This window comes from Furipterus horrens, unplaced genomic scaffold (genome assembly GCF_987537825.1).
Source record: "Furipterus horrens unplaced genomic scaffold, mFurHor1.1.pri manual_scaffold_1, whole genome shotgun sequence".
Lineage (NCBI taxonomy): Eukaryota > Metazoa > Chordata > Mammalia > Chiroptera > Furipteridae > Furipterus > Furipterus horrens.
In genome coordinates, this window is record NW_028327171.1 from 3,007,544 (window position 1) to 3,066,940 (window position 59,397).

The 59,397-nt window shown below is 55.6% G+C and overlaps 1 protein-coding gene across 1 annotated transcript; it reads left to right on the forward strand.

The window, feature by feature from the left end:
• Nucleotides 1-11,214: 11,214 nt before the first annotated feature.
• CLIC6 (CLIC family member 6) lies at nucleotides 11,215-44,851 on the forward strand. Its single transcript, XM_090288781.1, has 6 exons — nucleotides 11,215-12,636; nucleotides 36,388-36,497; nucleotides 36,966-37,091; nucleotides 37,685-37,791; nucleotides 38,297-38,481; nucleotides 43,841-44,851. Exons 1-6 carry the CDS (start codon nucleotides 11,545-11,547, stop codon nucleotides 44,000-44,002), a joined length of 1,782 nt encoding a protein of 593 aa, XP_090144907.1. The 5' UTR covers nucleotides 11,215-11,544; the 3' UTR covers nucleotides 44,003-44,851.
• The last annotated feature ends 14,546 nt before the right edge of the window (nucleotides 44,852-59,397 follow it).

Sequence of the window (59,397 nt, forward strand, 5' to 3'; positions counted from 1 at the left end):
CATACAGATGGTGATTCCTGGGAGCAGTGTTCCCAAACTTGGGGAGCAGGCGACATTCCTGCGGAACTTGGGGAACAGCCCCCAGGGCCTTGAGTCTGGCTGACAGCAGACATAGTTTCTGGACACAGCACGTAGGGATGTACTTCCCCTTCCTCGGATGCATGGTGGCCCTGAATGCCTCTGCCTCTGAGCATGGTGCGTCCGGCAGAGGAGGCCTTACCTTGGTAGGGCCCCGGTTTTGTTCACACAAACTTCCTGTTTGGCCCCAAACAACTTCGCAAAGGCAGAGCAGGGGTGTCTCCCCAAGGCTGGGAAAAAGCACTGGAGGTGTTAAAGGACATGTCCAAAGACACCTGGACGACAGGTGTGAGAAAGAGCTGGGTCTGCCCTTGGCTTTTTGAAATTTTGTTGAAAGGCAATGCCGTGTGTTAACAAATACAGGGAGTAGCGTCCGCACATTCAGGGGCCTCAACATGGAATCTGCCTTCAGAGCTCATTCACTCCGAGAGGCGGCCGGCAGCCCCGCGGAGCGGTGCCACGTGGGAGGTTGGACGCATGGCTCTTTCCTTTTTGATTAGAGGAGCTGCCATCTGAGCCTCCGCAGAGGCAAGTCCAGCCAGTGACCTTGGACTTGCTGAAAGGCAGGGGCAGAGGGGTGGCCCCAGGACCAGGGAGGGGAGAGCAGGAGTGTTTTTGTTTTGAGGGTCAATGACGAAGCTAGCCTGCCCTGGCGGGGGTGGGGCAGGGCTGAGCGGTGTCCTGGAGAGCACCCCAACTGGGGCACTCGGGGGGGACAGAATGGCCCCAGGATGGGGCTGAGTGGGCACGCACGGGGGAGCGTGCTGAGAGCCGTGATAGGAGTGACTCCCCTGGAGAACTTGGAGCCAAGGAATAGGGCCATCTCCCCTCCGAGCGTTAGCCCTGGTGGCTCTGTGAGGACAGAGGTCAGTCCTCCGAGGACAGGGGAGAAACGTCCCCCGCCTAAGTCTCAGCCTCAGGGGAGGGTGGGAAAGGAGAGTAGTTGCTCAGCCCTTCACAGGAGGACAGTTCTGGGGTTCTTGTGCAAATCAAATGAGGGAGGGGCCACAAGGAAGACACCCACTTCCTCTTTGTGATGCAAAGGGGTCTTTAGAAAGAGACAGGAGGTGGCTGCCTGTCAACCCCGGCTTTAAAGGCAGTTCAGGAGCTATCTGTTCGCCTCCCCCTGGGAAGGAATGACAGAATCACTTTGTCAACGGAAACATACTTACAGCTGACTACTTGATGCACACGTGGACATTTGCTCCTTCAGAAAAACATTGGCTGTGCGAACAATCCTAAAGCATCTGGTCAGCTTAGCAAGTGAGGGCCTGTCACTAAATACACCGTTCATTCCTGTGACAAATGGCTAGGAGAGCCCACGGTCCGCTGGGAGATGTTCCAGCTGCTAACAGGACAAACCAAGAGGCAAGCTCCCTGCCCTCCTGGAGCGTCCTCTCTGGGACTGAGTGAGAGGATGGGGCGGGCTGGGAAGGGAGGTGTTACCCTGGACGATCAGGGAAGGTGGCCTTGAGGGGGTGACTTCAGCAGGGACTAGAGGACGTCGGGAGAGCTCCGTGGAGGGGCTGGAGCACCTCAGGTAGTGGGTCTGGCTTAGATCGCGCGTGGACAGTGTGGCAGGAGACGGAGGTCTGAGAGGGGCAGGGGATGAGGCTGGGTTACCTGGGGCTCCAGGGCCTCTGGGAGACCTTCGGACTCAGTGCTGAGTGTGAAGTGAAGCCCGAGGCGGGAATTGAGTGACGTTATTTAGTTTAAAGATCTTTAAATGAGATTATGTAGAGGGATCCCTCACTTATCGCGGGTATTACATTCCAGACACCCCCCGCGAAGTAGGAACCTTACATTTATTCTACGCTCTTAAACCTACGTCACTTTAACAACATACATAGACAGCACCGCAAAATCCTGTGATACAGCGAAAAATCCGCGATAAATAATTAAATACGAATTTTTAAATATCCCGCGATACAGTGAGGCCGTGATAAGTGAACTGCGGTAGAGGGGCTACCGTATTTACTTTTTAGAGAAAGGGGAGGGAGGGAGAAAGAGAGGGAGGGAAACACCGTGAGAGAGACATCCATTGCTTGCCTTTCACGGGCCGCCAGCTGGGAAACCAGGCCCCCAGCCCAGGCCGGTGCTTTGACTGGGAATCAAACCAGTGACATTTTGGTTCACAGGCTGGTGCTCCATCCACTGAGCCGCACCAGCCAGGGCGTCCAGTTTACATCTTTAAAGGGTGGCTCCAGCTGTCACGCCGAGTGCAGACCGAGGGACGAGCGCGGACGCCGGGAGGAGAGCCAGAGTGCCAGCAGCGGCTGAGCATCAGAGGAAGCCGGGGTCAGACCCCCGATGCCGGTGCTCCCCAGAGCCTGCCTGCTGCTTTCTGACGTGTCAAGGGGCCAGGCACCCGGGAGACCTCCATGGCACGTGTGGCATTGGGATGTCTCCAGAATATCTTTCTGTTGTTAGGTCAGCAGCACGGGGTCTGAACAAGGGGCTGGTGCCTCTGCTCCCTGCTCCCGGCGTGGAGTGGGGGCGTGGGGAGGGGAGCAATTCGTAAGCTAAAATACAGGACCTCAGATTCTGGGGCTCTCAGTAAGCTGTTTTCAAGAAGAAATAAACAACAAGAAAAACCTGTTTAGAAGAGAAAGAAATTTAGTGGCAGTGAATGTTCAGGAGGCTGGGGATGAGGGGGTGCGCGGCGGGGGGAGAGGTAGGCAGCACCCAGGCTGCGTGGCAGACACTGGGGGCCCGGACTAGCGACCTGCAGAGAGGGACACAGCGCTGCCTGAAAGGGGACCCCAACCTCAGGGCCATGTGGAATCTGAAAATGTCAAACTCACAGACAGGGGCTGGGGACTGGGGGCGACGGGGAGATGTTGGCCGAAGGGGAACACCTTCCAGCGACACGTTTTGGTGACTTAGTGTCCAACATTGCAGGAGATAGTTCTGTGTTGTTGCTTGAAAGTTGCTGAGAGCGCAGATCTGAAATGTTCTCAGCACATTCACAAAAAACGGTGATTACACGAGGGGACGGCGGTGTCTACGGACCATACTGTGGTCATTTCACGACGACACGTGTAGCAAATCAGCACGCTGTCCACCTTGAACTTGCACGTTACATGTCAATTACATCTCAACAAAGCCGGAGAAAACTGCACAAAACCTTCGTTCGTGACTGCCACGGGTTATTATTATGGTTGTCATTGTACACGAGGCCCGAAAGCGATGTCGTCATGGCGCTGCAGATAGAGACAAGGCCAGGCTTGTGGCGGCTGCAAACAAGGAATTGACCGGACCCCACACACGAAGGTGAGCAAAGCAGAGAGAGAGAGTTTCTGGCCTCATAACCGATAAATCCTCTGAGAAACTGAACGAGGCCTGAAACCAGGAACACCCGCCAGAGCCAACACGGACCATCAGGTTATCCAGGGAAATAAGGGAGAAACCTGACAACCAGAACCCGCTTTACTAGAGTGAGCCCAGCTCCGGAAAGGGCCTCCTGCCTTCCTGCAGCTGAGGTGGCCGCGCCCCGGGACAGAAGAAAACGCAGTCCGGTTCCAGAGGGGAAAGCACATCCTTGCAGTGTGTCAGAGGTCAGCTCAGATGTCCCAAGTCAGGTCTTTCCTGGCTCCTAGTAGCTAACCCCTCCCCCACTCCCAGCCCTTGACTTAATCATCAGGAGGGAAGAGAAGAAGGAAACAAGGCCTAGGGACTAATCATACAGAAAGTGTCAGGACTTGCATTTTACCAACTAAGAATTATGTCGGAATGAAAGCTACACTAAAATACTTAATTCCAGAGTAAACACATATCTTATAAATTCCAAGGTCAAAATCATCCCAACTCACAAAATCCTCATTTCTTCCAGGAGCCCAAGGGATGGTAGCTTCAGCCTTGGTTCTCTGGGCTTCATCGTCCCAAGACACGGAGCCGGCCGTCTCTGGCCAGGGAAGGACCTTCTTCTATCGAACGGTTACAGGCTTTATAGGGTTTGCACTTAAGATTCTACACATGGGATTTCCCACAATCCTCCTTGATTGCCCACTCGGGGAGGAAACCACAACGCTAATTCTTATTAGGTGTCATGAGGCGATTCCCAGAACTCGGGATGCTGACTGACGGCAGCTGCGCTGTCTCAGAATTTCCTGTTCTATCTCCTGCCTCAATGGGAAATATTTCAGAAAAAAACTGAATTAAAGAGTCTGCTTTTCACAACTCACTGTCATTCAATCCAGCTCAATTCCACGTCACTTCACACTGTGGCATCACCTGTTTTTCACTCCAGGACAGGGACCACCTCCTGGGGTTTCTGAGAGTATTTTAATATAAGATCTTACATATCAAACTAAAAGGTTTTTTCACTGCAAAGGAAGCAAAGAAGAAAATAAAAAGACAATCCACAGACTAAGAGAACATACTCGCTGATACATCTGAGAAGGGGTTACTATCCAAAATTTACAAAATTGATAAAGAACCTATAAAACTCAACACCAGAAACACATACAATCCAGTTAAAAAATGGGCAAGAGACCTGAATAGACACTTCTCCAAAGAAGACACACAGAGAGCCAACAGACATATGAAAAGATGCTCAATGCCACTAACTGTCAGAGAGATGCAAATCAAAACCACGATGAGATACCACCTCACACCTGACAGAACGGCCACCGTCAACAATCAACAAGCAACTGTTGGCGAGGATGTGGAGAAAAGGGGACCCCAGTGCACTGCTGGTGGGAATGCAGACCGGTGCCGTCACTGTGGGAAACAGTGTGGAGTTTCCTCAAAAAACTAAAAATGGATCTGCCTTTTGACCCAGCGATTCCATTTCCGGGAATTTATCCGAAGAAACCTGTAACACTAATTAGAAAGAACACAAGCACCCCTATGTTCACTGCAGCTCTATTTACAATCACCAAGATTTGGAAGCAGCCCAAGTGCCCGTCGGTGGATGGGTGGGTAGAACAGCTCTGGGACACTTACACGGTGGAATATTACTTGGCTGTAGATGTTACCCTTGGCGACAGCATGGATAGCCCTGGAGGACAGGATGCTGAGTGACATGAGCCAGTCAGGAAAGACAAGTATCATATGGTGTCACTCACATGTGGAATCTAATGAACAAACTGAACTAACAAGGGAAATAGAGACGGACTCACAGACGGAGAGCAGGCTGCCAGCTCCGGGTTGGGGACGTTACGGGGTGGAGGGGTCGAGCAAAGAGGAGAAAGGTCTCCTGGACACTGGGCAGCGGGTGGGGGTTGTGGGGGCGGGGAGCATAGGGACATACGTGGCAATGGAAAAAATAGTTTTTTTATTTTTTAAAAAATTGAAAAATAAAATAAAATAAGATCTTATGAGTAAAGATTCTTAACAGTGGTGAACACAAAGCCTCCTGTTGACTAGGGGGAGCTCGACAGAATGTCTTTAAGGCCACAGGGGTCACGTCCTGAGACTGTGAGGCGCGTGCTGGGGACTGGCAGGGAGTGGGGCGCGTGCTTGCCTGACAGAACGCGCCTGCTTGGACGGTGGGAGGTGGGAGTTCTAGTCCTAATCCTGGGGACCAGGGACCTGTCCCCCTACAGGTCCCTTCTGTTTCAATGGCCTTTTGTCCTGTTGGACTCCATTGAAGAGGATTCTGCTCCCCGCATTTCCGCAGCGACCAGCTCTACATAGACAGGAACTTTAATGCTATTTGTGGCGACGGCACCTGCTATTGGGTAGTGGAGGAGTTTTAAAGTGACTTAGACTGGAGGACAGGAAGGGTAAAGGGAAGAAATGGTTGGGCCACATAAATTCCTGATTGATGCTGTAACGCTTTATTTGCAAGGTGAATAACTATGTGTAATAGTTATATACACTTTATTGAAATTAAATCTCTCTACCTGAAATAGTTACCTATGGGGTTTTGCCCCAGTAATACTGTGCTAATCATAAGTAAATATAACGAAATAAAGCCAAATATCTATATTGTTTTTTTCTCAACATGTACACCCATCGGCCTGCTCTGGAGACTTCTGTTCATTGTTCTATATTATTAGCTATGCGTGTGAGACTCTTTCTTTATTTCCTTCTTTCCTTTCTCCCTCCCTCTTCTTTCTTTCAATCAATACACCATTTTCCTTGGTTCACTTGAAGTGAAGAAGTAAACCTTAGCGATACCTGAAGCTTAAGACTTTAGGTACTCTGTGCTTTTAATGTAAGCATTTTATTGTCATGAAGACCAATGTTTCAGCCCTCCTGTTACGCTGTTTCTAATGTGGTCTAGATTATGTCACCAGAGAACGGATTAGCTTAGATTCAGAATGAAGTCATGGGCTCTACATGAGAGCTTGGTGACAGAAACGCTCATGCTTTTAGAGGGGAAACTCAGTTACTTTGCTTTGGGCTCTGGGGGACCTTTTGCTGCTCACTTGCTGATTCTGAGCTTTGTGCTGCTCTGATTTGTGACTTCCAGGTATGCGAGATGTCACGGCACCAGCTACAGAGTCCGAGCGCTGAAGGAGCCCCAAGATCGTCCGACCCAAGGCCCTCATCCAAGGGGATGGCCCATCAGGTGAAGATGACTGTCAAGGCCACTGAACTCACAGCCCACTGGATCGAACCCACGCATCACCTGGGAGAATGCCAGCAGGGCTGAGCTCCCCCCCAGGCAGACCCTCCTCCTCAGCCTCATCTCTCTCTGGTCTAATCAGATGAATTTCAATCAAATTAAAATGGAAAACCCAAATGTACGTAAGACTTGCGGGGGTAAGATCACAAGCTAAGTCATTTCGTGCTAAGTGTGCTAAATAAATAAATAAATAAATGTTAAATGTTTGACTCCAAGTTTTGGAGAGATGTGTTCCAAAATATGAGTCGCAAAATTAGTTTTACGAAGCCTGGCCTTGGCGTAGTGGGGCTTACAGAGCGTAATCAAGGACCTTCAAAACACACAGCTGTGGAATCCAAGTTACTGATGAAACACAGCCTGGGGACCCCGCGTGAACCAGCATGAGTATCAGAAACTCCATCACGTAGTGAGCTTTTCCCACTCTGCAGGATTACGCAGCAGGGTAGAAGCCTTGTTTTGTTTATGCTGATTTCTCTGACACCAGCCGAGCTTCTGCCACAAGAAAGGTCCCCAGAAAAGGTTTGTGGTGTGGTGGGTGAATGAATGAATGGATGAATGGATGGACGGATGATGGACAGGTGATGGATGGATGGGAGGAGGATGGGTGGGTGAATGGGTAGATCCTAATTCTGTGAGTAGATCAGACATGGTTTTTGTAGGTGGCAGTTTCATGACGATATCATATAGAGATGACAACTTAATTTTGACACATGGTGCACACTTTTTCATGGACCTGTAGTTATGGATAGGATGATAAAAACAAAGAATTGGAAAGTCTCACAATGGCTAGCTTCACCTGGCCGCTCGGAGCTCCCCTAGCTCCTGGTGGGTGACAGGTATTTTCCGGGTGTGGAGGAATAAGATGCTCCAGCACCATCCTTTCTCTTCGCCTCATTTACCTCTTTCATTCTGACAGGTTATTTTCCCCACTGGTTCCTGTAAAAAAGTGAACGTTGAAAAAATTGAATTTTCTAAACTCATTATTTGTCAACAGATGCCAAGGCCTGAAAGCTGGTTTTTGACATGTCACGGGGTTAACATTTCAGATACATGTCCTGTGTTACAGAAGAGTGAGGTCAGTTCCAATATCCTGGCAGTGAAAACAACAGGACCGACCATTACCTGAAGGAAGGTTAAGGCTAGCACTTGGCAACTGCACAGACTGTTCGTGACTACCAAACGCTGCACATTATCTCCTTCTGTGCTCAGAGGAACCCAGGACGGTAGGTTTACCACCAGGACATGGCTCGCAGAATCCAGCACCGCCTGGAAGTGGCAGAGTTGGGATTTGAGCCTAGACTTTCAAGTGCAAATTTTAGAATCTTCCTATTTTAGGAATCTCATTACTCATTAGTAATCTGCAGGAGATATTTTAAGGGGTGTCAGCCCCCCCAAAACACGTCCCCCCTCGTGTACTGCTCCAAGCTCCTGCTGGGGTCAACACATTGGATTAAGGCACTTTCTATGGGAAACCCTGCTGTGACGGGGCGGGAGGCAGCCTGTCCTTCCTCTAATACAACAATTACCCTTATGGGCTGGCTAATTCTTTATTGTGTGTGTGTGTGTGTTGGAGGGGGGGCTGTCCTACATACTGGAGCAGGTGTAGCAGCACCCCTAAATGCCTGGAGCACCTCCAGTGATGACAAACAAAAACCGTGTTCAGATGCTGCCACGTGTCCGACGAGGGGCACCATTGCCCCGTTGGGAACCCAGTGCCCACACACACGCCCGCAGATCTGCTTCATCCAGCCACTGTCCAGCCCACAGATTTCGGGGTTCTGCGGGCTGGAGGGAGGAGGCCAAACCCTAGAGTCTAAAGGCATGGAAAGAAACCCGAGCTTCTAAAACGTGCAGAGAGCCAACACAGAGTGCGGGTCAGTTTTAGAAAAACACAACGTGCTCAGAGGGAGCCTGACAGGTGGAGGGGGTGGTCGACGTGGACTTCTGGTCCGAAGGTGCAGGATTGTTCCCGTCTCCAGCGAGACTGTGACTCCTGCTCTGGCGTCAGAAGGGGCGGTGATGTGACAGGAAGGGCTTCAAACCACAGTCTCCGGGGCACGGCAGTCAGCTTGGCGTGAGGGTCACGCCCCCTTCCAGCCCTGTCCCTGCGGCTGTCCCTTCGAGGTCTGAGGCCCAGAACACACGTGTCCTTCCATATTCAGGCTGCCTTTCCAGAAGGGCTTCCAGCAGGGGGCTGGCAATAGAATTTCGGAGGCTGCTCCTCTCCCTCTCACTTCCCCTCTCTCTTCTTCTTCTATTTTCAAAACACCTTTTCTATCAGCCAACAGCCAACAAGTACTCCCCCCAAACCTGGCTGGATCTGAGAAAAGTGCAACATCAAGTAGGAAGGAAACAGGAAACACTCCCAAGAGCTCAATGACTTCATGGTAGGGCGACTGTGTAACTCATCGTCCAAACTAGGACACTTTGAAGAGGAACCGTGGACGCTCTCCTGAGTATGTTGCTGAGACAGCGGCATCATCCAGAAATGTCACTGGCTAGGCGAGACATGTCATCCTCGTTGTCCTTGGCACTCCTGTCGAGATGTGACAGCTCTGTCCAATGGGACCACACTGACAATGACACTGGAATGTCACCACGAACAGACGCTGTGCTGAGTGTGATACGTGCATTCGGATTCAAAGCCCACGGTGACAGGGGCCCCTTTCAACGGTCCAGCTGCTACAGATGAAGAACTTAGTAAAGACCACACAGTCAACACAAGATGACGTGGGACCCAACGCAGGCAGTGTCACCTGGAAAGCCACCCGTTGCCCCGCCGCATTCTTCACGTTGGTTCATGTTATGTCCTCACCGCCCCGCACGACGCTCTAGCTGTGCCTCAGTCCCTGCCTCCTCGTTTAGGCCATTTCTGCAGTGACAGCCTCCTTTGAACTGAAAATGTACCTTTTCAAGGAACTGAGCGAACAGGCTGATGAAGGCAGGTTTGGGCCCATTTCCAGGTCAGGAGGAAGACCTGTTGGAAGAGAAAGCAGAGCTGGGGTGGGGGGCTCCCGTTGGGCCATAAAACATGATCTGAATGTTATAGATTCATCATCATCCCAAGGGGGCTGCTGGAAGGAGACCCTGCAGGGGGGGCGGTATCTCTGTGGAAATGAATCCATTCATTCTGGAAAACCACCCCAAACAACAAACCCTTAAACTGTTATAAATCCCGACATTTTCTTTGAAATCCCTGAGGGAGCCCGCTTCACGACTCCCTGTGATGTACGGCAGGGAAACTCACTTACCTACCAGCACTTTTGCCTCCTGCCTCCCATCCTTGAATTTGTCACCTCTGTGTGACCCTCCTTGGTATTTAAATAGCTAATCTGGTGCTGGCTGCCCAGGTCACAATGTGCAAATCTCTAAGGGACTCCACAGTGACCTTGACAATTCTATTTATTTGGTATTTCCTTTACATGAACTGACTTGGCCTTTGCTAATAATTAAAAGTATTCACTGAAGTAGTCACCAAAGTCTGTAGATAAGAATTTCTGTGAACCCCGTGTCTTGTGACATTAGCTTGTCCCCAAAGTATAAAACCAACCAAGAACAATATTTTTGAAAGCTGGTGCAGGTTGATCTGTATGTATATGAAAGCACACATGTATTCCTCAATTCAGTACATTTTTATTGAGCTTCTCCCCTGAGCCCAGGGCTGTTCCAGGCAGTGACAAGCAACACACATCCTGTGTCACGGGGAGATAACTGCTATGGGGAAACATAAGATAGAAAAGGTGAAAGAGAGTAGGCGCTGTGTTTTAAAATTGGGTGTTTATCCCGGTTCATAGCAAGGTTATTGCCACGAGCCAAGATATGGAACCAACCTAGGTATCCTTTGATGGATGAACGAATATATATATATATATATATATATATATATATATATATATATATATATTCCATTACATATACAATATTTTATTATATATCTATATAAATCGTTATTTCCTGCTTTCTCTATTTTCAGCTTTGAGCCGACAATCATTTTAAAATAATGCATTTTGCTTAATAACAGGAAAGCAAAGAAATTTGCAGAATCATGTAAAAATTAAAAATGTCTTCCTAAGACTATCTTTGAAAAGTAAGAGATTCTACTTTTAGGTTCTCGATGGAACGCTGCAGTTTTGAGAGCCAATGGCCATCTGAGTAAATGGATCCAAACACCATAAAAGGATAAATCCACGTGGCAGGGGGCGTGTGGCCTCTCCTTTTTCTTCCAGGATTTACCTCTTGCTCTCGGAGACTGAGGCAGGACATGTGATTCTGCAGTTGGGGACCAGCAGAGAAGCTTAACGCTTGGCTTCTGGGGCAAAGTGGGGATTAGGAGTTTGGGTGTGGGGGTGTGTGTTTGAGGCGGAGGATTTAAATGTCTCTGGAACTTAGAGTTGTTCCAGAAAACACGCAAATGGCCAGCAGAACCGTGATCTTTTCTTTGAAATCCACAAGGCCCATGAGAAAGGCTGCCATTGGTCAGGCTCCCAGGTCACTCAAACACTCAAACAGGAGTTGGGGGGGGGGCACAAACCCCGCCCACACCCCGAGGATGGAGTTAGCACCAGGGACTTCTGGTCAACCCCAGGACGGCTGGCCAGGCGCTCAAAGGTGCCGCAGCGAAGCCGCCTGCGCGTCCAGGGTCCGGGTGGGAAGAGACGCGGAGCCGGGGAGAAGCACTAGCGTAGAGGCAGAGTCCAGGGAACTTAAACCCAGAAGGCGCGCAGTGTCTTGGGCCGAGCGGATTTCTCCGCGCGCGTCCAGCTCACCGTCCCGGAGCCGCCAAGCCCGGAGCGGAGCGTCCTCTCCGAGGGGGCCCCGCGGCCCTCGCCCGGCGCCACCTTCCCTCCGCAGCCTCGAGGGTCTTCGGCCAAGGTCAGGGATCTGCGGGCATGGCCGAGGCCACAGCGCCAGAGCGGAGCGCCGCGGGCCCCCAGGGGCCGCTGGAGGGCCCGACGCTTCTGGTGGAGAGACCTGGCGAGCCGGGGGCTGCAGGCCCGGGGGCGAAGGGGAAGGAGGAGAGCGAGGGCCCCGCGGGGACGCCCAGGGGCGAGGGGGCGGGCGCAGCCGCGACGGCCGCGCTGAAGGGGGGAGAAGACGGTGGGCCAGACGGAGGGCGCGGGGGTGAGCCGGAGCCCGGCGCGGGCGCTGACCCGGGGGCCGAGACGCTGGGCGCACGCGGAACGCAGGGCGAGGCGGAGCCCCAGGAGGGCGCCCTGGAGGACGCTCCCCCGGGAGGGGAGGAGGCGAGCAGCGCGCAGCAGGTGGAGGAGCCCGGCCCCCAGCGCGGCGCGCGGGGTGGGGCCCTGGGAGAGGCTCAGGGGGAGCCCGGGGATCCTGCGGTCCCCAAGGCGGAGGAGGAGGTAGAGCGCGGGCCCGGGGATCCAGGAAGAAGCGCGCCAGGGTCCAGCGTGCACGCCGAGGGGCCGCCGGGGGCCTGCATGGAGGCCGAGGGGCTGGCGGGAGAGGCGGCCGGGGCCCACGCGGAGCCCCGGGACCAAGGGGACTGCAGCCCCCAGCCTCAGATGGAGTCCACCGAGGCCGCAGCGGCGGAGAGTGGGGGCTGCAGCCGCGGGGAGCTTGCAGGGGAGTTTCAGGGTGCAGAGGTGGGAGCTGTGGAGGAGGCTGGCGCCTCGGGGACAGAGGAATCGGAGGAAGCAGCCCCCGGGGACTCGAGGGCAGACGCTGGCGAGGACGGGGACCAGCAGGTACCCCAGGAGGAGGTGGAGGAAACACCGGAGGGGAAGCCGGAGCGCGGCCCGGACGGGACAGGAGAGGAGGGCCCCCCCGACGGCGGCGCGGCTGGCGGGGCCATTGCGCCGACCGGGGAGCCCGGGGCCGCGGAGCTGAGCAACCACCTGGCGCAGGAGGGCAGCGCCGAGGGCGCGGACGAGCCGGCGCGCGTGAACGGCGGCGGGGAGGACGGCGAGGTGTCCGAGGAGGGTTCCCCGGGCCGGGACCATGACATCACGCTCTTCGTGAAGGTAAATCTCGTTCTCCCTGCCTCGTTCCGTGTCCCCTCCCATTCCTAGTGTGGTCTCCTGGGGTCCCAGGAGGGGTGACCAAGAACCCAGCTCTAGGTGCCCTGATCGTCCCGAGCGCTTCTGTCCGCTGGAGGGAGGCCTGGGCCTCATGAAGGAGAGCTGAGGAAGCGTTTGGGGAGGACCTGTGGGCTTGGCAGCAGAGGTCGGGGTGAACGGGGTGGGCAGCCAGGATGGGAGGCCGTGTCCCACTGTCCGTTGTCCTGAAATCCTAACTGGCCTTCTAGTCCAGAGGTTATTAAAGAATTATCTTACAAAGCCACAAGCCCAGAACGATTTCTGCCTAAGGAAGCTCTGATACTTGATGTGAAAAACACAGAGGTAGGTCATCAAGTGACAAGTACCCAGGACTCACACCCAGAGGCTCAGAGCTGCTGGCCAGGTATCCCACTTTGGTAGAACAGATAAGGGATGCCTGGGAAGACATTATTTTAAGTTACAATACTTATTGAACATTTTAACATTTGCTTTGGAAGACTGTAGAGTGCAGGTGACTTCCACAGCATCTGCCTTTAGGTCATATTTTCAACCTCACAAGAGAGCGATGATTTTGTTAAGCAACTAAGGAAGTGTTGAGTTTAAACAGGCATTTTTACAAGGCGTCAAAAGTTGGGGAGGAGGTCTGTTGCAGCTCACGGGGATCCTTGTTTAAAAAGCCCTTTGGGAAAAGACCTTTCTTTGGCCAGACTGAGAAAACGGCAGATGTATAAGAAGGTCAAGAATGCGCATTGCCTGTTGGGTCGTAATCCTTCCAAAATACTTTAGGCTTAGAAAAGCCAGTTATGATCTAAACCTCCTTGACCGAAATGTAAGCAAATTCTAATAAGCAAAAAAAAAAAAAAAAAGAAAGAAAAAGAAAAACAAAGAAAGAAACATTCCCAAAGTGATTAACATCAGGATTTCAACAACGGTTTGCGTGGCAAGCGGCTTAGGAAAGAAAAGATGTGTGTTTGTGTCTTCCCGGGCGAGAAGGTGCTGTTCTGAGCAGTTTTTAAGACCCTGGGACAGCTGGAGATTCTGTATTGGGATGCGACCTGAGGACACAACCCCCCAGACAGCCCGTAGGAGCCGGAAGCCTTTCGTGGGAGCTGGGTCAGGGCGCTGCTGCGTGTAAGAAACTGCTGTTGCCCCGGATGCCCAGCTACGCATGGCTGCGTGCTTCCGGCCCCTTGGTACACTTCTGAAATGCAGACGCTGCTTTCCAACCAGTCTCCAGGCTCCCACCCTCGGCCCTCTCCAATCTAGTGCCTTGGTGATAGACAGCAGCCTAGGACAAAGATTGGGTCATTTTGTTTCTTCGTGTGAGGTACTTCAGTTGTTTATGACGGAATTTCAGATAAATCCACACTCCTTAGTCAGGCCACAAGGCCCTGTCTGAGGTGATTCCTGCCTCCTTGGCATTGCCTGGATGTCCCTGCCCTTTGTCACCCGTGGCACTGCTATGCCAACTGTATTGAACTGCTTACTGTCCTCTGAGAGAACACATTTTCCTGCCTTGAGATTCTGACCCCTCCCCACTCCCCCCTCTCCAGGCCCCCTTATCCGTGTGTCCAAGATTCAGAGCAGGTGTCGGTGGCTCTGGGAAGTCATTCCCACCCCCGCTCTAGGCTGGGTGTCCCCCGTTGAAGTTCCACTCACACGTGACACTGCCCTCTGTGAGCGCCGTCTCCTCCCTGGATGTGTGAAACTCACCTCCCGTACATGTGGTGGAGCGCGGGTCTGGGACGCGGGGAAGGGCGCAGGGCGCAGACTGTGGTCGTCAACAGCATGGACCTCAGAGCAAGTGGGTGCCCGGATCACATCCTGGCTCTGCTGCTTGCTTGCTGTGTGACCTCGGGCAGGTTACTCGGCCTTTCTGTGCCTTTGCTGCTTGTGGGTGAAAGGGGAACACTGATAGTGCCTGCCCAGTGAGGTGGCTGGGGGGATTCAAGAATTAAGTAAAGCACTTAGGATCGGGTGTGGCTTGAAATAACCATGGTGTCAGTGGGGTTCTTCCTGTTATGTCTGCTAGCTCTCAACCTGCTCGTGCCCAGGAACAATCCCTTCCTATTTCAGCCCTGCCCTGCCTTTTTTTTTTTAAGGGCAAATCCCTCTAGCTACCTAATTACCTCCATTCCCTGGGGATAAGAATGCGAGGAAAAGTAAAAAGAAGTTGTTTTCTCAGGTTCTGCTTGGGAGTGACTTGTGCCAGCGGAGGCGGGGGTGGATGGGGGGTGTACATCACGGGCAGCTTGTCCTTTAAGGAAACAAACAACCCTCCAAACAAGGAGATTGATTTTCAAGCAACTCCTGCCTGATCCAGATTCTGAGGGTCACTTAAGATGTGTCTCCTAGAATGGCTAAGGCCTCTCCCTTTCTTCTTATCCTACAAATCATTCCCTTTAAGAACAAAACAAAAGGCCCAGAGCAAAAAAACAAAACAAAACAAAACAGAAAACAAGCAAAAAGCCTTAGACGGTTATACCTTTTGAGTTCGTAATACTTGATCTGAAATCCTTCCATCGGTTCAGAACAGGATTTCTTGGCCAGTTTTAGCCTTTTCCAGGGGCCTTCTTGGGCTCCGTTTTCTGTGCCCTCCGTTCCAAAGGGGCCGCCTGACCTCCAGGCTTCTGCAGGCGGGCCCAGGCAGGTGTGTCGTGGCGAGTTTCCTGGGCCTGCGCTGCACTGTGGCCTTCACGGAGCTGTCCTTTAGGGAGAGGGCCGCAGTGTCCTTCCAAACAGTGCCCGAGTGCACACAGTCTGAGGTTAATCAGCCCACGCCTATCATGAACTTTTACCTTTCTATGATTAAAAATAAATGTAATGGTTCCAAATATATCAGCAAGTAATTACATACAACCCAGTGATATGCAATGATGAAATCTGCTTCTCATTGTAGCCCCCTGGTGGTTGATAGTCCCCATCTCAGAGAGAATCATCATCTTATTAATTTGTGATTTGCTTTATCCTATAAGCGTGTGCGAATGCATTCTTGGATGTAAAAGAAGCAGGAGGGTAGAGAACAGGCTGGAGAAAGCTCCCTTGAATTACTGGACGGGAACTCCATTGCTGCTTCTGCTCATTTTTAGTTTTGTTTTCTCAAAGAAGTGTTAATTTGCCATCACATGATCGGGTGACCTTGCAATACATGTAGGAAGAAAGAGTCTTTTCTTTTTCACTCATGACAACAAAGGCCAGCAGCAGAACGACGTGCCGGCCTCCCGGCCACCGCCGACAGAACGCTGACGACAAGATGAAGTAGGACTTGGGCAGCCGTGAGGGTTTGGTTACTAAGGAAGCCGCACTTACAGGTGCGGTTCTCCTCGTCCCGTGTGTATACTTGGGGGGCAGGGTCCGGGGCTGGGAGGGTCTGAGATAGGGGTTTCCCGGAAAATTCCTCATGACTCAAAAAGCTCCCCTGTGACCAGTGAATGATCCTGGGCCAGAGTCTGAGCATTTCCTGCATTTGATTTCAGACACGTACATTTCACTGTTAATGTAGAGCTGCTGCTGAGCTTGGAAACTTTTTATCACCCTTGGGTTCTCCGGAGAGGTGAAGCTAAGAACGGGACAAGTGAAAGTCAGGAAAGACATGGTCTTTGAATATTTGTCACCTTGAAGTGCCTTCGCCAAACCCAGCCTGTGGCAGAACGGCAGTGGGTTGGGAAGCCTCGGGGGCCAGCATGTGATTGGCCCCTGGTAGACCAGGAGGCCGCAGGTCTCGGCGCTCATTTCACTGGGAGAAAGCAGGCTGGGACCCGTTCTGTGGGGCTCGGTCTCCCAGGAGCCGGGAAGGGGGATGTTAGTTTCCTAACCAAGCGTGGACTATGGATTCTGAAGAGGAGGGAGTAAAAGTGCGCTTCTGTGGCTCTGATTCTCTCCTCAAAATGATCGTTTTTTGTCACATGTTTTCTGCGTGTCCTGTACAACGTGTGTACAGTGACATGTTGCTTGGGGTGGAAGCTGAGGCGGAACCTCACGTGTGGCTCAGCTCTTACACACACGTGCACACATGGCCCGTGAGCACCGAGCAGAGTCCTGCGGCATCCTCACTGCCTGGTCCGGTGGTGGCCGTGGTGGGCTGTTGGTCACCGCTTTCTGGTGGGGACTGGGACACAGTGACTCGGCTAGTGAGGAGCTGGAGGCCAGACCTGTCCCCGGCTGTCCTGGCCCAGTGTCCCCGTGTGAAAGGCCAGAGCCACGCTTCTCCATGAAGGCATCCGGGCAGCAGGCTACAGAGGTTGGGACTCCTGCTGTGTCTCTCTGGGGCTGAGGGGTTGTGTGCTCCGGACTGAAATCGGTAGCTCCAGCATGAGCCCCCGCCCCTCCCAGTGGGTCCCCTTTATATCCTGGCCTTCCCGTGGCCCGCTCTTATCCATTGGGTTCACTCGGATGTTCCACCTCCGTGAGTATCTGAAGAAGCCTTCAGAACCACCACCCTGGGCCCACTAAGCACGTCAGTTAACCCTTTGATTTCAGACGCACTGACAAATAAGACCTAGCACCTGGGGACTGGGTAACACCCAAAGCTCTGAGCCCTGCGTTTGGCTCCGGCGGATCCCAGGACTCGAGATTCATCTGCTCCCTCAGTACAGGTGGGATTATCACATCCTGCGTGCCAGGCACCGTGGGAGGGTCTGGGGACACAGTGTCAGGCCAGACTGACAGGGCCCTGCCCTCACGGAGCTTATGGTCCAACACAAAGGACAGGGACCGAGCCACATGTCCTGCTGCGTGGCAGGGACCACATGGTGTGCTCACCATCTCTCTCCTGCCCTCAGCCCCTAGCACAGAACATGGCACACAGAACGGGCACCCAGTTCATGCCGACAGGGAGGGGAGGTGGGAGCTGGGAGTGAGTCGGAGGCTCTCAGGGCACAGGGCACGAGGACCTGCAGGCACAGGGGTGGTCACGAGAGAGTCACTGATTGCGTTGGGGACACACAGAGAGTGGCATCCTTTGCTCATCCCTAGTATAAACTCTTCCAGATTTTCTAAAGTAGGCCGGCTTTGCTCCAGCCGCTCTCCAAGCTCCCGTTGACAGTCAGCAAAGTTTTCTCTGAGAGTCAGGGAGGCAGATGTTCGAATCCCCTAAGGGTCTCTTCTTCCATTGTCTATTTTCTCTGCTCCTTTTCGGACAAAGTGGCGACTCATAAACTGGGCTCCGTGCCCGGGCACCGTTGCTTCCCCAGCTTCCCCCAACTTACGGAATCTGAGAGGCGAGAGAGGATGTCTGTTGCCATTTACTTTACATCTTCTGTAGTAAGTGTGAGACTGAGCACAGCCTCACGTATAAATATTTAAACACCGTTGGTCCCGATTTTCCTGTGAGTTGGCTGCTACGTTCTTTGCCCATTTTTTAAGTTGCCTTTCAGCTTATTCTTCTGGATTTTTATATCAAGAAACTTAAACCTTTGTCTGTGATGTGAGTTTCGGATATTTTTATGGGACTGCTTTGACTGTTTGTACTGGAGTAATTTATGCCTTTAGTCTTAGTAATTTCTTGTAATTGATTCACGGGAAAACAGGGCATAAGCTGGGATACACTCTTGGAAACATCACCTGCACTTGCTGGAATCTTTAAATGCTGTTTTATTTTATTTCTGTAACTTAAGTCCCGAGGGAGTGCGTCTTTCAAGTCTTGCCTTTTTCACTTTCTTTTTTCTTATTCAGGGATCAAACCCTCCACCTAGGCATGTACCCTGACTGGGAATCAAACTTGCAACCTTCCAGTTAAGGGACGATGCTCCAACCAACTGAGCCACACTGGCCAGAGCTCTCCCCTTCTTTTAATTAGCAGGTTACATTTTATCAAGTACATAGCCTTTCAGGATCAAACTGTTTTTTTACACTGTAAGAATTCCTATTCAAAACAAAGTTTAAGATGTGTAGATGCAGGAACGTTGCATGCACACACTGCTCCATCTTGGATCTTGCCTGGCCACCTATTGAATGAATTCGAGTCCTGCAAATAAAAACCGTCATGAATAGCAATCACCTGTGATGCGTGATATCAAAATATTGTCTGTGATGCTGCGTCTCCTGGACAGATGTCTAAATGCTCACAGCTTGTTGAGTGTATTAACCAAAACACAGAATGATGACAGATCCTGTTTGTAGAGGCCCAGTGGGATCTGGAAGCTCATGTTTAAGGACTGAGGGGGGAACAGAAACACGCAAGCGTTGGAGATTATCTGGGAAGATAATTTTGGATCTTTTGAGGGGCAGCTCCGTGGAGAAACGCAGACTGTGTTCATACACGAGTGTACTTCTTCGGTCCGCAAGGCTGACCCCAATCCTCCAGATGCCCGCAAGGAAACGTCATATTAAAACTTCTGATTCCAGATTTTTACGAGGTTTATGGGCTCCGGCCCCCAACTCACGGTTTCTCTTCCCCTCTGTGCTTGGTCGTCCACGTGAAGGTTGAGCCTCTGGTGTGGGGAGAGGTAAGAGCTGCCATTCCGTCTCCCATATTACGGAGTTAGAATTTGGACCCAAGTGGTGATTTAAAGCCAGCATTTACTGGCTCCCTGCCACGTGTCAGACGACATGCGTGGGGCCGGGGTTGCAGCAGCGACCAGCAGTGATGAACGCAGGTTTCTGGGAATCTTCAGCCTAGCGAGTGGCCCAGAAGGAAACCATTTAAATGCCACATTAGGAAGTAATCACCTGGAAGTAAATGCCACGGAAGGGCAGGATGGCGGTGGGCAGTGCCAACCAGGGAGTGCCAACCGAGATCTGGCTTCTAGATCTGAGAGCGTGGGCCCTGCCCTCCGCTGCGTCCCTCTCTCTTTGGAGGACGATGCTGGGCGCGCAGTGGACGGACAGGTGAATGAGGACAGTGTACAGGCACAGCCACTGGAGCAGGTGGGCGGACCCGGGTGGTCTGACGCCGTGACATAGACTTTGCAGAATGTAAACGCTATAACCCTGTCGGCTCCCTCCGGCGGGGCAGCAGCGCCTCGCCCGCCGGACTGCGGTCACGGGCCTGGCTTTCGTGTGAGCGCAGGCAGCAAGCAGCCCCGCAGGCCCCGTTCCGGCGCACGTCCTCCCTGCCTCTGTTTCTGTGGCAGAAGACTACGGTCAGGGATGTACGTGCCGACCAACGTGGGGGAGGTGACAAAGGCCGCCCAGGGGTGGTCAGCTGGTGGGTGGGCTGGTGTGAGGGCCCAGGGCGGCGTCTGGGTAGGATGTCCGGAGGGCTGGGCTTGGCTGGGACTGTCCACCGCAGCACATGTAGGTGGCCCCTGCAGCGCGGTGGCCTCAGATGGTCAGGGGACCAGGCAGAAACTGCACAGCCCTTAAGCAGGAAGAGCACAGCTCCATTCCCACCAGAGTCTGCCCGGCCCCGTGCAGTCAGCATGGTCTGGGGAACCAGACCCCGCTTCTGGATGGCACCCGTGTCCAAGGGTCTGCAGCCATCTCTCAGCCACACGCGACGGGATTTCAGGATGTGCCAAAAGGCTCTCATTTATGTATGCATCTAGTTCTTCACTCACTTGACCTGGTTTGAGGAAAGTGTAGCAGTGTCTAAAAGCCGTGGCGTTTTCTATGTTTAATACACTCAGCGACAGGCAGAGCAGTGTGTCTGCAGGACTAACCACCGCCGATCCCAAGGATGGAAAACTGCCCGCGCGCGGCCCCGTGCCTCCAGCTCACGTGCCCGGGTCGGCACTGCGACGCGGCCGCTCCGTGCGCCCTTTGACGGTCATTTCTCCGTCCTTCCTGAGAAGCAGAGGCTGCTCTCAGGAGAGAGGCCACGAGGCGACACCCCCCGGTGCCCCCTGTCTCCGAGTGTGCGTGTGCACCGTTGTCCTCAGGGTCGTGCCCTGCACAAACCCATGTGAGCGGCCGAGGAGGGGACCTGGCTGGACCCGCTCTGTCTGAGGCTTTGTGTCTGTCATTTCTAACCTTCCAGGGTTTTGGTGGGGGGTGGGGGGTGGCTAGGATGCTGCGGTGCAGGGGGAAGATCCTTATTAGGTACCCATGCAGCTCTCCCAAAGCGCGGGCCCACCTTTAACCACAGTGGGGTGCAGGGGCAAGGGGACGTCATTGCTGCCCTGGTGGTGGCCCATGGGGGGCTCTGATGGGGCCCCAAAGACACCACGTGTATACTCACTGAGCATAGCACGGCTGTCACATGCTGAAGGCCGCCCCGGACCACGATGCTGTGGATCCGGGGACCCAGGAGTACCAGGCTTTCTCCCTCAATGCGGAAAATTAATACCTTTCTGGTGCCTTTCGTGTCAGGGTCCCAGAGGCGGCAAGTTCAGAGAATCTCGGAAAGTCTTAATCTCTCCCCAACTCGGTTCCCTTTGTCTGAGCCCAGGCCGATGCCTCCAGCTCTGTTCCCAGAAGCGGCCAGACTGGGTGAAGTTCTGGGTCGACCTCAATGGCTCCTTTGTGTCATTTAATTCTCCAAACAGAGACTTCAGTGCTCAAGAAAACTCAAGTGCTGTTAACACATCAGATAGGACGGGGACACTTTTTTTTTTACCTGCGGGTTCAACCAACGAGCTGTGATTCTTCGTATCATCAACAGCAACAGTGTGGTAACACTGAGCTCCCAGTCCCCAGATCCTGGGGTTTGGGGTGCGTGATACTGCAGATGCGCTGCTCTGCCCCTCTCCGAGTGTGTATAACCCCCCTGCTTTTAGACTCCGCTAACGTTTTCTCAGGGGAGGAAAGAGCAGGTTCTATCAACGGCTGAGGAGAGCATTTCGGCACAGCCTGAAATCGCACGGTGTGTGGCTTAGAGATGGCCGCAGACCCTTTGCCGCCCTCCCGTCGAGAACCGGGGTCTGGGTCTCCTGCCGAATCTGCTGACTGTCCTGACTGCGTGAGGCCGGGCAGAATCATCCCTGCGACTGTTTTTGTAACTGGCAAGTCGTAGATCTTAATCCCTCCACCTTTTCACCAGTATCCCAACCCCCTTCCATTCCCCTGACCATCTGAGGCCACCGCGCTGCAGGGGCCACCAGCACGTGCTGCGGTGGACAGTCCCAGCCAAGCCCAGCCCTCCGGACATCCTACCCAGACCCCGCCCTGGGCCCTCACACCAGCCCACCCACCAGCTGACCACCCCTGGGCGGCCTTTGTCACCTCCCCCACGTTGGTTGGCACGTACATCCCTGACCGTAGTCTTCTGCCACAGAAACAGAGGCAGGGAGGACGTGCGCCGGAACGGGGCCTGCGGGGCTGCTTGCTGCCTGCGCTCACACGAAAGCCAGGCCCGTGACCGCAGTCCGGCGGGCGACAGGGTTATAGCGTTTACATTCTGCAAAGTCTATGTCACGGCGTCAGACCACCCGGGTCCGCCCACCTGCTCCAGTGGCTGTGCCTGTACACTGTCCTCATTCACTTGTCCGTCCACTGCGCGCCCAGCACTGTCCTCCAAAGAGAGGGGGACGCAGCAGAGGGCAGGGCCCACGCTCAGAGATGCCACGTGGAACAGAAGGCTCAGCTCGGCAAGCCTTGCCCCAGTCCCTGACGCAGAAACCGTGGGCTGTGCTAAGACAGGCGTGTGAGGCTGCTGCGCGTGGGGGCCCTGTTTGGAGGCGGTAGGCAGGTGGGGCACGGGGCTCATGTCTCTCTTCCGCTGGCGGAATCTGGGTGAGTGGAACGACAGGGTCAAGGTCAGAGGCAGGGAGCTGTTTGCAGGAGTTCAGAGGCAGGAACAGGGCGGAGGGAAGGAGGACTCTCTGCGGCCAGGCCTTGGGTTTGGAGTGCGCATTTTTTCCCTCTGAGTCACTGCTGGGACATTTAGTCACTCAGGGACGCAAACCACCGGGGTCTCTCAAAACAGGCCGCGTTATTAAGCAGGCTTTCCAGAACAAGACGGTCCTTTGTTGTGATAATTCCTTGTGAGAATTTTACAAGGAAATAAGCTTTTCATCTCCATGTAAAAGCTTCTGTTGGTATCAGGCCACATTATTAAATAAGGATTAAAAATAGCCCTGGAGTTTTGAAAGCCTAAGCCGCACGGGAGGATAAACAGCAAGTTCCATGCTGGTCCTCCGTGTACTGCCTGTGACTTGATTCCAACCAGGGTGACAAAGAACACTGACGTGACGAGGCCTTGGGCCAGCGTGTCAGGCTAAGAGCAGTTGAGTTCGATGATGAAATGACGTGGGTCGGCAACCAGCCACCTAATCCATCTGATATATTGATCGTTAGGACAGTGGGGGAGTGAACACCATCATTGTTGGGGACGTATTTAGGATTGATAGACTTTTGGAAAAGTTCGGCGCTATGTTTACAATCTCAAGATCTAGAGGATGTTTCTTAGGGTGGAGGGGTAACTAAGGATGAAGTTATTGAAGTTATTCATCAGTTCTGAGGACGGGGAAGAGCGAGAAGCACACAGACAGTGGGCCCTGCGTGGGCCTCGCGTGGCTGGGCAGCCTACACTGTGGGTCAGCCATGCCATTGAAGTCCGTGTGGGAAGTGTTACTAACTGTGCAAACTTTTATTAATTTAAGAAAAAACAGGCCGAGCTGCACTTAGGATGCATTTTTCCGTTATACGCTGACAGAAGTGGGATGCGTGATCTCTGTGTCCCTGGGGATGCTGGTACAATATCCACAAACACCCATGAGACGTGGAACTGAGGGGCCGCAGGGAAGCTTGAGGGGTTTGGCTCTTGTGCAGCGAGGAGCCTCATTCCAGGCCCTGGGTTTTGCCCAGAGCCGCTGCCCCGCTGGGTACTTGTTCCACTGGAGGGCAGGAGAGGGAGGGCAGGAGGCGGCAGGGCAGGGGCCAGCCGGGCGGCTTCCTGTCCAGTTCGTGTTCTCTCCGCCTCCGAAAAGGCAGAGAAATGGAGGAGCCTGACAGGCGGTCCACTCGTGGGCTGGTGGAGCTGGAATCACGGGCCTTTTGCCCCCCGTAGCCCCATGCAGCCTTTCCCCTTAACCTTGGCAGTCACCCCTGCACTGTAATCATGGAGAACAGGAGTCAGGCAGGGCGCCTTCTGCTTTCAGCTCGCTTCCCCGGGGACCCGCCTCCCTCGCAAGGGCAGGGTGGCCTGTCCCCGCTGTACCCCACTGGCCCCCATCCTGCCCCTCACCAAGAGGTACAGGCAGGACCCCTGAAGATTACTACCTCCCAGTGCAAGTGGAGGAAGCTGGGAGGAGGTGACGCTGAGCTGAGAGATGCTGGCCCAGAGGGTGGAGCAGAAAGATGATCAGACTCAGTAAGTGGCACAGCTCGTGACTGGGATGCGAGGAGACAGGTTTCCCTCCGTCTCCCTGTCCCCGGGGGACTCACAAGTAAGTCCCAGAATTCGAGCAGGGTTATCAAATTCTCACGGCAGCAGCGTCAGAACCTCCCCAAAGGCATGAGCTTCCTGGCATGCCTTGGCCCTTACGGAGATGGTGGAGTCAGCTCAGAGTGCATTAGGGACTGGCGCCCTCTGCCACACGGCTCCTGGTTTTCCCTCGCGTCACCTCTGTCATCCGCTTAAGTGGCTGATAACATCTTTTAGAACACTGCGCCTTTCATGGGGTGCTCCTCCCCTGATTTTGTGGTTGATTGCACATTCCTGTGAAGGTTGTCCCTTCAGCTCTTGGCAAAGAAAAGAACCTGTGGTATTATGGTTTCCGTGGGAAAATCAGTCAACGTATCAGTTCAGCTCACATCATCTTTCCCAGGAACGGAGGCCACTTCTGAAGAATGTCTTTCCTCTAAAAAGGTATCAGTCGCTGATATTTCAGAAGCAGAAGTTTTTAAAATCCATAGTCCAGGTTTTCAGAACAATGAGCCTGTGGGCCGCTTGACTCTGGCGGATTATGTGAATTAGCTTTTCGAGGTTTATAGAACGTTATTAAGTCTTTTGGCATCAGTAGCATCAGAATTAAAATGGAAACAGTTAAAAATTCCCTGACATTTTTCCACGTATTCACAGAGAATCATGTGTGAGGTGAGGTTATGGCTCTCGATTTCTCTGATGTAGGTGGGTTTTGAAGGTTCTCAGCATCATGGGCACCCCAAACTAGGTCGGGGAGAGAGGAAAGCTTGTGAAACCCCAGAAGCTGACTCCTCTCTGGGTGGACCTGTCCTCCCGCCTCTTGTCACTATCCCTGCAACATGTCAGAGACGCTGGCTGCTTCTGTTCACAGTGCTGTGGAGTGCCGACGGCCAATGGGATTGATCGATTGATTGCCTCATGTATGCATTCACTGATGTGGCGAGCACCCCACATTCCATAAAAAAAAGCTTTTATTATTTGTGCATAATGTTCTCTTTCAGAAAGCGGTGTTGTGCTCCTGGGATGGGGCACCCCATGTTTTTGCCATTTTCACCCTGTACCTTATTTGGTCAAGCTGACCTTGACTGAGCAGCGTCAGCTCCTCCTCCTCATCTAGTATTTTCATGGTTTGAGACTTGACATTCAAGTCTTTAATCATTTTTGAGTTACTTTTTGTGTATCGTGTAGATAGGGGTCTGGTTTCATTCTGTTGCAGGTGGCTGTCCGGTGTCCCAACACCATTTATTGAAGAGACTTTTTTTCCTCATTATTGTCTATCCCTGGCTTTTTGTTGTAAATTATTCACCCATATGTTTGTGCATTTATTTCTGGGCTCTCTGTTCTGTTCACTTGATATGCACCTGTTTTTATGCCAATATGATACTGCTTTGATTACAATAGGTTCATAAGAGTTTGAAATCAGGGAGCATGATGCCTTCAGCTTTGTTCTTAAGATTGCTTTGGCTATTTTGGGTCTTCTGGAGTTAATGTTACATTCTGAATATCTTTTCTAGCTGTAGCGACCAGCTGTAGTAATTAATACAGATTCTCAAAAGTGCCTTGAACTTTTTGGAGAGGGAGGGGACAAGTATACATTTACAAACTGAATTTCAATAAAATAAGGCATGAGTGTTCACCTGGCTTCGCTGCTTCATAAAACAGCTGTCGGAAGCTGCAGAAAGAGTCACCCAAATGACCGTCTCGTGTTGCGTATGAGGAAATGGGCAGCTTGGGCGAAGGCCAGAGGTTGGAAGGACTCTGCTAGGTCGGCCCTGGGGAGACAGGAGGGACCATCGCCACCTACCTTCACAGACTGGCTTTTTTCTAGACGACCTTCAGAGAGTCAGGCTTCCACGGAAGGCAGGTGAAGGCATTTTTAGATGGGTGGATTCTTCCAGATCCTGAATATCATACCATACTGGTGATTCCTGCCTTCGCTCTGAAAAGTTAACCACAAAGCCTCTGATTCCTGCCATCTTTCAATGTTGAAAAGAAAGCGTTCTAAAATCCATGTTGGTCCTGAACGCTATCTCTTAAGAACCCCTTCGGTAACCTTTGAGATAGTTCTGATGAACTGACTAGTTTTGGTCTGAACAAAAATTATTATAGAAATACAAGGCCCCCGCAGCCTTCACCCTGACCCATAAGCTCTCATAAGTTGGTCATTGACACCAGTTCCAGACCTTTGGCCTCCTTAAAACTTAGGATCATTTCAAAGAAAAATAGAGAGAAAGAAGCTACCTATTTTATTTTTAAGGAAGCTCCTTATTTTTGAAGAATGTTGCAGAAGAACTAGAGAATTCTGAACAAACTGAGACGGTTGAATGTGAACACTTTTAGAGGGAGCGAGAACTTCTCTCTACGGTCTCTCTGTCCCATGCACCCCGCTTCCCCCCTCCTCTCCCCATTGCTCTCAAAGTTGAGAAATAATTCACAAATCTTCAATTGTTAATTTCCCACCCTGAGCAAAGTCTGCACTTCTGCTGCTCATCTCAAATGGAGGTGCGCCCTGTCCAGGTCCCACGTGTGTCTGGGACTCCGTGACGGCCGTGCCCAGGACAGAAAGACACTGTCCTCTTCAACTTGTCTTCCCATGGGGACTAAGAGGAGGGTCAGGGGAATGGAGACCAGCGTGCCCTCGTCTTTCCAGGACTTCCCTGGTTTTAAAACTGAAAATCCTAGGTTGCAGGAAACCCAAGTCCTGGGCAAATTGGGAAGGCTTAGCCTCTGATAGAGGCTGCGAACTAATCGGTGACATTTTCCAACAAAACCTACTTGGGGATGGACGTGCGCAAAGGGGTGGTGAGTCTGAACATGCATCTCAGGGCCACTAGGGGGTGCCAACAGCAAGCGTAAGAGTCGCCACAAATGTGGTGACAAAGAGTTCACATTTATTGTCCCAGGGCTGTGTGGGTCAGGGTGTCGCTGGGCTGAAAGTAAGGCATCAGCAGGCCTCGTTCTCTTTCGGGGGGCTCTAAGGCAGAGTCCGTGCCCTTGTTTTTCCAACTGCCAGGGGTCACCTGCATTCCTTGGCTTGTGGCTCCTCCCTCCATCTTTCAAGTTCATCTCTGACCCTTGTTCCCTGCCTAGTCTTCCCCGACCACCGCGGGGGAAGGTTCTCACACTTCACGATGCGTGTGCGCAGCCTGGGCCCACCTGACAATCCAGGATAGTCTCCCAACCCCAAATACCAAATCTTGAGCTGGCCACGTCTGCAAGGTCCTGTGCTCCACGTAAGCAGACATATCCACAGGTTCTGAATATTGGGGTGTGAACGTCTTTGGGGGCCCTCCTGGGGCCTCCTGCACCAGTAAATCGTCTCGGGGCTTGTTCTTTCCCACTCTGTCATCGCCACCCCAGGCCACGGCCAGAATGAGCCGTGGGCAAGGGTAGACCTACCTGGGAATTCAACTGCTGGTATTCTCCCGGCTCTGAGGGTTCCCTGGCCGAGGCTGAAATGGGAGGAGCAGGTCTGAAAAGTCCTTTTCTGCAGCAGGAAAGGTCCTTGCTTAGGGGGTCCATGCTCTGGGTGCTTTTTGGAACACTCTTTGTGGCCCAGGTCAGGCCTCTGGTTCCTGCCTTAAAAAAATTCCAGACCCAACTCCTGGCCACGCGACGTGGAGCGCGTGGCCTGCGGCGGCCTGGGTAGAGCAGATCCGACAGGCTCTTGGGAGGAGCACCTTGGCCTTGCCCGCTCTGCCGGAGGAAGCGGCGGCCTGCCCGCTGAGGTGGCCGGCTGTGCAGGCAGGTGACAGACCCCCGTGTGGGGACGGGGGAAACAATGTCACACTCACCGTGGCCGTAAGCTCTAGTAAGAGTTTCCTGCAGAGGGAACAAATACACAGCACATGGTCAGCGGCCCCCAACCTACGTGGTCACCAGCGTTGTCCTTGGGACTGTCACATGCTTCTCCGTTCTGCGTGCGTCGTATAGTCCCAACCACCGTTTGTCCTTTGCACCTGCCACCCGCTTCTCTTATGTTTTCTCTTGTTACCGTGGATTCCTGCAGGCCACCTCCAGTCCTTGCTGCAAAGGGGAGGGTTTGGTGAAAGGGACAGACAGACCTTTCCCCTGAGGAGGGACCCTCCTGGAGCTCGGGGCCCTCCATCTGGACACAGGTCAGTGTCCACCATGAGCGGAAGGGGAAGGACTCTAGCTGACTCTGGGGTTCAAACCCTGCTGGTGGCCTTGGGCAAGTTTCTCCCCTGTTAATGGGCTGGGATCAGTTCCGGCATCGAGTAGGGCTGCTGTTGGGCTGAACCGAGTTAGCACAAGACAAGTGCTCAGAACAGTGATGAGCTGTGTGAGAGACAGTTGCTGCCACCGCCACCATCATCATCATCATTTCATGGCGGCCATTTTGTTTGTAATGCATTTCGTGAAAGACGGAACTGGTCTGTGATCTTCAGGCCTCCCGTGATCTGTTTTTGAGAAGATGCATCAAATCTCTGTCTCCATTTTAGAATGAGAGCTGGGAGCTAAGTTCCAGCTCAGCAATAGACACTGAGCCTTCGCTCCTACGTTCCCGGGAGGCAGACGCTCAGATGCCCCAGGCGTCTCCTGGCAGCTGCGGACTCAGGGGACACCTGTCAGGCTTTCCTGCTTGAACTGGGGCAGGGGTTCTCGCTCTGCTTTTCAGTCCAAGGGGAGAGAAATTGGGAGAATCAAGGAGAAATGGTGGCTTTTGTCAAGAGGAACTGGGGACTTAACAATGAAGGGGGCCCTGGCTGCTGGCCTGGAGTGTCTGTCACACCAGAGATGGGCCATTGAGGGACATCTGCCACCTGAACTGAATTTAACTGCCTGTCTCTTTTTGGGGTGGCCTGCTGTCAGGCGGCCAACACTGTCCTGTGTTGGGGTCTTTGAGTGACGTGGGGCCCTCACCACGCTCTTCTCAGGCTGCCTCCTCGTCCCCCACCCGCAGCCTCGGCCTGTCACTGATGCCCTCTCCCAGGCAGGTGGCAGGTCCGTGTCCTCAGGGGCAGGTGTCAGGGCCTCACCTGACCGATCCCGGGACCCCGGATTAGCCTGTGCCGCTGTCCTGGTGAGGGAGGTTCAGTGCCCTGCGTCCCGGCGACCAGGGAGGACTTGAATAACCTGTCCCCTCCTAGAAAAAGAGGCTCTTACCTGGGCAGACAATAGGGTGACCAACGGTCCCAGCTCACCTGGGACTTGGGGGGAGGATGTGGATTTGGGGGGAGGATGTGGATTTCCAGTTTGACACTCAGGACAGTCCAGGCCAACCAGGGTGGGCTGGTCACCCAGAGAATGTCATTTGCGGTGGGTGGGAAAGGAGCCCCAAGCCAGGCAGGCTGGGGAGGGGGCCGGGGACAGACCAGGCCGTGCTGATCTGCTGCTGGGCCTGCACGTCCCCCTCAGGTAGGGGCCTGGCTTTGTCGTGAAAGGACCACCGTTGCTCCCTGATGAGTGTTTCTATGGAGGGACACATGGGCGACCTGTGCCCGGGGCACTGTCGGGGGCGTGGGGTGACATGAGCTGCCACCGGCACTGGAGGGAACAGTGAGCCATCCTTCCGGACAGACGTCCACCCTGAAGGAGTCACCGTGGGGAATAATTAGCAAACCATTTGGTGCTTAACCAGGCGGAGCTGACCCTCTTGTAACTGCGGAAAAGGGAGGCGGAAACCTGACCAGATGTCACAGAGGGGGACTCAAGGGGGGCTCATGGGCCAGGCCTGGTGTGGGGGCTCCACAGTGGGGGGTGGGGGCAAAGGTATTCCAGGGAGGGGACATGGGACAGTGAAGGACACCGCAGCGTTTGAAGGGGGTGACTGGCCTGAGCGACATAAATCGGAGAGTGGGAAGGAAAGGAAGACTGAGGCCTGACGGGCAGATGCGGGCGGGAGGGCCAGCAGGGGAAGGCCCCTGAGGTTCCAGCAGACGTCACTGTGTGGGTTTGCCACCTTACGTCTCATTACTTGCCACCGCCCTGGGGTCAGTGCCAGGGCCTGCCTTGGAGGGTGGGTCCTAGCCCGGGTCACGCTGCGTGACAGCAACGTAATTCCAGTTTGCCTGCCTAAGGTCCGGCAGAGATCTCAGGCAATGGCATTCGATCTGGGCCTGAGCAGATTCAGGAAAGATGGGAGGGGCTGGAGAAGCAGCAGGGAGACCCAGCAGGAGGCTCTGGGGGTGTGTGCCCTGGTGGGGGGGTGCCCTCGGGGGTGGGGGATGGATTTCTCTGGAGGCCCTGAGACCAGGGCAGGGTGATTTCAAACAAGGGAGCTCCGGCTGGGGACAGACTGGGGTTCAGGTAAAGGCTGGCAAGGAGCCTGTTTTCTGTGTTGAGGAACTGGACGGAAGCTGGGACCCTTACCCGATCCGGTTCTCTGCACGTCTAATCCTGTGTGTCTTTGGGCAGGTTACAGGGTCCCTCTGAGGCTCAGCTTCCTCATCTGTAAAGCAGGACTTGTAATAGACCATCATACAGGAAGGAGTCTGAGAGGATCGAATCCCATAATACCCATAATTGTTTGGAACCGTCCTTGAAATCTGAGCAATGAGTGTTCACTGTTACCAGTTTTGAAAAAGCACCTTAGAGGTCACTGATTTTGGAGAACATTTCCTTTAAAAACATTCATGTCGGACGATGAAGGGGTGAGCTTGGCTGTTCCGCCCCAGTGTGTTATAATAACCTTTCTTCATGTGGATCGGAAATGCCAGTGTGTCGTTGAACTTCAGGTCCCGATGGGGGAGTGCTGCGTCCCCCCACTCCCACTCCCGCCCGCCGTTGCAGGGAGTTCTCTCCCCTGAGTACGCAGGTCCCCTTTGCGCCAACTGCAAAATCAGGAAGGAGACCTGCCTTTTGCCCGTGACAGGCAGAGGCCTTTCACGTCACTTCCTGCGAGAAAGCAGCTCTCTTGGGTCCTCTGCCCTGTGTGGGTGTGGGCCCAGAGCTCTGGATGGCCGATCCTTTGGACCTTTGCCCCCAGGCTGGTGTGGCTCCTAGGCCCCAAGGCCAGGCTAGGGCCCTGCCTTCCTGCCTCCTGGCTGAAGAACGCGTGTTTGCTTCTGCAATTAAGAAAATGACTTCAGTTGTTAACGTTCCCTTGGAGTAGGTATCGGAGGTGTTACTTCTGGGGGAAAAAAATTGGTGGTTCTTTAAGGACTCCACGGTTTGGCAGGAAAATCAGACAACCTGAGCCGTGTGAAAAAGTACCCTAAATTCCATAATTGCCTGCTCTGGTGCGCGCAGGGTGGGAAGAGTGTTGATGATGATGTTTGATGATGATAATGACAATAATCGCTGCCTTTCCTGGGTGCCCGGGAGACCCCCTTCTGTGACACGGAACCCTGCCAGCCCCCAGGATCCTGATCCCTGTTTTTAAAACGCAGAAACTGAGGCTCAGGGAGCACCGATGAATTGCTCAGGGGCCCACAATCAGTGAGAGGTGGGGCCAGGGTGCTGCCCGCCGGCCCTGCCAGGCTCCAGTGGGGGGGGTGGGGGTGGGCGGCCCCCCCTTCACCCAGGGTGATGCCCAGAGACACCTGAGGCTGCTTCAAAGTGGAAACTTCAACTTATCAGGCAAATGGAAAGAATTGTGCATTTTTTTTAACTTACAGAATTATTGAAAAGCAGGAAGTCCCAGATCTATTTAAAGACTGCGTTTTAAGTCAAACCCTGAGGCCAAGAGGCTTGGGGAGCCTTTGACACCCATGACTCAGGCCCGTTGCATTCTCTCCATCTCTCTCCCCTCCCCTCCCCCAATCCCGCCCTTCCGGCTCCCTCTGCCCCTCCTCCTCCCCCCCTTCCTTTCTCGTCCCCCCTCTGTTCTCTTCCCTCCCCTTGGTACTAAGCCTCTGAGCCCCGGAAAGGCAAGGTTCGTGGACACGGGTCCAGAAAGGACGGTGCCGGGCACGCGGGAGCCGTGGGCACGGAGCAGCGTCACTTTGGAGTGTTTCCGGCGCCCAGGACTTCTGCCAGGGCCTGGGGGAGCCCCCGGGCGAAGGAAGGTGGGCCCTGGCTCCAGACGCTGGTTTCCAGGGTTAGAGGGTCTCGGCTCTCCCGCTGCTTCCACATGGGAGCAAGGACGGCCCCGCCATTCGTCCCCACTCGCCCCCACTCGCCCCCACCTGGCCTGCCCGCTGGGGCGGCTCCAAGCCACAGGCCCGGGGCAGAGACCCTGGCGCAGGCTGGGTGCCGTGTGAACAGTCACTGCTCCCGTGGTTCTGTCACAGCACAGCTGTCCCACATGCCACATGCTGTGGGCGCACGGCCCTCCGGTCCCCAGGTGCCACAAAGGCTGTTCCTCAAACCCGAGAGTCAGTTGTACGTGCAGCAGAATTGTCTGCCGACGGAAGGGACCCCGGCCTCCGTGGACAAGTCCAGGGAAGACCCCGCAGAACCTGGGGAGGGCGACTCTTCCGACGAAGGCCAGGGTCCCTGTGCCAGGCCCGACGCGTACAGCCAACGACGGCAGGTTCCCAAAGCGGGAGAGGCTGCTGCGCCTGCGGCAGAGGACACGGACGCATTTGGGGAAGCGTGTGGGCGGACCGGGGGCCGGCGTCGTCTCCCTCGGGGCTGGCAGGGCCGGCGGGGCCTCTCTCCGGCTGCACCTCTCTCCGGCTGCGCCGCGTCCAGCCTTCCCCCGGGCCGGCAGCCCGCAGAGGCCCGGCCCGCCCTCCGGACCGCGCTGTTCTGCCCCGAGGAGGACGGGCCCTGCTGCCGCCCGAGGCCTCCCACGCCGGCCTGCAGCTCTGACCCCGGCCGTCCCTGGGCAGCCACCGTTTCCCCCCGGCCCAGGCCCCCGGAGCGCTGGAACCGGAGTGGGCCGTGTGTGCTCGCCGGTTTTCTCCACGCCCCTGTGACCGAGCCGGCCAGGCGGGCTGCCCCCAGACCTCTCCCGGCTCCCGCGGGGCCCGGAGCGCTCGCCTCCCTGCCACGGCACACACGGCTGTCCTCCGCGGCCGGAAGCCCGTTATAAAAGGGGCGCCTAGAACATCACCGGGATAAAGCCTCACGCAGCACGTGCGCCCACTGTGGCCGCGGCGCCAGCTGCTCGCTCCTGCTGCGCACGCCTCTGTCCCGTCGTCACGTCTGGTTCGCGGGGACGAGGACAGCGCCCCGCTCTCCCCGGCTGGGCAGTCACGGGCCCTGGAGAGCACGTCCCGCCTTCTTCCTGCCCTCACGGCCAGCACTGAAGCTCGTTACACTGACAGGCAGCGGGTGTCCTCATCAATCCCGCCGTGTTCCCGTGACCCCCTCACTCACAGCAGACGAGACAGAGAGAAATGGGGAGAGCAGCTGAAGACCCGGCAACCCGGAGTCTGTAAATGTGGTGTCATTGGCAGCCCCGGTGGCCGGCTGATTCTTCTAGAACATTTAACAGGCTCAGTCCACCAGCCATGCTGCGTGGCAACAGTTCCGCTTCCAGGCCACATGTTGGGCGCGGGGGGTGGGGGGGGACACACCGTCACAGCTTCCCTCTCTGGCTTCTCAGCCGTGCGTGTGGTGGCCCTGTGGCCGATGTGCCCCCCTCTGGCCCTGTGCTCGGTCCCCGCTGCACTTCTGAGAAGGAGCCTGTTAAGAAGTGGAAGTTTTTAGAGGAGGTGACAAAGGCAGTTTTTATCTTTTAAAGAATGTATGGCTCCTACCCTCTGGGTTTGTCCTAAAGACGGAGCTGCTGGGACGCAGGAGACGGCAAGAGCAAGGTCAGGGGCAAACACTGGCTGGAGCTGGAGACCATTGAAGAGACAGGAAGGTGGAGAAGGCAGGGAGGCTGGTCCTGTCCCCGACTCGGAGCCCGCTGTCACGTCAGCTGCGTGCCGACGTCCGGCAGGGCTCGCGGGGGTCTGTCCCACGTGGGACGCCTGTACCAGCATCCCCGAGGTTCTGGGGACGTGAAAACATGAGCCGTACTCTGCAGGCTTCTCTTAGACCTTCCCGGGCTCCGCGTAGCTGCTAGGAAAACAGGAGGCTCGGAAGCTGCGGGACGAGTCAGGGCTGGCCAGAGCACGTGCCTTTGTGTCCCTGCGCGGCCTCTCCCTGCCCCGCTTCCTGGGCTTGACTCTGCCCCGACCTGCAGCAGGTGAGAAAGCAGCCTGATTTAAGAGGATCCCAAGCCCCAAGCTGCGGGGACTCTGTAGGCTCAGCCTGAGCTGCTTCCCACTCTAGAATGGGGGTACGCAGGAGACAGGCATTCCTCAGAGGGGCCCTGAGGGGATGGGATGCCCCCGTGGGGAACGGCCTTGGGTGGCCGGGGGCTCAGGGGGTTTTCCAGAGCCCACCTGCAGGGGAGTTGTAACGGCTACTGTCCCCTCCCTAGCCCTCAGGCTCGGGAGTCCTCAGCCTCTCCCCTCTGCTGGGTGAGCTGCCTGGTAAATGCCGGAGGCAGGAGGGGGGTGAAGCAAGCTCCCAGAGTTTGGGGGACTCTGAATTCAGTTATCTGGGTGTATTGGTGCTTCTTCGTCTTTACAAAGTCCACCCATGACGGTCATGGGTCCCTGGCATTAACGTCACCTTGGGGGGGGGGGCTTATTGAGAATTCAGACTCCCCGGAAATCCTCTTTTCTTTAGAAGCACGACACACAGCTAGTGTACCTGTGTAGCCACCGCCCGTCTCAGATACGGGACGCGTCTGCCCCCAGCAAGGGCTCCCTGCCATCCTTCCCAGACACGCACCTGCTCTTCCAGGGCACCTGCTGCTCTGACCCCCACCACGCGGAGACGTCTGTCTGCATTTGAACTTCAGCTGCACTGAGTGATGCAGGAATCTCCTGAGTCCAGCTTCTTTCTCTCCGCATGGTGTACGCGAGTCCACCCACACGGCGGCTGTGGGCTGGCTCGTTCTGTTCCATCGTGGGGCTGTGTCCTACTGTGTGACGGTCCTGCAGCTGATCAATTTTGTCTTCTCTGGTGGCGGCTGAGTGGTTTCCAGCGTTTGGCTGTTATACCAAAGCTGCTGAGAATGTCCCCACCCGGGTCTCCGGTGCCACACGCACGCACTTCTGTCAGCGGTGGAATCGCTGCGTCGCTGGGTGAATGCGCGCTTGGCTTTTGGTAGATGATGCCAACAGTGCTCCAAGCCAGCTGTGGCTCTTTTCGCTCTCACCAGCGGTAAACGAGACTCGGTTGCTCCGCGTACGTGTCCCCACGTCGTGTGGTCAGATGTGTTCATGGCGGCCACTCTGGGAGGTGTGTGTGTCGGGGGTTCTCTGTGGTTTTCATCTGCACTGCCCGGCTGGCTGACGACGGTCAGAGCTTTTCAGGTGCGTTTGGCCCCTTGCTCTCCGCCTTTGGTGGAGAGGCGGATCAAGTGTTTTTCACATTGGGTTGTGGGTCTCTTACCCTCTTTCCTTGCAGGGCATCTGGTTACCAGCAGCCTCTCCTGGGGATGCCAGGGAAGCATGTGTCTGAAGCCCCCCGTAGCTGTCCGACTTTCTCCAGGCTGCTTTTTTCAGTTCCCCAAACAGGAGGTCGCCTTCTGCCTGCCGTCCTTCTGTTACTCAGGTCCCAGATAGAGTGCTCTTTCCTCAACTGTTTTTTAATGACATGGGGCATGCATGGCCTTCATGGGTTAAACACGGCTGTTTGTGTCACTGAAGTCTGGAGATGGGCGGGGCAGGGGCCCGTCCCAGCCACCTCGTCGCCCTTCCAGCATCGTTTTATCAGCTCCGTGACCTGTCAGCGACGATGGTGCGCAGAAGAAGGACGGGGAAGGCGAATTTTGAAGCTGCCTTTGTTAGCCTCGACTGTGCCACTTGGTTTCCCATGTGTCCCTGTCTCCTCCGCCCCCTGCCTGCCTCCTCCGCCGCCGGGGGGTGGGGGGGTGGGGTGAGGGCGGGGCACATGTCCCTTCAGGGTGCTCTGTGCCTGGGGACGTGTGTGTGTGGGTACGACCTGCTCTGTCCTCAGAGAGGAATCGTTTCACAAATTCCCGCCCTCGGTGCCAGCTGTGTCATCATCTGTGGCCTCCGTGCACTTGCTCCCCATCCCTCTGCGCCCCACGAATCAGAGGAGGGGATGGGGACGCTGGAGAGCGTCCTGGGACCTCAGAACGCGTATTATCCCGCCGTCCCACTCCGTAGCGGAGCGCAGCCCGGACTCTGGGGGGTGCTGTCTTGCAGGCGGAGTCTCCTGCTCTGGTTTTAAGCAGGGTCACCCCAGAAAGAGAGGCGAGGGGCTTTGGCAGAGGTTTGAGAGCTAGAGGATGACGGGATGGCGCGTGTCTCTCCTTTGCCTTTGGTAACCGATGGCGGTGCCTCTTGCCAGGCTTTCCCTCTGTGACCTGCTGCCCAGAGGCCCGTGTGGCAGGAAGTGGTCAGGGGGAGGGTGCCTGTGTCCGCTCCCCACGTCCCCCGCCCCCACCTTGGCACGGAGGCTGAGCGAAGTGGCCTCCGAAGGGTACTTACAGCACCGTGACCACGAGCAAGAACGTGCAGCGGCCTTGGGTGCGTGCCCGGCGGCGCCAGGCATCGGTGAGGGTGAGACTGTCCTCCGTGTTCCCCCCGCAGGCGGGCTGTGACGGAGAGAGCATTGGGAACTGCCCGTTTTCTCAGCGCCTCTTCATGATTCTCTGGCTGAAGGGTGTAATATTCAATGTGACAACCGTGGACCTGAAAAGGTAGGACAGCGTTCCTGCATCATTGAAATAACCACTTAATTGTGCGCACAGACTGAGACACATGGCGTGATTGCGGGCACGTCCGTCTTCGGGCAGGACCCTGCGCTGACGCTGTGTGTGGGCTAAGCAGTCATTACAAAAGCGTCACCCTAACCAGGAAGGAGTAGGACTTGGGCACGCCTGAGAAAACCCGCTCTCCCAGTCACCGGTCAGCCAGGAACTCCTCAAAGCCCATCCGCCCACCGCTCCTGGCTGGCAACTCTGGGGAGAGTCACCCTTTTCCCCTCTGTGTGCAGAGAAGGGGCCACACTGTCGCTGCCAGTCAGACGTGCTGGAAAGGCACGGTGTCCTTTGAAGTTCCCAAGGGTGGCTTCTCTGGAACTGGGAGGGCACAGCTAAGCCTCGGAAATGAACCTAAACACGGGTGTCTGCCAGCAAAAGCTGTCCCTTGCCCCGCCCCGCCCCCAGGAAACCCGCAGATCTGCAGGACCTGGCCCCTGGGACAAGCCCTCCCTTTCTCACGTTTGACGGCGAGGTGAAGATGGACGTGAACATGATCGAGGAGTTCTTGGAGGAGAAGTTGGCCCCCCCGAGGTAGGCCTGATAGACCCCGCCCCGCGGCCCGGTTCCCACCGTCCCGGCTTCGCAGGTGGTTCTGACGGTCCCGGCTACCTGTGTTTGGTTTCCGGCGGCCTTGCTGGGCACGTCCTGACCACGGAAAACCCAGGGCGGGAGGGAAGCCCGGCGGGAGGGCGGGTGGCTGGACTTCTTTGTGCTGCACTTGCAGTCTGGCAAGTGGGGTCTGATGGCCGGAAGCGGGGGCGAGGGGGGCTGATGCTGCGTGGGTGGGCCACGGCTGAGGGACTCGGCGGGCAGGGAGGGCATGCATGCTGGCGCGCAGCGTCCTGGCCTGGATCGGAACCTCCTGGTCCGTCACCTCCGTTTCAGCAGGGAGGCGATGCAGACCCGTGAGGCCAGGGGGGCCCGCGCCCAGGACGGGAATGACCAGGGCAGACCGCTCTCCCTCGACCGTGTGGCTGCGAACCTGGGAGATAGAAAAAGATTAGGGAGACATTCCAGGGGACGTCTTCACTGTTGTAGCCACACAGACAGAGACGTTCCCCGCCTCGTGTTATCCTGATGCAAACGTCGCTCCTCCCTGACAGTCCGATGTTCAACTTTCCAAGGTACCCCAGGCTGGCGACCCGGCACCCTGAATCTAACTCGGCAGGAAACGACGTGTTTGCCAAATTCTCCGCGTTTATAAAAAACACCAAGAAGGATGCCAGCGAGAGTGAGTACCGGCCGCCTCCCGGGTGCCGTTTCCCACGCGGCCCGTCCTCGGCCGCGGGGGCGGGGGTGCAGTTTCTGGGGGGACGCGGGGGTTCTGCCTCATGGCACAGCGGGCAGGACCTGCGTGTGGAAACAAGGAGAAAGCAGCTCCAACCTCCAACCTGCCCATGGGGTTCCAGACGTTGAGGGCTCCTCCTAGAGGTCGGAAGCCCAGAAAACAAAGGTTTTTAGGGGGACATAATGGCCGCCAGGCGTCCCCAGCCGCACCACGGGAATCGTTTAATGCTGCTGCTGCTGCTGCCGGGCCTGCTTCGTGGTGGGGTTTCCAGAAAGGGCCTTGAAGGGACGCGTGGGCTGCAGAAGCAGCAGGGGCAGGCGCTCAGCCCAGCGGTTCCCGGGGGGCAGGGGGTGAGAGCAGGCCCGGCTCCCCACTTCGCCTCTAGAAGGAGGTGGCGCAAACTCACGGGGCCCCCGCCCGCCGTTGCGCGCCTCTCTGTCTGTCTCAGTCTACGAGAAGAACCTGCTGAAGGCCCTGAGGAAGCTGGACGCCTACCTAAACAGCCCCCTGCCCGACGAGGCCGACGCCGGCGGCGCAGACGAGGAGGTGGTCGTGTCCGGGCGGAAGTTTCTGGACGGCGACGAGCTGACGCTCGCAGACTGCAACCTCCTCCCCAAGCTGCACATCATCAAGGTGCGTGGCGCCTCCTGCCACGTCAGAGGGGCTTTGTTTTATTTTGTCTTGACTTGTGCTGTGGCCAGACAGCCAAAGCCAGCCGAAATGTGGAAAGCCTGGCTTGCTGCTGTTTGGGGCGGCCGGACCCCAGGGCTCAGAAAGGCGGCCGCTCCCATGTGGTTTCAGACGCCCCCCTGGGAACCTGGCCCCCAGCCCGCCGCCTGCGCCCCCAGCGCGCCCTCCCCAGGTCTTGCCCCCGCAGCCAGAAGGGAAGCAGTGGGAGGGGACGCATGGCTCATACCTGCATCTGACGCTCGAGGCCCGGTGTGAGGAGTGGGATCCACGAGGCCTGAGATGGGCCCACAGCTGATGGTTGGGGACGGTCAGGGTAAACGGAGCTGTGTCTCGGGGTGACATCGACCCCCTACAGCTGGGAACCGTGGCAGCTCTTTGGCTGGGCCTCTGTGGGATCTGGCGTCCTGTCTTCCCAGGCAGTTGGACGTGAGATAAAAGTCATTATGGGGGATTGAAGACTCCCTAGAACGGCGCTGCTTCAACATGGGAAGGCATGAGCTTCGTTCGGGAACTTTGCAGAAATGGGACTCGCTCGGTCCGGCTCCTGGCCCACTAAAGCAGAACCTCTGGGAGGGAGCCCGAGACTCTGCGGGAGACGGTCCCACACTGGGGTTCTGAGATACTTACGGCCGTCGCTCAGGGGTGCCCGGCCTCTCAGTCCCCTACAGCCGTTGCTATTGTCACTGTCCCTATGCCATACCCTTGGCTCTCAGGAGCCTCAGATGCCCCAGGAAGAAGCCCTGTGCTGGGGCACCTTTATTACTCAGATCCCGCCCAGTGCAGAGCGAGGTGGGTGAGGATGGGGAGACAGGAGGGGGGATCAGGGCACCGAGGACGAGGACCCTGCACTCCGACACACATTTGATCGGCACGTGGGAATTTACGAGGTCGGTTCTCACCCCCCGGGGCACTGAGGGTCCCATGGGGCCTCTGCCACCCTGCTCGCTCCACGGGGTCCCTGCCTTTCTCTCCCGCGTTGCTTCTCCCTCCCTGAGCCTCTCCCCATCCCTTTGTTCTTCCCTTTCTTCCCTCTTCCCTGTTGAGCCTGGAGGTGCTCCCTTGATATTCTCGCCCTGAAGGTGTTGCCGACCCGGCAAGGGAAGCTTTGAAAAGCACACGAGTAATAGCGATAGAAAGGACATTGCCGGTGTCTTGACATCTAAACTTTAACGAAAGCATATTAACCTCTTGAACCTGCTGCGTCGGTGCTGGGGAAGTGGGAAATTTGGGGACCCCTTTGCAATCATATATTTATATAGTTGTGTTTTGAGTGAGTCCCTTTAGTGAACGTGTTCTCGTCCTGACAGCAATCCCCACGTGTTCAGCTCCTAGAACAATGTGTTACGTTTCAGTGTAAAGAAAGGATGCAGAGGAAAGTAACGCAGTGCGAGGCTCCAGTCGAAGCCACTGAGCACTCAGAATACCAAACAGCTTAACCGTCTTCCGAGAGAGAGCATTTCTGAAATGAAATGAGGATCAGCCTGAAGGAATTTATGGTAAAAGACGAGAGAGTGAAGGAATTTATAATGTATTTGCCTTCCTGAAACCCAGCAAAAACAACGTGAAAAAGAGAGCATTGGCTTCACCGTTCACAAAACCGGAAAGGGACTGCCACCAACTCAAAGACGGAGGCATGTCACCCGGTGCCACAGAGTCCTCTCTCTCGTCTGCGTCGTGAGCAAGGCTCACCTCGCTCTGGAAGTCAGTCACATGGCCTGACACGCCAGCCCCGACTCGTCTGTCCGAGGACCAGGGCTTGGAGTGGGCCACGAGGGGAGCAGAGGACAGCCCTGCGAGGGCACGTGGGGGCTGAGGCCTCTGGGGAAGAGCCACACAGTGGTACAGTCTTTGCATTCCGTCACTGTCCCCTCATCCAAAGGCACAGGGAGGGGACGTGGCATTGGCTTTGTGGCTGCTGAGCAGAGGCAAGAAACAAGCCGTGAACCCCTCAGGACAGACTCTGAATACCCCGAGTTCTGCGTTGTCAGCTATAGTGACCTCCTGCCTGATCTGTGAGCCTCAGAGTGGAGGCTGCCTAACCCGACCCTGATGCTGACCCTGACCCGGACCCAACATATCACTGGGCAGAGTCGGGCCGTGTTTGGTGAGAATGAGGATAAACACCCACATTGGGCAACCAGTTGCTTCAGTCACTCCCTCGGCTGTAATTTTTTCTCACCCGAGGACATTTTTTTATCGCTTTTAGAGAGGAAGGGGAGGGGGTGAGAAGCATTGATATGAGAGAGAAGCGTTGATTGGTTGCCTCCTGTGTGCTGTGCACTGGGGAACGCGCGCACCAGACTGAGGATCGAACCTACAACCTAGGCATGACTAGGAATTGAACCTGCAACCTTTCAGTTATGAGTCGATATTTCAACCAACTGAGCCCCACCAGCCAGGGCCCTTGGCCTTATTTTTAAGCAAATAGTAGGTGCAATAAATCTTCCTTCTTAAAAAGTGCTTAATAACCAGAAAGGATCCAAGTGGGACCTCTCCGTGGGTGGAGATGATCAAAGGGAAGAGGGGGAGAAGGAGAGAGAGCAAGGAAACCAGAGGAAAAGGCAGACGGGGAACACAAATCTGACAAAGCATTGCTCCAGTAACTCAAAGAACATTCCAGATGGATACTTCTCTGCGGCCCCCAAGAAATTGAAGAGTGCATGGATCTTTCGAGAAAAAACTCAAAGACACAGCACAAGATGTCAATATATATATAGTGTCACAAAGAAGATGAACATCAGGCTGGCAGACCTCACGAAGAAAACGTGAGGACAGATGAAGTAACCGCAGAAATAACAGTTACATTAGAAGTAACAAGACGTAGAAAAAGGCACCACAGACGTGAGTCAGGTTGTGGATGAGGCGTCCGAGGAAACCGTCCCGACGCAAACGGAAGAGAACCAGGAGGTGGGAGAGACCCTACGTGTACACAGTCAGGCACGAGAGAGCAGGGAAAGGAAGAGGAAAAGGAAAGGAAAGGAAGACTCAAAGGCAAACTCGTTTTGAATTGAAGGGTGCCCCGAACCTTCAGTTTAAACAATATGCCACAATTGGAAAAATAGAGCCCTAGAAAATCAACACACTGTGACATATCTGCTAAGTTATTGAAGTCTGAGGGTAAAGAAAGAACCCTTTTGGCATCCAGACAATAACAACAGCAGCAGCAGCGATGATGATGATGATGATGATAAATTAAATAAATAGTAAAACCACCTACACAAGGAAGAAACTCAGACTGGCCTCATATCGTCTCCATGACAGCATCAAAAAACAGAAAAGTGGTTTATTGTTTACAGAGAATTGAGGGGAAGGATCTGTGATCTAAGAACTTTATGTCTAGGTAAATTGTTTTTATCTAGACTTCTGACTGCAATAAAATAAGTACTCCTGGGCCAATTTAAAAGATACAATTACTCTGTGATGAAATACTAAAATCATAATCAACATAAGAATCTAAAAATGAGAAGAATGTGGTGTAAAAGGACTGCTCATAAACACAAAAGCTATTTGAATCTGAAGCCAGACCAAGACTAAACAATTGTGGGAGTCGCTGTTACAGAACAGAATCAGAGTACAGGCCGCGTGGCGGCCGTGATGTACAGACTTGGGGGGCTTTTAAAGGAGAAGGGGTGGAGGAGGGGTAGTTACACTATTTTCCTCACTTGTCATAAGCAGGAGTAAAGAGACACCATCCAACGCTGATAAATCAAGAAATAGAAAACTCCTGTTATTTCAGACTGTCTCGGAAAGAACTGGAAAGGTTAAAACAGACCAGAAACCTTCTAAATCATCAGAAGGGAAACACACACCAACGCAGACAAGAAGATGAAAAACGAAGTATTAAATTCAGAAGGTATGATACGAAGTCAAGTTCACCTCCGTAAGAGGCAGACGCGCGATCGATTTACCCAGAGGTGTGAAGAAAGATGAGGAAAACGCTGTCAGAGCTGCAGCAGGCAAACGTAAGCGGAAGGGAAGCACAGTCCTCCCCATTAGCATCAGCAAGGTTGAATTCAAGGGGGGGGATGTGACCCAAAATGGAAGGCTTCCTCCGAGTCACAGGGTCCTGTTTGGGTGCCACACTGCGGGGCAGTGGCTGCTGGCCCCCCCAAACCTGAGAACCGAGTCCCAGAGATTGTCTAGTCTGTGGCTCGGTCCCACGTCACTTCACCTGTCCCAGATCCAGGGCAGGAGCGGGCAGCCAAGGGGACTGGGTTTGTAGCCTAGGTCCCTCGCTGTTAGGGGATGAGTTGTGTCCCCCCGAGTCCATACGCTGAAGTCCTAACGCCCAGAACCTCAGAACGTGACCGTACTCAGAAACGGGGTCTTTGCGGTTATCCTTAGTGAGGATCGCATTGAGGTTATATTGAGTAGGGGGGCGCCCAGCCCAATATGATTATAAACAGAGGAAATCTGGGCTCAGAGAGACACACACGCAGTGAAGGCACCACGTGGGGAGTGTGGTTATGCCGTCACAAGACAAGGGACTCCGGAAGCAAGGAGAGGGGTCTGAAACAGCCCCCCAGCGAGGCTTCACGGCCCCATGGACACCTTGGTCTCGGGCTTCTGTCCGTCAGGACTCTGAGGGAGCAAACTTCTGCTGCTTCAATCCTGCAGCTCGTAGTACTCGCTAAGGCAGGCTGGGAGCTTGGTGACAGTCCCCAACCGTATCCACCCTCCTTTGTAACTCATCCCCCAGCGGCACCCTTCAGCCAGAGGAAACACACCACCCCGTTGTGTTGCCGGGATATTTACCCGCAGTTTTCGTGTCCTTACTGTTTCCCCGGGGTGGGGATTCGCGTCTGTTTTGCTCCTGGGTCCATCCTGGGCACCCGCCGGCCACAGGGAAACACCCCCTCGGGGGCAGAAAGACGGAGCAGAGACGGGCGAGGCGTGGGCTTCCCTGGCCCCGAGCACAGCAAACCCGAGGGCCCCCCCGATTCCCCGGCACCCGGTCACTCAGCAGCACCACACACGAAGAGAAAACTGCGGGAGACACCGGGGACACCCACCGGCAGGCGCCCGGGGCAAAGCGGGGCCACGGCCCCCCAGGCCCGGCCGTGAGAACTGGGTGGGAAGCAGGGTGTGGAGCTACTCTTTCAAGTCTGGTCCCTTCATGACCGTCCCGTCCCCAGCACGTCCCACGCCAAGTCAGAGTGCAACCGCGGGCCGCCGAGGCCTGTGGGTGACATCAGGTCCCGACACAGAGAACGTACCATGCGCCCCAGCCGGTGCGTTGTCCCATTGCGTCGCCCGCGTGGGTGGGTCTTTTCTTCTCTGACAGTTTCCTCTTCATTTTCAGATCGTAGCCAAGAGATACCGAGATTTTGAATTTCCCCCCGAAATGACCGGCCTCTGGAGATACTTGAACAACGCCTACGCCAGAGACGAGTTCGCCAACACGTGCCCGGCAGACCAGGAGATCGAACGCGCCTACTCAGACGTCGCGAAGAGAATGAAGTGAGGCCGGGCTCTCTGTCTGACCTCCCGTCGGACGGGCGAGGCTGTGAAGAAGGGTGTCCTTGTGTGTCCCCACAATAGCCACTCTCTGCAGAAGCACGCTCACATTTCGATAAAGCCTTGTCACGGGTGGGTCCGCTCCACACCAGCTGCCACGAGGCCGTGCCACTGGCCGCTCACGCGTGCATCCGGGCGACACCGGCCTTGATGGCTGTTCACGGCAGGCGTTCAGTTTCTCTTCATTGATGTCTTTTGCATTCACTGACGGTGTAATCCGTGATATGTAGCATGTGCTTTGGAGTTTAAGTTTCAAAGCAAATTAGGTTTGGGTTAAATTCCTCCTTTAATTGAAACCAAAAAAAAAGGCCTGTCTCTCAGAGTTCTCATAATCATGTGTAGCTTGTTTTTCTCCTCTGAAATAGGATTTAAAAATTTTTTCAGAATGAAAATACTGTTTATTTGTAATCACAAAATAATATGTGCCTGTTTTAACATTTTAAAACAATGTCAGAGGGTGTAGAGATGGAAGGAAAAAATTTGCCTGAAATTTCACCACACCTGGAGAAATACCGATTTTATTGGTGAACACCTTCCAGACACACAGCGTCTCACCCCTTCTCTTGTGCGGTTCTGTTCCTATGTGGTGTCACACTACTTTATTTTAAAGGACTGGGGAGGGGACCTCTTGGTGCCGCCCCAGTGGCCATCGCAGGGAACCTAGAGCAAGCAGACAGATTTGGGGCTGCCGAGTGGCGGAGGATGCTTGCGATCTGGTTTTACAGGCGTGGAGGATGGTGGGGTCCCCAGACCGGCAGGAACCAGAAGCTGTGGAGAGTCCCCACTCAGCCAGGTCACCACCGGTGAGGTCGTAGTCTCTGGGGCCGGGGGTGGGGGTGGCGGGGGAGTGCCTGTCTGCCTCTTTCCTTCCAGCCTCCTCCCAGGGTTTTTTCTTGTCCCCTCCCCTCTTACGGGGGACTCTCAGCATCAGCTGCACGTTGGAGGCTCTCCCTGCCCTGGGCTGAAAGGTGAACCAACCCCACCTGGATCCCTGCCGGTGGCCCCTCTCTCTGAGCCCCAGCACGGCCCCTCCTCCGTGAGGATGTCCTGCGGGGCTAACCTGGCTCTTGCAGCTTCTCTGCCCTTCATCGTGTCATTTCGAGGTCAGGATGGGAAAGTCCTCAGAGTCCATTCACGGTGACCGCTTTTGGGCAGTTCTGGTAAACGGCCCAGTTGGGAGGAGGCAGAAAGTGTTGACTCAGAGTGTCTTCTGGTGTATCTGTGGCTTCTCCTCCCCCATCCCGGGAGCCAGCCTCTCCCAGCTGCCGGGTGTCCCCCTCAAGGCCTGGGAGACGGACGGGGGGCTGGCAGACCCTCTGCAAGGCCTGCCAGGGTACTCAGACACCTACACACGCCGGCTCGCGCTGATGCGCCCTTTCAAATGAAGGACGCAGCAGCTCTATCGGCGGCTCGTTTCAAAGAGAGTAAATGTATTCATGTCACTGCTGTGGGACTTGGGGAAGAGTGTGACAGAAGGCAGGACCAAGGCCTGCTGCCTCCCACGCCTCACCATTACGCACACACGTTTCTCATCTGTTTAGGGGTCAGAGGGCTAAGACTGGTATTATCACGTTTCGTTTAAACTTGGTAGATGGATTGGCTACCATTTGTACCTAGTGCTACCTTTGTATTTTTAGATGCTAAAAATGATCTACATAAACTCCATGTGCCTGAAAAATTAAGTAAATTATAAAAATGTTTACATGGAACCAGTGCACCTGTTTATTTTTTACTCTGTGTTCTCCCCTTAGCGTTCAAGAAGGGAAGTGAACGGGAAGCGAGTTTCCTCTGAAATGGGCAGAGCGACCGTGAACCAGAGATTAGCGCTTGATCTGTGAAACGCAGAGGCATTTTAATAGCGCGTTCACGGCACACGTGACCTCTGCTGGCAGAGGGCCTGCTGACTCCTCTGGTTTAAAAATAATTTTTTTTTAAAAGTGGAGTTGGCCTACAACGTTGTAATAGTCTCAGGTGTACAGCGTGGTGATCTGACGTCTGTTCACTGAACGATGTGATCACCGTGACAAGCCGGGTGACCACCTGTCACTGTGCAAACTTATTAGGATACCATTGACCCTGTGACAGACTCCCAGCTTTCAGCGCAGTGGTGGGACAGAAGGGGGTTCCGGGCGGCCCCCTCCCAGCACCCCGCCCCCACAGCCCCTCGCAGGCCTGCGACGGGAGAGGCCACGCTGGGGGAGAGGTGAGGCGTGCTCCGTGGCCGTTTGGCCGGCAGAGGGTCTGTGCTCCAGCGCGGCCTTTGAAACAAGAGGCATTGGTCCTTCAGAACACACCGTAAAAACAACAAGACACACCACGCAGAATGCAAATACGGATACACAGGGCAGAAATCCCTCCTTCGAGTCTGGGAGAAGCTTCTCTGACGGGGAGGGGACCCCCTTCGCACCTCTGCCCAAGAGGCCTGACATTAGAAAAGATCAGCTTGCCTCCCGAACACACAGTCCCCACACGTAGGCTGGGACAGAGTCCAACAGCAGCAGCAAGTGAGACTCTCTGGCCCCTGCCCAGCACACGGGGACGCATGACAGGACCTAGCCCAGGAAAGGACTTCTGGAGACCAGAGGTCCCTACAGGTGATCTCTGACCTACGAGGCCCACCCCCAGAGCCGAACATGTGCTCACACGCGCGCACACACACACACACACACACATACCACTGTTGCAAGCCCACGCACACACACACGAACATACACATACCCAGCACACTCACACGCAGTCACTCACAGACACGGGCACACTCATACCCGTGTGTACACCGCACACACACACATGTGCGCACACGGCAGCGTGGGGCCAGGGCTCCCCGTCACCTGCCCTGCTCCCATCGGCCTGGCCGCCAGCGTCTCTGCCTCCTCAGGCAGGTCCCTCGTGCAGCAGGATTCGCAGCCTCGGGCCGGGGGCCCTTGGAGGCACTTCCAGCCTCACTGCTCTGATCTCGGGCCCCGGGGGAGGCAGGGGAGGGCGCAGGGCGCACACAGCCATGCTGCTCCTCCCGCGGCTGGCTGAGCTCGCCGTGGGCACACCTGTAAAACCCGTGCCCCAAGGTGAAGTGTCTGCAAAGTCACATCCGCTCAGGACCGCAGAATGTGACCTTTCTGGAACTAGGGGCTTTGCAGGTGCCATTACGTGAAGACTAAATCCCCCGTGGCTGGTGTCCTTTAAGACAGGAGACACAGGGATACGGACAGCGAGGGAGGGGCTGAGGGGACATGGAGGCAGAGACTGGATGACGAAGCAGCAAGCTGGCCATTGCCAAGGGGAGCCGCAGCCCCCGGAGCTGGGGGAGGCAGAGGGACCCTCCCCGGAGCCCCCATAGGGAGCACACCCTGCCGGCACCCTGATGAGGGACTCCCGGCCTCCAGACCCGGGGAGAGGACTCCGCTATTGTTTTAAGTCACCCAGCTTGTGGTCCTTTGTTCTTGTGGCCACAGGAAACGCTTCTGCCCAGTGCGGTTTGGCTCTCGGAGTGGCTGAGTCACCTCAGCTCTGCTTGGCGATCGGAGCCCAGAGCTGACGGGGAGGCTGGCGTGGCAGGCACCCTGCTCCCAGCAGAGCGGGACAGCCAGGTGCTGCTGCCCCGGGAGCTGAATGAAGCCACTGTCCTGTCTGAGCGAGCTGGCAACTCGACCCCTAGGCAGCGCTGGGGGCAGTTTGTGCCAGAGGAGAGGGGCCAGACAGGAAGTCGCTGAAAGCCCCGAGTTCCTTCCCTGCAGCTTCTGGCCGGGAGGCTTGGGGGAGGGAGTATGAAGGACCATCACCCCGGCACTCAGTTTCCTCGTCTGTCAGGTGCAGGGACCGGGTGACATCATCTGCATCGTTTCCAACTATTCCGTTGCAAACCCCGAGCCAGAGACAGTTTAGCGCCGGCAACGACACACGGGAAGGGGCTCCCGGCGCGGACGGGCCTCAGCCGCACCCCCGTGCTCTTGCCTCGGCCCGGGTCTGGGTTCAGATCCGTTAGCCCCCTGCCTCCAGGATTTGGGGTGGATGTTTTCCTTTCTGGTGAAGTCACTCCCCAAATTCAGCGTATCTGTGCAGTCCGTGACCGAGCTGGCAAAATCTCATCAGCTGATGACGGACTGAGGGGGGAGAATTAGTCCCCCGCCGTGGGGCCCAGGAGCTGCCCCTTCTCAGAACACGCGCTACAGGATCGAGCAGACCTTCAGGTACCCCAACGCCAAGTGAGGAGACCTCAGGAGCCTTTCCCAGGACCACCGCCCCCACCCCCGCTCCCGTCCACGCAGTGTCCCGCTCCGCCCCGTGCAGACTGAGCCCCGACGCGGACCATTCGCCTTGACGAGGAAAAGTGGGGACAGGAAACGCGGAAACGGAGGGCACATTTCCTCCCTGCCTTTCTGGGCCGAGGCGTGCGTTCCCTGCGCTGTCCGACAAATTACCGTCATCTCCCGGGGTCGGAGGTCAGGAATCTGGCCGCGGCTGGGCTCTCTGCTCGGGGCCTCGGAGGCTGACGTCAAGGTGTCAGCAGTCCTCTCGGAGGCCGGCGGCCACCTGCGAGTTCATTGGTCGTCGGCAGAACTCAGTTTCTCACCGCTGTGGGACTGAGGCCCTCGCCTTCACGCGACCGCCCGCCGTTCCCAGCCTCCTAACGCGGCGGTTGGCTCCGCCAAGGCCAGCAGGAGCTTGTCTCCGCTGCTTCCAGTCTCTCTGACTTCTTCCATCTGTGACCTCTGGTCCCTCTTTGAAGGGGTTCATCTGATTAGGACATCTGGCCCACCAGGATCCTCTCCTGGATTAAAGTCACCTGATGAAGCTTGGCCCACACAGGATAATGTCCTTCATTAAAGCCAACTGATGAAGAACTTCTAATGACATACGCAAAATCCCTTGGCCTAATCACAGGGGTGACAGTCCATCATACTCCCAGGTCCTACCCCCGTACCCCCCCCCCCAAGGGGTGGGCAGATGATACAGGGATGTCCACCAGGGTCTGGAAATCTGGGAGGCATCTTAGAATTCTGCCCCAGATGGGCCTGAGGGTCTGTCACGGCCATTCCAAAGGAAGCCGCCGCGCCGTGCGTGACCTGTGGGTTACCCGAGGTCAGCTGGGATGGTGTTTGCCAAACCTCTCAGGGGTCCCCAAGCCTCACCACGGCATTAGGTGTCTGCTGCATATGTTCTTGGCTGGCTTCCCTGAAATACTTCCCTCCTAATCCTTAGGCTCAAACGCCCGTGGTGCAGGCAGGTATGGCATTTCCGTGAAGCCCGGTGACTTGATTCCCAGGTTCCTGTGACAAAGCAGGAGTTTATTGACTTCAAGGCCTGGCACTGAATGTAACTATTTACTCGGGCCTTTGCCCAAGGGTGGGGAGAGAGGGCGGAGCAGAAAGGAGGATTCTTTTGCAGTGGGTCAATGCAGCGCTTTGTTATGGTTCCACTACTCATTGCACAGGTGGCCGGGTGGCCTGGGTACAGGTGGACAGTTTGCCCTCCCTTGGTCTTCCCTGCATTCAGCCCAAGGGCCAGTTGTAAAGATGAAAAGTAAGAAGAACTTTTTAAAAAGGCTATGGTTTCTCGTGCGGTAGGAAGCTATCTTAGGAAAGAAACAGGTATTCTCAGAGATGTCACGTGGACTTTGAAAAAAAAAACAGGAGATGCCAGTTCTTCCCCATTCTCTTTGAGATTTTCTGTGTTGTTTGTCATGCCTGTTTGATAATTGCACGGTTTCTTTTTTTTTTAGTCCTCACCTGAGGATATGGTCATTGATTTGAGAAAGGGAGAGAGAGAGAGAGAGAGAGATCAGTTGCCTCTCTCACACGCCCCAGCTGGGGGCCACGCCTGCAGCCCGGTCTGTACCCTGGCCTGCCATCAAACCAGCAGCCTGCGCTCTGCATTACAGCACCCAGCCAGCTGAGCCACATGGGTCAGGGCGGTGGCAGCACCCACTTGGAAGCAGGGTCTAGTTTGTCTTTTGGGGACACTCCTGGCTTATCCATCCAGACCAGGCAGTCTTTCCAGTGACACGCGGTGTTGGGGGGTGTGGATCTGCTTCTTCTCATCTGCGCTGTACGACACTCAGGAGTCACGCGCCCGTGGACTTTAAACACGGGAGCGTGAGAGCTCTGTCCAAACAGCATCGCCGCACTGGGGGGCGGAGGCGAACACGCCACTCTGGGCTGGTGTGCGCGCAGAAGCCGCTGCAGGCCCGCACTCAACGGGAGGCCACCGGACAGGCACCGTGTGGCCAGAAAGGGTGGCCCACTGGTCTCAGCTTCTTATCATCAGGAGAGGAACCTGGCCTGTGTGACCTCCAATGTTCTGATTTTATGTAACATCGGATTCTCCACGCCGCTGGAGCTACGACGTGACTTTCCAGCTTTCACAAGGGGCCACCGCCAAGTAAATGGTGAACATGTCACACCCTAGAGGAGCTGAGGTTGACTGGCTTCCGCGTCTGGGCTGCTTCGTTCATTTGTCCCGGCCCGTCTCCTCCTGAGAGATGTTTAATGACACAATGCTGCTATTTAAAAAAAAAATTAAATTAAAATGTATTTTCTAACTGTTTTTATTCTTATAGTTTTATGTTCTGGGAACAAAAGGATTTTTTTTTTTTTTTTAGGAAAATAAATACCCCCCGAGGCATGCTGATTTTGTCCTCAGTAGTAGCCCGCTCAGTAACTTTGAACGAGATAAAAGCAGTTCCCCCGGTTAGAAATGAATATACAATTTCAACCACAATGCATCTTCACAGACAACCCGGTTTCTATCTTTATTGATAAGCACATCCTCTGTGGGCTCTGGGCTTCCCTGCAGGTGATCTAGGGGGAGGGACGTGTTCCCCCAGCCTCAGCACCAGACCCCAGAAATGCCCTCCATGGGACGTGGCGGGGGTGGGGGGGTGGCGAGGGGATTTGACTTTGACAGAGGAAGCCCCTCCTCACTCAGGGACATCTGAGGTGGCCCTGCCCGCTGGCCGAGAACAGATTAGATCTCCACTGATGAGGTGACTTCTCGGTGAAAGGGCTTCTACTTTGTTCTTCCGAGAAAGCTGAAGGTCCGTTTCCTTTTTTAAGGAGGAGATGTTTTTGAAATGCAGGAGCACTCATAGGGGACAGTTGACTGCTACCTTGCGGGGACTGCCACCTCAGCCACACCTGGGCAGGACCCTTCAGCACCTGGAGGACTAGCACCGAAACCCTGTGGGTTTGACCAGTGGTTTGGGGCCGGGGGCACCAGCCACCTTCCCAGTTTGCTCCATGGAGGTTGGCCCATCCTGGCACATGGGGCAGCAATCAGTAAGGCGATTTGGGTCAAGAACCCTGAGCCTAGGGAGTGGTCCTCACCAGAAGCTCGTCTTTGTGGGACTAACACCAGGAGGAAGGCGATTCCCAGCTCGCCATCTGGAGGCCTCGGGCTGCCACTTGCCCGGGATCCTGCATGTGAGGCAAGACCACACACACGGGGACTTCGGAGCCACACCTTTGCGCAGGGCCTGGGAGGGACGTGGCAGTGGGTGAGAACTGAGGGAGGGGAGGGTTGGAAGCGGGTGGAAGCGGCAAGATGACTCAACACTTAGACTTGTAATCAAGGGACCTCAGTGAAGAACAGTATACCCTTTGTCAGGCAGAAAACGCAAAAGCAAACCAGGAGCAGAGATGTAATAAACAGGGACCTGCAGGCGGCTTCCAGGGGACATGGTCTCGGTGGCCGCCGTGACCCCGCGGAGATGAGCTCCGCGCGTGGCCAGGGTTCGTCTCCTCCGGGTGCTCTTAAGTGGCCTCGGGAGTCAGTGCTGGAGACTTTGGGTTGATTCAGACTACTAATTGTCCCAGGGGCCCGTAGTTAATGTCTTCAATGCACTTTTAAGACAATAGGAGAGGTTATTTAGGGACAAAGCCTTCCCCTTTTAAAAATAAGTTCAGAAGGGACTCAACTGACTTGCGTGAGGAGCACAGGTGTGGCCCATGCGGGCCCTGAGCCTACCAGGCAGTTGGAGCTATTTCTTGAAGACCAGCTCACGCCTGGGACTCTCATTCCCGTTGGCGGATACTCAGTCTGCAGCTGCTTGCAGCCTGGCCCCTTCACCTTCGTTAGCGGGGACTCCTGATGCCTTTGCTGAGCGCCGGATGGCCTTGGGCAAGTCGCTTCCCTTTGCTGAACCTCAGTTTGCTCATCTGTAAATGACTTTTCCTACCTAGTTCTTGGAACCGGTATGAGAGAGTATGGGGACGTGCGTGAAAATAGGAACGATTAGGTAAAAGCAAGGGTCCCTACTGTTTCTTCCTGGGTGCTGGGCTAGGCATCCGAAGGCAGAACGGCCTCGTGGGTGGGGCTGGAGAAGGAGTCAAGGGCTGCCCTGGCTGGGAGGCCTTGGACCCGCTCCTTCTGCTCCCCAGCGCCCATACGAATCACACGTGTCTTTTTAAGAAAGTGGAAGTGCAACCATTTTGACTCTGTCTGGAAAGCAGTGTGAAAGAAAAATACAGCCACTCCAGAAATATGTTTATTCCTAACTGCCTTGCTTTGTCCCCTGAGAAGCTCCTCAAGAAGCCCCCTGGCCCGAGATCCGGGGAGGATGAAGCCCGTGCGTGCTCGGCCGGCCCAGGATCCGGGGAGGACGAAGCCCGTGGGTGCCCGGCCGGAGCACCTGCAGTCTGATCCGCCTCCTCTCGTCAGCAAGGCCTGGGATGGGCTTGCAGGACACAGGCCGTCTTCCTGCCTTCCTGCTGGTAGCTGGTCCCGTCTCGTCATCGCTACCACACGGCAACCCTGGGACAGCGTCACGGGGCAGCGCACATTTTTGTCAAGTTACTTGGTTAGCCACCAACTCTCTAACTTACCGGAATTTAAAAAAGGGACCAATTTTTAAATTAAAGTGGAGTTGGCATACAATATTCTATTAGTCTCAGGTGTACAACATAGGACTTCCCCATTTATGTGCCTTCCCAGGTGATGCCCATACTAGTCCAGTACCCAGCTGTCACGATGCAAACGTACTACAATCTTACTGACTACGGCCCCTGCTCTGGTCACTGCCGCCCCGTGCCTTATTCACGTTCGAGCTCTAAGTCTGTACCTCCTACTCCCCTTTACCTTTCCACCCATCCCCCACCCCTGTCCCAGGGGCACGGTCACTTTGTTCTCTGTGTCTAGGAATTTGTCTTTTTCTTTTTAAGATGGCACATCTACAGGAAACCCAACGGCATTTGTCTTCCTCTGTGTGACTCATTTCGCTGAGCATTACACCCCCTAGGTCCATGCGTGCTGTTCCGGGCAGCAAGAGAGTTTTTCAAGCCCCCGAGGGGAGAGGAACAGCCTGTCAGGGGAAATGGCGAAGACACCAGAGCAGCCACGGGGGTGGGGGGTGGGGGGGGAATCAGCTCAGGGTGGGAGCTGTGCTGGGGTGTGAGACGGAACATCCCCGTCCGGGGAGACCCCCAAAGGCAGTGGCCTCAGCCGCTGAGGGGTGTGGTGGCCGGCCTAGGGTCCCCCTGCCCAGACGCTGACCCTGAAACCTTCTCTCTGGTAAGGAGAACAAGACGAAATATCTCAGACTTCTTTACTGTACAAGCCTCCGGCAAGGTGGCGTGAGTCATGGGCTTGGGAAAGAGCCGTGCTCTGGGGCAACCTCCTGGGACAAGCTGTGCCTTGTCAGGCAGAGCCTTGGGCTGGTTCTGGCCCCGGAAGAGAGGCCAGCAAACAGCAGGGCGCACAGAACATCGCGTCAGGAGCCGGGAGCCGGGGAGGGAAGACGCGACCAGGCCAGGCTTCCCTCGGAGCCTGGAGCGAGCCGCGGGGCGGCCGGCCTCTTCCTTCAGCTGTGTTGTCAGATTGCAACAGCCCGTCACCTGTGATCCGGTCCCGTCCCCTGGGTCACCCTGAACACCTGGGCAGCCGCGTCGCTGCGTGAGCATCCAAGTCCCGTTCGTAAGGAGGTAGGTGCCTTGGGAATTGTCCAAGGAAAACTCGTTCGGTGTCCGGCTCCCGAGTATTTGATTATCTTCTCACTTTTGAAACACAGCAACCCACTGTCATCCATACCGTAAACTAGTTATCCACATTTTTTACTCATCAGGAAGCTGTGTTATCAACCACGCTAGACAGCAGAGGATGCACTATAGTCACAAGTGTTATTTTGGGAAACAGCCCCGGCCGGCTCAGGCGGGGTGCCGCCGTCGGAAACTCAGTATTGGCCCTCGTACTCCCCATTATCCTGCCAAGCAAGCACGATCGTAGTCTCCATCTCATGCGCGAGCACACGAGGCACCGAGGGGACGGTGGCGTCTTCTACGTTCCGCGGCGAGCTGTGAAGCGCGCACACGCGGCCCGCCCACCATAGTCCTGGTGGGGGCGAGATCTCCCCTTGGGAAGAGGTAAGGACCTCAAGCTGAGATCCGCTGACTGAGGTCTGAGAGGCTGAGAAGCTTGGGGAAACCGCCTGTAAATAATCCGAGTGTTGTTGGATGCTCTGTATGCAACGCTGAGCTCCTGTTCCATAATCTACCCCTGCGCCCCCTTCCCCTGCCAAACGCCCCAGAAGCCGGAGCACTTTCTCTGGCAGATCAGGATGGAGGCCCGGCCTCCTGGTCCTCTGCTCCAGCTCCTTTGTCCCGACTCACAGGGGCCGATTCTGCTCCTGGCCTGTCTGTCCGGCCGGGTGACCTGCTAAGGGGTCAGTAAGTCAGGGGCGTGGCTGCAGGGAGACGGAGCCAGTCCGCCCTCTGTCCTCTGTCCCTGCTCACAGGGACACACTGGCAGGTGGTCAGACATCCTCTGCCCGGCCCCTCCATCCCACCCCCTCACAGGTGTGCCCCACACATGTCCCCTGTGTGTCTTACCCCACCTCGGTGTCGGGGTCTCGGGGGCCTCAAGCTCACACGGCCCTCAGCGAGTTTTAGTCTCGCCCTTCCTCACGGGGCTCAGAGGCCGCGTTTACGCATTTCTGATCCAGAAACCACTCGGGAGAGTACTGATGTCTGTCACCCAGGTATCTTTAATTATTTTTGCTCCACCTGAGGAAAATTCCAGTAAGTCCCTCTGAGATTGTGAATCCCGGGGCTTCTTTGAGCATCAGTGTTTTGCGGGAACTTCTGAGATGCAAGTCTCAGGATCTTCCCTGGTTGACAAGGGCGGAGGATTTCTAAGGCGTGTCCCCCCCCCCCCCCCCACGAGGACGAGACTGAAGTGCTGCCGCCCCTGCCTGGGCTGTGTTCTCCAAAGCCAGTGTCCTCCGCCGGCTGGGGGAGGGGCGGAGGGCCACCCCTGGGCGGGCACAGAGCTGCCTCCAGTGTCTCTCAGGTCCCGGCAAGCAGCCCTCCCTTCCTCCGACTGTGCTCTGACTTTTCCACGAACCTCAGCTCCTTGGTGCCAGCAAGGCTGAGAGAGCCTCCAGCACCGGCTCCTTTTGTCCGTATGTCAGCCCAGGTTTCCTGGGCCGCTCAGTCACGGTCATGGCCATGAACACATGGGACGGCAGAGTCCAGGGAGATCGTAGAAATCGTTATATCAACCTCCCTCATTTGATAGGTGAGGAAAGAGGCAGGAGAGAATCCACCCACAGCTTCCATCCACCCATCCATCCATCTATGCACACATTGATCCACCCATCCACCCACCCATCCACCCACCACCCATCCACCCACCCATCCACCCACCACCCATCCACCCATCCATCCACCCACCACCCGCTACATATCAGGACTAGGCCATGAGAATATAAAGAGTAGGAGGTGGACGCAACTCACGGAGGTTCTCCCAGGCCAGCTTGCCCTAGATTCCAATCCCTTAAAAAGGGCCAATTCAGTCTTGTCCCTGAAATAGACCAACTGTGTCACGTGTCCCTCATCCTGTGCAGGGGCAGCCTTTCCGGTTCTATCAGCAACACTGAGGTTGTAGGCCTGCAGCTTGTGAGGCATAAACTCAGCCCCCCATGCCTGCCACGGCCTCCCAGAGGAAAGCGCCCAATGTCCGGGGGGGGGGGTGCACAGGAGCAGGTGCCCCAGGCCCGGCGGGCTGTCCCCGCAGACAGTGCCCATGTTTAACCCTCTGCCTCTCTCCCCACTCCTCCCTTCTCTCCAGTCCTGGAAACCCACCTTTGCCAGGGCTGCTCCTTCAGGCACCCAGAGAGGGGTCCCTTTTATGGCCCTGCTCTCCCACCGCCTGTCACCTCGCCGTGCGAACTCATGACCTTGCATTACCACTGTCGGCCTAGAAGGGGCTCTGATGTGTGCAGTGGGGACCTAGGACTCGGGGGAGGGTAGGCAGGTACTTGAACCCAAACTAAGCTTGTGCTTCTGGCCAGGGACCCTTGATGTCTGTTCAAAGGGGCAGTTTTTAAACAGGCCCCAATGCCAGCATCTGGCCCATGAGAAGGGCCAGAGGCAGAGTAAGCACTGAAGCAGCTGGAAGAGAGCAGAAGTGTTAGTTCACGGCCAAGGTCAGAGAGCTAATGCTTCTGAGAAACTGGGTTCTGACCCGGGTACGACTGAGGTCTCCCAGTGAACGTCCCACACAGCAGCCCGGATGGCTGCAGCGTGTAGGCCTGTATGCAGGTGGGTAGGCAGGTGACAGAGAGACAGCAGGTAGATGGCAGGTAGCTGGGGAGATGACAGAGGCAGGCACATGATACACGGTCGATAGGTGATTGACAGGCGATAGCGGGCAGCTCCCACGGGAAACAGATATTTATTATAGCTTTGGTTTGTTAGCCTTCTAACACCCCTACCCACACAGATGTCCGGCCCCACGAGGACCACCTTCCAGAGGAGGAAGAGACCAGCTCAGACGACTCAAGCTCCTCCTGTGTCCATGCCACGTGCTGAGTCCCCACGACAGTCCCCATGGCCGGGGGGGCGAGGGGGGAAGGGGTCGTGAGGCCCATGCCCAGGGCTGGCAGGGACAGGAGGAGCATGGGCCTCTCTCTGAGACATGAACCGGAGGCAGGGAGGTTAGTGGCCCGTAAGACGCCCCCTCATGTCTTTAGGACACTGGACACCGGAAGTGAGGGCTGACCACTGAGGACGCAGGCCAGCTACAACCAGCCACACTGCCGGTGTCTGCGGCACCAAGTCCCTCCTCACCACCCTGGAGCTTGTAGCTGGGCTGGGGGGCTCCTCGAGGGGGAGGGGCGGGACCAGGGAGATCCCGCCCTGGGAGGCTGGTCTGCAGCCAGACCCACAGGGCACGCCTGCCCCACCGTCCACTGTGAGGGCTTGGGCAGGTCACCGAACTTCTCGGTGCCTCGGTTTCCTCGCCTGTAAAATGAGGCCCCTAAGAGTGACCGTGCCATGGGGCGGTCCTGTGGTGTGTGGGTGTCTCCCTGAAAGGCGACTGAGTGTGTCTGGAAGCTTCACAGGCAATGTTCCTCCGGGATGTTGGAGGCCGACCTTTGGCCCCAGGTGACAATGTCTTTGCTGTGGCAAGGGCTGTCACTAAACCAGGGCCTGGGTTTGGCTTGGCTTGACCGGTTTCCATTTTCATTTGGAAGTTAAATGTGGACCGGCTTCAGGCCGACTGGACGCTGGCCAGCGAGCTCTGAGTAGCTGCAGACAGGGCGGGGTTCCCGGGACTGGGCTGCGGGTGTTCTCTCCCTGCGGTTTTGGGTGGCCTGCTCCCTGTTGGCCAGATGTGTTGTCTCAGGACTGGGCCTTCGGGACAGCAGGGGGTGGCTGTGGGAGTCCCAAGGAAAGAGGTGCTCTGCCCCCCGCGGCCCTGTAGCCCCTCAGCCGGCCACAGTCTGGAGGACCCCCAAGCTGCGGTGGCTGTCACTGCACTGCCAGGCTGCTGGGATTGCTGACTCCGTCTGTGCCCCGTTGTGGTCACCTTGCTGTCGTCCTGGCCAGGAGCCCCTTCCCCGGGCCACTGAGCTCTGGGAGGGGCAGAGGTGGGGACCGCGGCCAGCCCAGCCTCTGCTCCAGCCCCGTTTGTGCTGACCGCCACCACGGGGTCTCTTTATGGGCTGGGACGTGGCTAGCTGGGCCGGCACGCCCATGCTTGGCTGCTCCCCAACTCTCCTGAAGTGTGGGGGCCCTGAGCAGCTCTCCTGCCCTTGGGGGCCACTGTGGGCCCATCCCGCTGACACCGGGCTTGCCCAGGTGGAACGTGCTATGAATCTGAAACTTGATTGAAGGCAGTTGAGGCTGGGGCACACACTTTGTGCATGTTTCTCTGTGTGTGTGTGTGTCTGTGTGTGTGTGCGCGCATGCGCTGTGTGTTGGGGGCTTTTTAAAAATTTATTTGTATGTTTATTTATTTTTAAATTTTTGTCTAGGGCAAGAAGTCCCGAAATGCGCCAGCCCAGAGCAGTGCATCATGAGAACAGACAGCTTAACGGCCACAGGGACTGCAGGCTCCCGTTGGCGGAGACACTGGCGTGCAGGCGGGCGGAGACGCGCGCAGCCCCTGCGGATGGATGGGTCGGGCTCAGTGGGGAGCAGTGTGGAAGCCTCCTCACCCGCCCCCCATTTTGTCGGTGACATGCGAACAGCACCCTTCCCAGGGCCCTTTGGAGGCTCTGTCCCCTGCCGAGCCACCAGCGTCAGATGCAAACAGTAGATACCTCTGCAGAAAGTCACCGGGCAACTTATCCCACCGGCCCCACGCCTAGAGTTACAATCAGATCGTGAGTTCTTCAAAGCCTTTCTGCTTCGGATTTCCCAATCAGAAATAAACACGGAGGGTACCTGCCTTCCTCTTGCGCAGGAGCGGCTCCCCCAGTAACGCAAGGACCCCCCGGCTTCCCTCGGAACTTGTTCACTCAAGCCCACACTCTTGAAGAGTCACGAGCTCGCCGGACGCCCCCTCCCACACAGAAACGCGCGTTTTCGCCCCCGGCTGGGCGTGTCGCCCCTGCAGCCCATTTGCTCGCAGTGGTCGGGATGGCCTCAGGGGGGCGGCAGACCACAGGGTCTGGCCAAGTCCCGGGGCTGGCCTGCCTGGGCGCCCCGTTCCCAACTTGCCTGCAGAGGGGCAGTCATTGTGGGGGAGTCATTGTGGGGGAGTGGCTGCTTTCTCAGGAGCTTCCCTGGGCTTGACACGAGAGCACCGCTCCTGGAGGGGGAGCTGTGAACATGACCAGACCCATTAATTACTTAATTGGGGTTCTGGGCTTTGAAGAGGAAAAGTGCTGTGGAAGTGGGGAGCTGTGTTGTTTCCAGTCTGGGGAGCTTTATCGGGGCTCTTCTGAGTGTCTTGTTTCAAGTTTCGGAGCTCACTCTGGGGACCTCGGGGGACACCGCCAGGCCGCCTTGGTTCTGTGGGCCCCTGGTGACACCCCTGGCCCACGCCCGGCTGCCCAGAGGCCCTGCAGAGGGCTTAGCCACAATCCATGCGTCCCCCTCGCAGGGCTGAGGACCAGCCAGGGTG

Coding starts and splice junctions, on each gene's coding strand:
- CLIC6 (XM_090288781.1), top strand. CDS start 11,545: ATGGCCGAGGCCACAGCGCCAGAGCGGAGCGCCGCGGGCCCCCAGGGG. Junction 12,637..36,387: donor ACATCACGCTCTTCGTGAAG/GTAAATCTCGTT, acceptor TTCCCCCCGCAG/GCGGGCTGTGACGGAGAGAG. Junction 38,482..43,840: donor CCAAGCTGCACATCATCAAG/GTGCGTGGCGCC, acceptor CTTCATTTTCAG/ATCGTAGCCAAGAGATACCG.